General features: G+C 43.5%; 1 protein-coding gene across 1 annotated transcript; it reads left to right on the forward strand.

Annotated features, from left to right (window-relative positions):
* The first annotated feature begins 7,798 nt into the window (after positions 1-7,798).
* SPERT (spermatid associated) lies at positions 7,799-19,210 on the forward strand. The gene is given in 5 exon segments (XM_006083530.2): positions 7,799-7,873; positions 8,177-8,257; positions 18,000-18,415; positions 18,417-18,515; positions 18,517-19,210. Coding segments are annotated over 5 exon segments (1,365 nt in total).
* Positions 19,211-57,892: the final 38,682 nt, after the last annotated feature.

Below are 57,892 nucleotides of genomic sequence, written 5' to 3' on the forward strand. Positions count from 1 at the left end.
ACCTCTTGGGAAACATATTTGCCAACGTCATATCTGATAAGGGCTTAATCTCCAAAATTTATAGGGAACTCATACAACTTAACAAAAAGAAGATAAACAATCCAATCAAAAAATGGGCAAAGGATCTAAATAGACACCTTTCAAAAGAGGACATTCAGAAAGCCAAGAGACATATGAAAACATGCTCAAAGTCACTAATCATCCGAGAGATGCAAATCAAAACAACAATGAGGTACCATCTCACACCTGTCAGAATGGCCATCATCAACAAATCAACAAACGACAAGTGCTGGAGAGGATGTGGAGAAAAAGGAACACTTGTGCACTGCTGGTGGGAATGCAGACTGGTGCAGCCACTATGGAAGGCAGTATGGAGGTTCCTCAAAAAATTGGAAATGGAACTCCCATTTGACCCTGTGATCCCACTACTAGGAATATATCCCAAGAAACCAGAAACACCTATCAGAAAGGATATATATAACCAGATGTTCGTAGCAGCACAATTCACCATAGCTAAGATCTGGAAACAGCCTAAGTGCCCATCAGTAGATGAATGGATTAGAAAACTGTGGTACATCTACACGATGGAATACTATGCTGCTGTTAAAAAGAAGGAACTCCTACCATTTGCAACATCATGGATGGAACTGGAGAGCATTATGCTAAGTGAAACAAGCCAGTCAATGAAGGAAAAATACCACATGATCTCACTCATTCATGGATAATAAAGACCATTACAAACTTTTGAACAATAATAGATACAGAGGCAGAGCTGCCTCAAACTGATTGCCAAACTGCAGTGGGAAGGCCAGAGAGAGTTGGGGGGCAGGAGGGAGGGGAGTAAGAGATCAACCGAAGGACTTGTATGCATGCATATAAGCATAACTAATGGACATAAGACACTGGGGGGTAAGGGAGGGTAGGGGTGTGTCAAGGGCGGGGGGGAAAAAAAAGGACACTTATGTAATACCCTTTGTAATACTTTAAGCGAAAAAAAAAAATTTTGCTTAGATTGGAATGTACATAATCACATCAATCACAGTTAAAGTTGTGCTAATAAACAAAGCCTTCAGTTTTGCCCCTGTTGGTCGAGGGTGTTGGGGTGGAGACAGCCTACCTCTTTCTTTGGGCCACTCTTGTGGCTTCTGCCTACCTGAGATGACCTCAGAGTGGAGTCAGAAATCACACAATCACCTCTTTTGACTTTTTCCAAAATAAAAAAGAATTTCTTAGTGACTGAAAGTCTTTTCCATTGGATGTCTTTTTGTTGTTGTTGTTAATCCTCACCCAGTGATATTTTTTCCATTGATTTTTAGAGAGAGTGGAAGGGATGGAGGGATGGAGGGAGGGAGAGAGAGAGAGAGAGAGACAGATAGAAAGACAGAGAGACAGAGAAACATCAATGTGAGAGAGACACATCAATTGGTTGCCTCCCACAAGCACCCCAACCAGGTCTGGGGATCTAACCTGAAAGCCAGGTACATGCCCTTGACCAGGAATCGAACCCACAACCCTTTGGTGCTCAGGTCAATGCTCTAACCACTGAGAAACACTGGCCAAGGCTAGATGCCTTTTTTTAAAAAAGTTATTGAGGTAACATTGGTTAATAACATTATATAAATTTCAGGTTTACAACATTATAATTCAACATCTATGCACTCTATAGTGTGCTCACCACCTGAAGTCTAGTTTCCATGTCACCCATATATTTTATCCCCTTTACCCAATTTGCCATCCCCTACCCTCCTTTCTCTCATCATTCCATTGTCTGTATCTGTGAGTTTATTAATTCCTTTGTTATTTTTTGTTTTACATTACACATATCATAGTCTTTTTTTTTCTTAATTCTCAAGCAAAGATATTTTTTCCATTGATTTCTAGAGAGTGGAAGGGAGGTAGGAGGAGGAGGAGGAGAGAGAGAAACATCGATGTGAGAGACACATCGATTAGTTGCTTTCCCCATGCACTCTGACTGGGACTGGGGAACCTGCAACCCAGGTACATGTCCTTGACTGGGAATCGAACCCATGACCCTTTGGTCCACAGGCTGCCACTCCAACCACTGAGCCAAACTGGACAGGCCTCACTCGTGGATCAAGTAAACAGATGAACTAATATTAAGAAAATGTCAGAACTTTGAGGGGATTTCTAGTGGCTTTTAGATTGAGGAGGGAGATTTGTAAGGATGCCACACAGCTCTAGAGACCCCCAAGTTTCCATGTTGTTTATGGGGACCTGTCCTGCATATGGTCTTCTTTCTTAACTTTACCAAAAAGGATTTACCATGCTGTTTAGCTCTGGAACTTGAAAGTGCCAACTGCCCTACTTTCCAGGATTGCCCACCTTTTTGTTCTTTCAATATTCCCACAAATGTGAGTGATTCTTCTATCAATAGCAACCATTCACTTCAGTAGCTTCCATGCTATATTTTTACTTTCTTCCCACTCAGACTTTTCCAACACTTGATCTTTATTTGTTGCCAGATAGACTCATTGGCAGACTCTTTTGTTCTTCCTAGCTGCTGCCTTCTGCTTCCTCAGAAGGTGAGAGCTCCCAGCCTGTCCCAGGAGCAGCTTGGCCCAAAGCTTTGCTGTGTTTGGGCTGCTCCTCTGGCTCCAGGGTAGAGCTAGCCTCTGCCCTAAGTAGCAAAAGTAACAAATACTCCCAAGCACATCATGCAATTTGGAGATGAAAGGCATCATGATGATTTACTACATTGTGCAACTTCCCATCCCTTTGACAAATGAGAAGGAGAGAAAGGTTAGAACCTACCCCTGATGCCCACCTCTGACTCCTGGTAGGGCAGGAGACCCTGTGCTCTCTCATAGACCATCCCGTTTGTTGAATTCTTCCCTGTGGTTCATCATCAGACAGTTGCAGGCGAGGAAAGCCTAGAGAGTCTCAGCTGCATGCTTGCCCTTTCCTTTGTTTCTGCTCTACCTGTCTGTTTAGATTAGAAACCCATGAGGCATGCCTACCTCTGAGCTCTGGGTAGCGTTCACCGATTGTGGATGCTCACAGAACATAGATGATTGATGATGGTGTTAATCTGAGTAATGACAGGCATTTTGGGTGCAATCTCAAGGAGGCCTCTCAGTACTGAGTCATGGATGCACGCAGCCTGCAGAAGAGGAAGGAACCCAGCTAATGGGCAATGGCAGATGCCAGTACCAGACTGGCCCAGCTCACAATGCCCTTCCCTTAAAGACAAAAAGCAAGTCAATCAGAAAGCATACAAACAAGCCCTCACACAAGTTGCAGTATCAAGTTTTTTAATCGCGGACCAATTGTGAATCAGCTGCTTGAGACAAAGGGAGCAAGGCAATTTTGTACAGGGTGCTAAAACAATGCTTATTTATTGAGAGCTTGCTAAGTGTTGGCTGCTTTGTGTGGGTTATTTAAAATTAGATAGGATTTCCTCATTTTGGGGATGAGGAAACTGAACTTCTGAGAGGTAGGGGGACTTGCCCAAGTCACATAATGTTATGAACTGAATATTTGTGTCCCTTCAAAATTCCTATTTTGGAGCCCTACTCCCCCAATGTGATGGTATTTGGAGGTTTGGCTTTTCATTTAGGTTTAGCTGAAGTCTTATGGATGGGATTAGTGTGTTATAAAAGAGCAAAAGAAATCAGAACTCTCCATCATGTCGGGACACAGCGAGAAGGTGGCCATCTGCAAGCCAGGAAATGGGTCTCAGCAGGAACCAAATCTTCTGGCACTTTGATCTTGGACTCCCAGTCTCCAGAACTATGAGAAATAAATGTTTGTTGTCTAAGCCTTCCAGTCTATGGTATTTTCTTATAGCACACAGAGCTGACTAAGACACATGGTAATTAACTATTTCTTGGCCTTCAGATTTGCACACAGGTCTACTGACTGACGCCAGTGTCCATGACCTTGCTATTTGTATCTCATTCATTCTTGTTAATGCCAGTCCTTTGAATTTAGGAAAAGAAGTTATTTTCATGCTAATGTGGCAGGACTGTCCAGGTGTTCATTGCTTTCTTTCGTTCCCCCAGCACTTTCCCTCACAGGATGGGGTAGGTAGGGTCTTTGATCAGATAATGGTGGGTGATGAGTTACTATTATGCTCTGAGAGCCATCACCATCAGCCAGATATGGTGGCTGCCCCTTCACCTGGGGGCCAGGCCTCTGAAGAGAGAGGCAAAAGACTATGGCGGAGGTGAGGAAGGAGAGAGCCTACAAAGAGACAGACCCCGGACATCCATCAGAGGAGATCTCTGGTTGACCAGTTGGTGGTGCAGTGGGGAAGGAAATGATTTGCACCATTGCCTGGACGCTGGGAGTTTTGTGATCATCCAATAGTAAGACTCCTTTCTAGGATGAACTGTACCATAAGCTCCCCATGATATCACAGATAAAACTTTAGAAAACCACAAAGGAACTTAAATGGGGTAAGTTCTCTAGATATGGCCTCAGGACAGGCCTGGGGTAAGGATTTTATCACCCTGGAGGGAACTAGGGGCCAAATGGCCAAAAGATCAGGGAAGGCAGTGGGAGTAAGAGTAGGCAAAATAGTATAATGTAAATAACACATATGAATAATATATAATAGTAATAAAATACATCCGGCTTATTGGCAGAGTCTTTTGTCCATGGGGTAGAGCATGTGCTCCTTGGCACTAGAGGTGCCTTCTGTGGGAGGAAGAGGTTCTATCTGCTGGAGATGGGCCACATGATGGGTTTAGGGACCCCCAAGGGTGGACTATATCCCAACGATGGATGGTAGGACCTGCCTACATAGCAGTGACTCTAATGCAGTGAAATAACATATCAAGTGCTGAGCACAGTGCTGATGCTCACTAGGTGTTCAGTTAATATTAGTTTCTGTTATGAATTCAATTTTGTCCTCCCAAAAAGGTATGTTGAAGTCATAACCCCTAATACCTCAGAATTGGATCTGATTTGGAAATAGTGTCATTGCAAATATAATTAGCTAAGATGAGGTTATGCAGGAGTAGGGTGGACCTTAACCCAATATAACTGGTCATATTATAAGAAGAGAACAGATACTGACGCTTGAGGGGAAAACCTATGTGATGACAGAGGCAGAGGCTGAAATGCTACTCTGCGAGTTAAGGAAGACCAAGGGTTTCCAACAACCACAGAAACTAGGAAGAGGTGAGGAAGAATTCTCCGGGTTTCAGAGGGAGCATAGGTCTGCCAATACCTTGATTTTGAACCTCTGGCCCCCAGAACTGTGAGACAACAAATTTCTATTGTTTTAAGCTATTCAGTTCATGGCCCTTTGTTTGGGCTGCCCTAGTAAATGAAAACAGCTACTTCCTTCTCTGTTTTGTCTTCCTAGCTCATCCTCAAAGATAGATGTGAAGGTGGTTTAATGAGATGTGTGTATAAGAGAAAACTGAACTGTGTTTTCTCGGTTTCATGTTCAATTCCCAACCCCAGTCGGGGTGTGTGCAGGAGCAACCAATCAATGTGTCTCTCCCATCTCTCTCTCTCTCTCTCTCTCTCTCTCTCTCTCTCTCTCTCTCTCTCCCTCCTCCCTTCTGTTCTGTCTAAAATCATTGTTAAAAATATACTTGGGTGAGAATTAAAAAAAAGAAAGAAAACCTTGGAGAAACAGAAAACAATGAATATTGACGAGGATGCAGAAAACTTGGAACCCTTATGTGTTGTTGGTGGGAATGTCAAATGATGGTGCAGCTGCTGTGAAAAAAAGTACGGGGATTTCTCAAAAGAGTAAAAATAAAACTGAATATGATTCAGCAATCCCACTTCTGGGTATATATCCAAAAAAATTCCAGCAGGATCTCAAAGAGATATTGCATACTTGTGTTAATTGCAGCATTATTCACAATAGTAACAGTTAAAACAGTACAAATGTTCATCAATGGATAAATAAAATGTGGTATATAAATAAAAAAGAATATTACACAGCTTAAAAAAAGACATCCTGTCACATGCCTGATATGAAGGTATCTTGAAGACATGATGCTAAGCCATTAAGCCAGTCACAAAAGGACAAATACTGTATGATTCTACTTATATGAGGTATCTAAAATAGTCAAAATCATAGAAATAGAATGTAGAAAGATGGTTGCCAGGGCAGGGGAGATGTAGGGGGTGGGGCGGGTGTTGGGTTAGTGTTTAATGGCCATAGAGTTTCAGTTTTGCAAGATGAAAAAGTTCTATTGCACAGCAATGTGAATATACTTAACACTACTGAACTGTATACTTACAAATATTTAAGATAGTAAATTTAATGTTGTGTGTTTATAACTACAATTTAAAAACAAAATTTTAATTTCAATTAAAAAAAACACCCTTGGAGAAATTCCCATTTAAAATGAGGAATTCTTTGATCATGTGATTAATTACCTTCTTGCTTTATATTTGAATTGCTGTATATTAGATTTTCTTAGAGTGATACTTGCTTGTAACTTGGGTGTGGGAGACTCCATTGGGCATTTAGGTGTCCTTGAATCTGCTGACCTCGACTTACCACTCTCTTCCCCTGCATATGGCATCATAATGCGGAATTGGAGCTCTCTGCCTTAGTAGAGGCTCAAGATACACAAGAGGGCTTGCACTAACAGTCACTAGAGGCAAAAGAGTGGACAAACTTGAGGTCATGGGGCAGGGCTGCCCCCTTCACAAAGCCCAGATGTCAGCATTGTGGTCTTGATGCAGTTTATACATATGGCAGAATAAAAATATATATTTGGTCTTTGTTCCTAGTTCCTGGTACAGAGCTCCTAAAACCCTTAAAATATCCTGGGTGATAGATGTGTCTTTTATTATTCATAAGGAGTCCCTTTGGAGCACATAAGTGTATGCTAATGAGGTGACTCCTAGTGAGGCCCCTGGATAGCTTTGGGATTGGAGCTGATTGCCAGGTGAATCAACCATGTGGTTAGAGGGTGGGTACTGTCAGCCCCCTGTGCCCCACCTCTGGAAAAGGGGATGGGCGTGGGCTGGAAATTTTCAATCACCAAAGACCAATGATTTAATCAATCATGACGATGTGGTGGAACCTCCATAAAAACACCTAATCAACAGGGTTTGGAGAGCTTTTAGGTTAGTGAACACATGGAGATGCTGGGAGGCTGACGTGTCAGTGAATAAGGATGGAAGGTTTACATCTCTCTCTGTCTTGCCCTAAGCAATTCTTCCATTTGGCTGTTCCCAAGCTGCATCTTTTATAATAAAACAGTAATTGTAAGTAAAGTGTGGTTGTTATTTTTTTTAGTTCTGTGAGCTATTCTACAGAATCATCAAACCCGAGGAGGGGGTTGTGGGAATCCCTGATGTAGCCAGTTAGTCAGAAATACTGGTGGCCCAGGCATCTGAATTAGGGGCAGTCTTGTGGGAACAAGCCGTTAACTTTGGGATCCGATTCTAACTACAGATAGATTGTGTTAGAATTGAATGGAATTTCAGGATGTCCAGCTGGTGTCAGAGAATTGGAGAACTGGTTGGTGTCAGAAAACATACTGCATTTCATTTTTTCTCAGTCTGGAAAGAATTCAGTTTGGGTTCCTTCCTTGTTGAGTAATCCAACTACAAGTAGACGATGCCACCTCTGAAGAAAAGATAGGGATCTGAGCCTAGCCTAGCAGGAGGGATGCAAATGGCAGCCAGAATGACCAAACAGGGGGTTAGTGTTTGGACTATTATGTGTCACACTGACCCTGACCAGGCAAGTGGACACACCAGGGTGAGCTTTTTCTGACTGCCAGATGCCTCATTCCTGCCTGAGATGCTCAGAGACAGAGACCATGAGCCTTGAAAAGCACTATATTGTTTTGTGATGTCACCTCTGGAATGTTCTGAGTGTTTTGGTGACCAACTTCTGCATAGGACCTATACCTGGCACCTAACATTGGTATGGCTTCTTACTTGAGATAAAAATAATAATCTTAAAAAGATACTAGGTGTAGGTATCTCTGCTCCAAAGGCTTTTGGAAGGCTTTGACACCAACCACAATACCTATCTTAACTTTTGTTCAGATGTTGATAAAGCCCCTTATCAGATATCATCTTCACATTCTTTCAAACTCAGTTTTTCATAATGTACATAATTTACAAGAGGAGGTAAGTGAGTAGAAACTCCTGTGTTTTACAGATGAGAGATTGAGGCCCAGATGATGAGCTGGGAAGCAGACATCTTATTTTCTCTTTTCCACAGCACTCAAGGCCACATTTTACAAGAACAAGAGATACCAGACCTGAAAACCTAGAAATTCCAATCAATGTGGTTCTACCTCAGGTATGGATAATCACAGAAGGATGTAAAGTATCAGTTTTAGCCAGTATATTCCTCCTCTTTCAAAACTCTAGCAAGATGTTATAGAATGACGCCTATAGAGTAGTCAAGACCTTGATTTTAGTTGTGTGTCAGCTGCCAACCAGCTGTGTGTGACTATTTCATCTAGTCATGTGTCAGGGAGTCCACTTAGCCACTGTGGGTCTTGGGTCCCCTCATTCCTCGACTGAAGAGGGTGGGTTAGGTGATCTGGTAAGACCTTCCAGCCCTAACACATGACACTCTGAAATAAGCCAATCTTCTGAAAATTAGGTGTTTTGGTACTCGTGCCACCACTCTGGATTTTTGGAGGAGAATCAGAACTGGGGCTTGCAATCAAATACATATAACTCAATCCATGAGAAGAAAACCTAGTACATACAACGGGATACAAGGTCATTTGGAAATGTCAAGAGAATGAAGGCCTGCTGTTCACCCAAGACAGAGTGTAAGGGGGTGGGCATAAGGGATTCAGAACAGAGACCAATGAAAGGATGAAGTCTTGACAGGCTGGAGATTCTCAGTTCTCCTTCTGCTAAGCAGCCGTTTCCTTGGCGGGGTTCTCCTGATTGGATTGTGTCGACTGCTGCTATGTCACAAAGGGGGCAACCTTACTTCTCCACAGAGTCACCTAAGGCCCTGTTGGAAGACCATGGCAGTGCAACCAAAGGGGCTGAAATGTAGGATGGAGGAGTCCAGTGCAGAGGTAACTATCTGAAACCTCTGTCCAGGGATGTGGAGGGACAGTATTGATTACCAGTGTTACATGTTTTGAAAAGAACAAGATTAGAAAGAAAACCTTCAGCATTCTTTCCACAGGTGGAGGTAACTGTAACATTCTAGGCAAGTATGTTCAGCAGGAGGACACCTACAGGACAAAAAAGCATTCTGGCTATTTGTTTTCACATTATTCTATAACTTTGTAGTGAACAGCTACTTCCCTGTTTCAGCTCATGAAGCTTAGAACATAAGCTCACTTCATCCTGATCATTAGACAGGATGGCTTGCCCACAAGGTTCCTGCAACTGTAGGAACCTTGTTTTAGGTTTGATTCTTTCCACGTAACATACACATGCAGGTCTGTTGGCCACTACTCTCCTGATGATGGGTGTTGCTCCTTTGGTTTGTTCGCAGCTCATATAAATCAATGTTTGTTTTGTTAAGGGACTGGCAGAGGGTACCAACCTGAAGATGAGGTTGGGCATGGGGGTCAGAATAGGGTTTGAAATAGTGATTATGTGATAGAGAGTTATGAAAGTCTTCAACCTAGCATAACTCTCCCTGCCAGCCTCCCAGAAACAACCCAGCATGGCGGAGGAGAGAAAGAGAACAGAACTGGAGAGTGGTTTAAAAAGACTCGAGCTTGTTCTGGGGCCATCCACTTCCTGTGCTGCAGGACCCGATGCCCCTGCTGGGGTCCAGGAGTGCATGGAGGGCATGGGATGGGAGGATACCTGCTGCCCTGGGCACAAGTGCTCCTTATGGGCAGATATGGCATCATGGGTACACCTGCCAGGGGGACATAAGTCATGTACCAGGTTTCACACACCTGCCAGGATGTTCTAGGCTGGTGCACTGGGGGAGGGGTATGGTGATCTATAAGTTTAGATTATCTGAACTGTGCCACCACTAGGGCTGTGGGAGGGACCAATGACTTCGTCGGACCTCCTCCAGGCTTGGGGAAAGGGATTGATGTGGTTAACAAGGGGAAGGAGAACTATCTGACCGAGCACTGATTTGATCATGTGTTGAGCCCTGGGCCATGCAAGTATGAGGCAGCGATTATACAAGTGCAGGAACTGGGAACCCCAGGAACCCTACTAATAACAGCAGAGCTGGAGTTAGGGGCTTAAACCCAGGTTAATGCCCACTCACTCTGCTACACCACAAGTTGGGAATATGCCACCTGGCTGGGCCAGGCCATGCCTTAGCCTTCTGCTTCTTCTCTTGCTTTTATAGATAGTGCTTCCTCTTCCTGCATCTTACCTGTTTGCACCTGACCTTCCTGCATCTATCTGTCACATGCTGTTTTATTCTGGAACTGAGTCCATTTGTTTTAGAAGGGAATTGCATCAGCAGCTCTGTGTCTCCAGAAAGTGCCTTTGGCCTCCCAGCTCCCAATCATGCTGCGCATTGGGGCTCCTCAGTTACATGGCAAATGCCTATGACTCACTAATTGTTATCACCCTTAGGTCTTTCCAGGTCTTATTGATTTCTAGTTTTTCTTCCTCATATTAAATATTTGTGTTTTCTGATCTATTTCCCTTCAGCACATTAAGTTGCAAGCCATCAGTGTTATTTCCTGCCCAAGCTAGCTGACCTCCTGGTTCCTTTGGTACATATGTTTATAATGATTCAGTTCTCACAGGCATTCCTGTTTCCCCAACTGAGCACTATCTGTGAATTTCATGAAGATGTTTACTACTTGATCATTAATGAAGTATCTATACTCTGAAAGCACCCTCCAGGGCCCCCTCATTCCTCCACTTTCCTTTTCTCAATCCCATTTGTTTGGGCTTGTTCTTTGGAAGTTATGGAGTCTGCTGACAATACCAATATCTCTGCCAATTTGATTTCATGAGATTCTTAAGCAATTAGCTGAAACTACCACACATGATGACATATTTATCCTCTTTGCTCTTAATGTTATAATTTATTAAAATCAATTACATTCACCTGTGAATTATCCTCTTACCTATTTGCATTAAAATCAACATTGATTTTAACATGGTATAGGGAGCTGATAATGAGCTTCAGCCTTTGTCACCTCATCTGAAAATTAGTAGTATATCTGGCTCTTCCTTCTAGCATCCTGGGCCTCTCAGCTTCCTATGCCGGTAAGTACCTCAGATGGCTGAATGCTCTTTGATTGTAACCCTCAGTACTGTTGGCAAAGTAGGTGTTTAAAAAACTTTGTTAATAGTCTTGGAATCTACTAGGCTTTGGACATCTCTTCTGGTGTGTGGTAGCCACACTGTTCCAGGAGTGGAGAGAACTTCAGTGTTAGGTAAGCCGGCCAGTCCTGTCCCTAAACCCATTTAGATGGGAAGCCACCAACCCCAGGAACTCCACCCCAAAAGGTCCCACACAGAGAGTCCTGTTCCTTAGAAATGCCGTAGCATCAGTAAGAGACATTGGTCTTATCACCCACCCCTTTACCCTTTGCCTCTTCTCCCCCACCATTGACCACTCTTCCTCTGTTCTCTCCACTTGCCAGGAGGCTGGTGATCTGAAAAAGGCACCCAGTTGTTGGTGATTTCAAACATTTTTCTTCCAGGATCACTTATATTTAAGAAGGAAATGACAGGGAGAAGGCCAGGCCTGATGCTAAGGAACAATTCCCATTCATAGGTGAGATTCAGGCATCTGTGAAGGATTTGTGCCCAGGGCTCTTCCTGAATCCCCAGCATAAACACATTTTAGGTTACAACTATGAGCACATTCTCCTGAGGGCAGAGTCTCTAGTCTCTTGGTCACCTTCCTAATAAGGCCTGAAGGGAAGGTATCGTGAACCTCGTAGCCAATTGTATTTCTCTCCTCCATCCATCCTCATATCCCATTCTCCCAGGAAAAAGCCAACTGTTTCCTCTCCCTCCTACTGGATGTGTCTTATTGTGAAAGCATTTCCCAATGGTCAGGGAGGAGACAATCTTCCTGGGCCAAGCTGCTCTGGGGACTTGGACCTGCTGCCAGAGGCTCGGCCTCCAGGCTTATCAGAACTTTCAGGGATGTTCCAGGGGCTTTTTGTTGGCTCCTATCTTTTGTCAGGGCTCAAGGACATCAAGGACAGAATAATTTAGCTTACAAAACCAACCCAGTGAGACCACTGGTCAAGGTGACCTCCTGAGAAGGAGCTGGCTTCAAACATAGGCTATGGAGGCCTGGGATTTTGTACCTCATGTATTTGCTTAGCACAAATGCTCACATTTTGGAAAGTCCTTTTGTAAAGAAATATATTCAGCATTTGCCATAGGCCAGGAATTTTGTTTTTGCCTTACAAGTAGACCTGGCCATCTGGTCTTTATGACGGCTTGCCTACCACTTTCTTGGCCTCTCAGAACAACTTAAGGAAACAGGTAGACCAGCTACATTTAGGTTCATTTTAGAGGTGACATTCAGAGTAGCTAAGTGACTTGCTGAAGAGCACTCAAAGATATGGGACATTGGAGCCCAAAGTTACTGAGAATTTTCGGCCTCAGCACTCATTATATTATAGGTTTAAGATGGTGATATAGACAACCAGCATGCCCGAGGCATTTGTATGCAGGGGACAGCTGAAGAGCTACATAGATGAACCTACAGTTTTGTGAGATTCACATGAGGAGACTTCCACTGTTATACCACTTATATTATGCAGCAGCAGCTCTGCAGTTTAAATATATGAATTGAAATGAGGACATAGCTTTATCAAATACACTAGTATATTAAGACAAACAAAATCACCTCTTTTGTAAGCCAAAAATGGCACAATGTTAACAGTTTCACATATTTCAACCTAATATCTCCTCCTTAGCTTTCAGTGCATTTTGGTTTGATTAGCAAGGGCTCATTACGCCTCCACTGTATATGAAATGTGCTGTTCTAATTTCCAGGACTAAGGATGTAAAAAAAAAAAAAAGGAACAGGTCACTGTCTTAGAGAGCTGCAATTTATTCACCTAGGGAGAAGACAGGACAGAACATAAGAGAACCACTGCAAAGTAATTATATTGACAGATACAAAATAAAGCATCTGGCCTTTGTGAGGGGCTAGGATGAGCATGTCATTTGAGTCAGCCTGGTTTTAAACCATGGCTTTGCCCCCTTCCTGGCTATGTGATCTGAGGTAGAACCATGGGTGGCTCTTTTTGGTAAGACATTAACTATGAATGTGGAAATCAATTATCATATAGTCATATGATATGACACGCCATGGCAAAGATGGCAGTGCCTACAGCCAATAAGGAGGAAATATGCTAATTGACTGCCCCGCTCTCAAAGATGGTGGCGCCCACAGCCAATAAGGAGGGAATATGCTAATTAGCTGCACGCCCTCAAAGATGGCTGCACCTACAGCCACAAGATGGTGGTGCCCAGTCCCCTCAGCCCAGCCAGGGTGGCAAGCTTATGCCAAGGCTGGGCCCACCCCCAGGCGGGCCTAGCTCCATGCGCCTGCCTCCGGAGTCCCCCAGTCCCCTCAGCCCCCCAGCCACCCAGGGCTGGCCCGAGGCACAGGCAAGCCTCAGATGGTGGCTGCCCAGCTGCCCAGGGCTGCCCAAGGTTCAGGTAACCAGGGCTGGCCGAGGCTTGCACTGCTGGTAGTAGCAGCAGCAGCAGCAGAGGTGTGATAGGGTGTCGCCTTTTCCTGATCATCAGGTTGCCTCCTGCCCCTGAGGGCTCCCGGACTATGAGAGGGGGCAGGCTGGGCTGAGGGAGCCCCCCTCCAGTGCATGAATTTTCATGCACTGAGCCTCTAGTTGTCATATAATAGTCATTTAGTAAGTGTTATTTTCTTTTTCTTATTCTATAAATCTTTCTCTAAGGAAATGCTAAACAACTTATCTTCCTAACTGAAGTACATCCTTGCATTTCTGCAGCTCACTATAAACAAAAAAAATATCACATTTTATTATTTTATTTTGAATTCTACAATAAACTGCGGTGGGACAGCATTTATAGTAAGGTTGTGCACTGCAACAACAGTTGTAAATAGCACCCTCTGGAGTTTGTCATTGTACAACCTGCACAAACACGGGGTGACTCTGAATCATGTTAGTATCCACATATCCTATACATGGAAATATAAGCATGGAAATGAAAATATCTTAAAAGGTCATGCACTCATACAGTGCAAAGCCAGGACTCACCAGGTGTCCAGCCACGGATTCCCATCCTTACTGCCTGCATTAATGCTTGTGGAACTTTGACCTCTCTCATTTGACCTCTCTCTAATAACTGACTTTTTAAATTGACTGGAAGTTCCCTGAGGGTAAGGTCTGAGACTGTATGCTAAAGCAATATTAGTTGATTCATTAACATAAATGTGGAAGAATAATTGGTGCAATAACATTCAGAGTGGGACTAGATTAGGGTGAGGAGTTTTCACAAGGCCAGGAAAGAGCTTTCATTTGAGGACCAAGTTCAGCTGGTCTGATTGCAATCAGGGAAATCAATGGGAAGGAAAGAATTTGTCTTGGCATAATGTTTTCCCAAAGTTCAATCAGGACTCTTGGCATATCTGAAATGCCTGTATATTTAGTATCTTCTCACTTTCAGAAATAGAAAAGGTGCTGCTTTACTTTAGCCTCATCTTGGGTAGATGAGGCTAAAATTCTTGGGTAGATGAGGCTAAAGTGAAGATGTTTTTGTGTTCTAAAAGACTAGGCCATGAGTCAGTAGTGGATTTGATTTCTTTCTTGGTCCTATCTGGAGATAGAAGGAAAGATATTAGGACTCAGTTATAAGGGGAGAATTTGGTCTCCTGGGTAAAGAAGTAAAGGAACCTATTAGTCCATCAACATTTTCTGAATCAGGAGTGGTGGGCATGGAACAGAGAAGGCAACAGGGTCTTGCTAGGAAGTGTTGACCATTTAAGGGAGGGGACAAGATGTCAACTAGGTTAGTAAAAGAATTCTGCTGGGGGCATTGTGGTACCCATTCACAAATGTGGATCTGTGGAACCAGATAAATTTAGACTAAGAGGGTATTTAGAGGTAATGCCACCGATCCTCATTATACAGAAGTGGAAACAAAGGTCAAAAGGTGAGAGGATGTGACTAAGGCCACCTGATGGCATGCATAAAGATAAGGACCCAGATACCAGATTATCCATAGCTAGAGAACCATCACTTTACATTAAGTTTTTATTTAGTGCATTTCTGTTGAGGGGACAGTTGAAAATTCATTGAGTACCCAGTTCAGAAAGTGAATATAGAATAATGGCAGCTGAATAGGATGATTTAAAGGCCATCAGGGATTCTCTGAACAGGTATAAAGCATTATACATTTCTCTTTGGACATATACTTATATCAAGAAGACTATCTCTCTGATTGAAATCAAACAACCCTAAAAAAGAAATAGGACAATTAGGGAAATTTGAACGCTGACTCAGTAATTGCTGATATTAAGAAATTATTGCTAAATTTTAAAAGGATGATAATGGTATTGTGGTTTTGTTTAAAAGATACACATTGATTTATTTATGGATAAAATGAGACAATGTCTACACTTTGCTTTAAAACAACCCAGTGACAAGGGAGTGGTTGTGGAATTGGCTGATGGGATATATGAAATAATTGTGGCCTCAATTTAATAATTACTGAAGCTAGGTGATGGGTACATGAAACAATGTACACATCTAATAATTATTAGATTATTCTCTTTATCTTTTTATATATGTTTGAAATTTTCTATAATGAAAAGGTAAGGAAAAAGTGTCTTGGCCCCCAAAGTACTGCAAATCCTTTGATAAATCCATGGCAATCCCCCATGTGTATTCCTCAGACATATAAGTTCAGGGAACCAGAACTGGGTTTGTGGATTAGCAAGTGCACTGATACGGGTTATTTAACTTATCTGAGTTTGAGTTTCTCCATCTGTAAAATGGGAATAATAATAACACCTTTTAAATTCAGTGTCGTGAGGTAATTCGATAGATAGAATGCTCAGCTCAGGGCCTGGCACAAAATTGAGGCTCAATATTTGTTTCCTTCTTCCCTTTCCTTTTCAGGATTGGGATACACACCATTGACTAAAACTGCATTTTCCATAATAAGATAGTGTAGAGCAGTGGTTCTCAACCTTGGCTGCACATTAGAATCACCTGGGAATCTTTTTTAAATCCTGACTTCTGGGCCTTATCCTCTGGAAATCAGGATTTTATAAAGAATCCCCGGTGATTCTAATGTGCAGCCAAGGTTGAGAACCACTGGTGTAGAGTAAGACGCTGCTGAGATGGAGCCTTGCATTGTTTCTAGTTTGAGGATGGAGAGGACCTCTCCAGTTGTACTCCTTGTTGACCTTGGCTAATCTTCCCAGAAATCTAGATCAAAGGACCTTAAATTTACAAGGACATGGTGTGGACTATCCTCCATAAGGTTCATTCTGATCATAGGTTCAGCCACAAGAGCCAATGTGCTTTTCCAGTTGAGAAATATAAAAACTATGGAGGCTGGATTTATTTAAAGCAAATAAGGATATGATTACAGAATGTCCTCACACCCTCACTATCTGGAAGATTAATCACATCCTTACAAAGTTAATGACATGTGCTTATTGTAAAGTTAATGGCATAGAACTGTGCCATCTATTTGTCTAGCTCGTTGGGTCTTAAGGAATTCTAACCAACCTTATACACTGTGCAAATTATCTCTATGTACACACACACACACACACACACAGTATATGTGTAGAGATATACAAATATACACTATATAAATATAGTATATAACCTGACTTATTTTCTATCTTCTCTATCTGTAAAATAGTGAAAGTAACCTAAGAAATAAGAAATTTGTATTTGGAGAGCATTGCGATGTACTTGGATGAAATGTTTTCAGTGTATTCAGAAGTAAATATCACGATCATATTTTTATTTAAATGTATTGCTGCGGTTGCTGTGTCTTCTCCAGGATGCATTTCACCTGTTCACCACTTTTTGAATGCAACTCAGAATTCTTCCATTAGTGAAGCCTACTTTTCCGGATAACATCCTACATTTCTATGCCACCTGGCAGTTTTAAAATCACTTTTGCATTCCTTCTCTCATTCAGTCCTCACAAAGTGTTGTGAACCAAGCAGGGCACGCGTTATTTCCATTTTGGGGCACATTTCACTGACTTTCAGTGTTGGAAGGTGCCTAATTTGAGATCATGGAGCTTGACAACCCTGCTGTTACTGGTGAAAAATCTGGGTCTCAGGGAGGGCGAGAGCTCTTCATTTCACATGCGAATCAGCAACAGAACCGTCACTCTCATTACTGGTGAATCCATGTTTGTAAATTCGCCTAATTTTTTTCCACTAAATTTATTTTTGGTAACTCCCAAATCAGCACTCCTGGCACTTCCGCGGCCATCCACGGACACGCACAGAGTGAGGGAACACTTGAGGTGCCTGCCGCAAAGGTGCTCAGTGAGGAGCCTTGTTTCAGCTCTTCTACTGTGAAATGGCGTTTATTTCACAGCTTATTTAGTACCAGGATTTTCACATTTCCGTGCTTTTTGTTGGTGATTTCACTGCCGAAAATCACCCTCGAGCATCATGCTGAAGTGCTGTCTCGTCTTCCCAAGCACACGAAGGCAGGGGTGTGCCTTACAGAGAAAACAGGTGTCAGGTGAACTTTGTTCAGGCGTGAGTTACAGTGCTGTCGTCAGAGTTCAATGCTAACGAATCAACAATACGTATTAAATAAGGTGTCTCTCAACAGACACAAATGGGCGATGTGCTGAATGGTGGGTGAAAATGTGACCAGAGGCTCTCAGGAACCTAACCTAGTAGTCATGGTTCAGTATCATAATTCATGGTTCAGTGTCCTCAGAAATTTCATCGAACAGCACTGCGGGGAATAATGAGCGTCAACTGCAGTACCTTGTGAGGACCACAAGAGGCAAAAGTGCCTACTGTGGCCGAGCCAGGCCAGACCATCAGCCGGGGGTTATTGCGGGGTGTCAGCCAGCCTAGGGTGTGTCCGCCCCTTCACTAACTCTGGGCCTCCTGTTCTCTCCCGCAGAGGGGCACGGCCGAGCCCTTCCTGAGGCTCCACAACCTGTACTCCAGCCCGCGCTGCCCCAGGCAGGCCGCCCTGTCCAGGCCCAGCCGCAGGGTGGTCAGCCAGCACTCCTACCCGCTGAATCGCTTCTCCTCTGTGCCCCTGGACCCCATGGAGCGCCCCACCTCCCAGGCCGACCTGGAGCTGGACTACAACCCTCCCCGCGTGCAGCTCAGCGACGAGATGTTCGTGTTTCAGGACGGGCGGTGGGTGAACGAGAACTGCCGCCTGCAGTCGCCCTACTTCTCCCCCTCGTCGTCCTTCCACCACAAGCTGCACCACAAGCGGCTGGCCAAGGAGTACCTGCTGCAGGACGAGAACAAGTGCCTGCGGGAGGAGAACCGCGCCCTGCGCGAGGAGAACAAGACCCTCCGCAAGGAACAAGATCCTGCAGGTCTTCTGGGAGGAGCAGAAGCTGTCGCCCGGCCGCGAGGACAGCCGGGCCTCGTCGCCGCTGCTGCGAAGGAGAGCGCGGCCCCGGAGCGGCGAAGAAGGACCCGGCGCTGCAGGGGCACCGCAGCCAGGAGAACAGCGCCCTGCGGCTCCTGCGCGAGGAGAACCGCGCCCTGCAGCAGCTGCTGGAGCAGAGAAAGGCCTACTGGGTCCCGACGGAGGAGAAGCCCGGCCCCGCGGAGGAGAGCAACCCGGCCCCCTCGCCCCTGGAGGAGCCGCACGGCCCCGGGCTGCTGCCCGACCCGGGCGCGGGCCTCTCCCCCTTCGAGGAGCCCAAGGGGCCCGCCAGCCCGCAGGACGACTCCAAGACGCTGCGCGCCCTGCGCGAGATGGTCAGCAACCTGGCGGGCTCCTCCCGGGAGGAGGAGAGCCAGGCGGCCGCGGGCCTGGCGGACGGCAGCCAGCCCCTGGAGCTGCTGCGGGAGATGAACCAGGCGCTGCAGGCCCTGCGGGTTGAGAACCAGAGCCTGCAGGTCCTGCGCGAGGAGAACCGGCTCCTGCAGGAGGAGAACCGCGCGCTGCACGTGCTGCGCGAGGAGCACCGGCTGTTCCAGGAGGAGAACAAGGCGCTGTGGGAGAACAACAAGCTGAAGCTGCAGCAGAAGCTGGTCATCGACACGGTGACCGAGGTCACCGCCCGCATGGAGATGCTCATCGAGGAGCTGTACGCCTTCATGCCGGGCAAGAACAAGGACCCCAAGAAGCCCCCCAGGGTCTGAGGCCGCCAAGGCGCACAGAGGCACCGAGCTGGGGGCACAGCCTATTGGGCAGAATAAAATCTCCTGCCTTTTGATTTCCTCGCCTGCCTTCACCCACTAGCTCGTGCCTGTTGAGCAGAATGATCGGCCTTCCTAAACTCAGAGCAGTAATAAAGGCGAGAGGAGGCTGGGTCCAGTTAACGCGGTGCTGCGCTGCCTTTTTCTTTCGTGTTTTTTTTTTTTGTTTTTTTTTTTTTTTTAGAGCAGTTTTAGGTTTACTGCAAAATTGAGGGGAAGTTACAAAGATTTCACATAGACTTCCTGCCTCACGCATGCGTACTCTCTCCCATTAACAGCCCTCACCAGAGGGCACACTTGTTAAAATTGCCGAGCTCCCATTGGCACATCATCATCACCCAAAGTCCATAGTTTACATTAGGGTTCACTCCTGGTGCTGTGTATCCTATGGGTTTGGACAAATGTCTGGTGATATGTGTTCACTTATGTATCACACAGAGTATTTTTACTGCTCTAAAATCCTGTGATAAATAAGTGAATACATGTGCTCCCCTGTTCATTCCTCCCCATTAACCTCTGATCTTTTTACTGTCCCCATAGTTGTATCAGAAGGTCATAGAGTGGAATTGTACAGTGTGTATGTAGCCTTTTCAGAACTTGCTTCTTTCACTTAGTGATGTTCCTTTAAGATTCCTCCATGTCTTTTCATGGCTTAATAGCTCATTTCTCTTTAGCCCTGAGTAATATTCCATTGTTTGGATGTACCATAGTTTATTTATCCATTCACCTACTGACATCTAAGTTGCTTCCAAGTTTAGGCAATTATGAATCTGGCTTCTTTTTATTCTCATTATTCCCAGTCTATTCCTTCATTATATTCTGTTTATCTCTTTCATTTCCTACCTTTATTTCCCCTTCCCTTTCCTCCTCATCCTCCCCTCTTTCTCTGTCTTTCTTGCTTTCTAGTCATCTTCAATTTTCAAGGTTATGGTGTGGGAGATGGCCATAACCATAGAAAAGGTCACTCTCCAGGGGTTCTCAACCTTCCTAATGCCGCGACCCTTTAATACAGTTCCTCATGTTGTGGTGACCCCCAACCATAAAATTATTTTCATTGCTACTTCATAACTGTAATTTTGCTACTGTTATGAATTGTAATGTAAATATCTGGTATGCAGGATGTATTTTCAGGGGTCGAGACCCACAGGTTGAGAACCGCTGCTCTAGACAAGGGCTTTGAAGGTGTGTGCTATTGGGGTTGGATAACTCTTTGTTGTGGGGGCTCTCCTGTGCATTGTAGGATGTTTATCAGAATCTTCCTTTTTCACTGGATGCCAGTAACAGCCACCCAACCCCCAGTTGTGACAACCAAATATGTCTCCAGACATCACCAAACGTCCCCTCAGTGGACAAAATCCCGGATCCCGGTCCCCTCTTCCCCACATTGCTTTAGGTTTCTTAAACCACATTTCTTGAAACACGAGTCCCTGAACTGCTCTGAGAAAATGAAGGTTTCAGGGAAATGCTGTTGCAATTCTCTGAGGCAGGTTCATAATCATACTCCCAACTTAAAGGGTCTCAGAAGTCCTACAAAGAAGAAGCCTGCTTAGCTTTGGTGAACCAGAAGAGCCAAATCTCTTTATGTTAGCCTGCTGATCGTCCAGTTTGGGAAGTGTTGCTCTGTGCTCTCCCGACCCTGGGCTCACATCCCTACCCCTGTGTGGCCTCTGCTTACTCATGGTTCACACTTCTCAGTTGGATGTAAAATGTGGGTGGCTGCCAGGTTCACTGGAGGGAAGGTTTAGAGGTTCAATATTTGTTGTTCTGGGCTTCAATTCCCACTTCAAAGTTAAACATATTTCAGAACCAAAAAGTTAAAAAGTACCCTCAGTTTCCTATAAAAGATAGTTGGACAGAGGTTCCTAAACTTTGTTATATGGTAGAGTCACCTCAGGGTCTTGAAAAATACTGATGCCTGGGCTCCATTCCTAGACATTCTGATTTAATTGGTATTGGGTACAACTGGATACTGCGGGGTTAAAAGTTCCCTAGGTGATTGCAACATGCAGCAAGTTGAGGAATCACTGTAGTGGGGTGAGTTAAGCCACCTGATTCTCAATATAATGCTATGTTCACTAGTAATGGGTATAAGTGAGTACACATATGTGAGGGAAAAGAGTACCCATTTTGCTGATAGAAAAACTGATCGTTGTTCACTCCTAATCCATTGTTCATGCTTGCTAGATTTCTGCGTCTTAGACAAGCTCCAGAAGGTGAGCCAAAGGCCCACCTCTGAGGAGCTCTTTGCCCGTTGCTTTTCACTTGATGTGACTCTGTGGTCCTCATCCTTTGAAGTGGGAATTATGATTTATTCTATAGCTATGAAAACTGGAATACCAAGGATTTGCCAGAGGTTAGCCAGCTAATAAGAGCCAAACTGGGACTTCAACGCAAACTTAATGAGGGCAGATTCCAAACTCTTTCTATTAGATCACATTGCCAAGTGAACCTGGTCTCCAAAAATTGAGTTTAGAAATAGTTTTGGTACCTATTTTCCGGATTTATGAAGTTGTTGAGTCTAATCCAAATTAGCCTCAGAAATCCCAAATGAGGGAGAACAATGATAGAAGTATTTGCTCTCTCCAGCTGGTGATTACACATCAAATATGTACCAAAGGACAGAAGGGGACTGATGTGCACGTAGAGGCTGCATGATTTTTTCCCCGGTTGCCACCAGAATCCGATAAATAGGAAATGGTTGCTAATGGATCTCTGGCCCTTCGTATTTTTTTCTCTTCTAAATTTGGTAAATACATCATGCAGGGCATCATGAAAAACATAGTTTAAGTCAACGTAATAACAAATGGTGTAAGGATTTTTTTTTCATTTTTTTGTTGATGAAATCAAATTGATATCTGTGATTCCAGACAACTGGAAGACAAAGGCACACTCCTTTGTCTTATATTGTGTTACAAATATTTAACTTGGATTAATCTACATAATAGCAGCTGGAGGCTTTCTTGCAAGCTGAGGGAACTCAAAAGACTTAATACTATTTAACAATGTCCAATTTCTCTGTCAGGCAGAGTCTAAATGGGTGAAAAATTAGCAAGATGAGCCATAAAATGTCATTTTTATGGAGAAGGGTAGATTTACTTCAAAACAATGTTTCAGTGTATAGTGTAATCTGTCATAGATTAGGTAACGTTCAGTGGGAGCCTGTAAGAGTTGCCTTTAGTGAGCTAAGCATTCTATCTTTCCTAGTTTCTCCCATTTGGCCTTGGCTTGGCTGGCTGGCACTCTTGGTTGCTAGGGTCAACTACAGCACTCCAACTGAGTTGCCTGAATCCTATCTGCAGGCCTATCTAGGGCCCAGAAGTTGAGGGTCAGGTCCAACAAGGACACTCACAACCTGAAACAGCAGGCTAATTATGGAAACCAAATAAGCTAAAGGAAGGGATTCCAATAGGAAATCATCCTGAGTTTTTAGCAGAGTGGCAACAATAGGAACTAGAAACAAAACTTCTGAAGAAAATCTTTTAGGCTTTAGTATACTTTGATTCTATTCTTGAACTTTTCACTTTTCTGAGGACTTTCAGAGGGACCTCCATCTGCACGTAGTGAGTATTTGTTAGAATCCAGTGTTTTGTTGGACAGCAAGGGAAGCAGCAGGGAGCAAGGCTTTGGGACAGGTGTCTGATGGAGGAAGTCAGAGAGACCCCACAGTCCTTAATAACCACCAGTTTATTGTTCTCGGAGTTGAATCTGATTCATTAGATGGGAATGGCTTTTACTGAGAAGCTAGATCATTTTCAGAATATTCTGGCTATATCAAGAGCAGCTGCTGGAAACTGCATTTTTTCCATTGCTAATTTTGAGCCTTTGAATATTTTGCAGCAGACAGAATGTGCTTGACAACTGGAAGACAAAAGGCATGCTCTCCCTGCTCTCCCCGGGTTTGTGCTCCTTTCCTCATTCGCATGCAAGTCTTCTCCAGCCTGAGCTCTTATCAGTTTCTCTGAATAAACCTTTCTTTTCAGATTTCTTACCCTCTTTGTTCACTCAAACAATGGCCTTTGTAACCAAGGACAAAGTTAGGAACTGGTGACAGATTATCTTTAATGTTGTCAATGGCAAGTGACTTTGTGGTTGTTGTTGTTGTTAATCCTCACCCGAGGATATTTTTTTTTACCCATGATATTCAGAGAGAGCAGAAGAGGGGGGGAGAGACAGAGAGAGAAGCATTGACGTGAGAGAGACACATTGATTGGTACCCTCCTGCGTGGGCCCCAACTAGAGCCAGGAGTTGAGCCTGCAACCAAGGTACATGCCCTTGACCAGAATCGAACCTGCGACCCTTCAGTCTGAGGGACAACACTCTAACCACTGCACAAAACTGGCTAGGGCAAGACAAATGACTTTTAAGTTTGTGACATTTTCTCTCTCTAAGCCTGCTTTTACTAGTATTATTTGCAGAGGGTGATTCAGAGATCTCCATCGGAAATCGTTTGTGGGAACACAAAGCCCAAACCTGTTCAGAAACTGGTCAGTTGTTATTCAGAAACACTGTGTAGGATGGAATAGAATTTCTTGGTTATCCGTTTTTGTGGGCCTGTGGTTGGGCTGTCCTCATCTTTTTCCTCTCTTTCACTCATCCAATCCATCACAAGGTCCTGTTGATTCTATCTCCTAAAAGCTCTTGAACCCTTCTCTCTATTCTCATGGGTGTTACCTCAGTCCTGACCACTGCTGTCTAATGGGTGACTGCTCCAACTCCGAATTGACTTCCTTAGCTCCAAGGTTAACTTCCAGCTGATTTTCCATGTTGCCAAACTTATTTTCTTAAATTTGTGAATGTTATCATGCTATTTCCTTATTTAAAGTTTATCACTAGCTTTCCAAGATCTTCAGGATAAAATAAAACTTTATGATAGTCTTCGGCTTAAGTGTGGATGCTACTTTATGTTCTTCTGACCTTCTGAATTTAATTAACACATCACTGCTTCTCAGGGTCTCCACTGGACTCCTTCAGAATTCAACATAATTTAATCAAATGTCCCTCTTGTCTCTAGGAAAGATGGAGTAGAGAGGAAGGATGGGGAAATCTATCTTTCCAGGTGGTTGTAATGAATCTTCCTTGGTCATGATTAGGTTGCTGGATGTCAAAACCCAATAATCTCCCACCTTGCTTTGTCTTTAGTGAAAATAATAGAAATAGCCATGCACTAACAGTGTGGACTTCAGAGTCAGCTTCTGGGTATGTATCTCAGTTTCCCACTTACTGTGTGACTATGGGGAAGGTACTTAAACTTTCTGTGTCTTCTAGAGTAAACAATGGCACCTGCTTATATCAGTTAGCTAATGTTGCATCATAAACTCATTCCAAAACTTACTGGCTCAAATACAACCACCTATTTATTCAGGCTAGGCTTAGCTGAGCAGTCTGGTCTCAGCTCAGGCACCTGTGGTCAGCTGGCAAGTGGCTGCGTGGCTCTGCTTCCAATGGTTGGCTCTTAGTTAGGGCCCTTTGGGTCTTCTTCATGTGGTATCTCATTGTCCAGCCAGTTATCCCAAACTTAGTCTCAGGGCAGAGGCAAGAATTCAAGAGAGAAAGAGCAGCATGCAAGGCCTCTTGAAATCTATGTTTGGAACTGGCCTGTCCTCACCTCTACTGACCACATTCTATAGGCGAAATCAAATCACAATGTCAGCCCAATTTCAAGGATGTGAAGTACGTTCTACCTATTGATGGCAGAGCTGCAAAAGACATGGATACAGGGAAACATTTGATTGGCAACACCAGTGCACTTAATCCACCATACTACTTACAGGCTGTTATAAGAATCTACATGCAAAGTACTTAGAACAGAGATTCTACTACATTAAAACACTCAGTAAATGTTAGCCATCATTATAAAAAATCATTATGTTTTTCTGTGTATCTTTAAGAGTACCGGTAGAAATTAGAGCAATTCATAGAAAACTGCCTCAAAGACTTTTGAGGATTTTTCAATTTATTTAGCTAGAAGACTTTCTTTTGTGGTCTTGGAAGAGTTATCTAAAGTCAGCAACTGAGCTCCTCTGAAACACAGGCTTATTGTGAGGATTGAATAAGTTAATGTATGCAATATGATTAACTCAGCATCTGGAATGTAATAAACACTAAGTAATGGTAGCTATGATTATATTACTGAAATAGGGTCAATCATTTGGAAAAGAATCTACCTTTACATTGCTCCAATTCATTGCTAAAACTAACGTAGATTTGTTTCACATGATGCTGAGAACTCAATCTAATAGGTAAACTCAGTGTCAGAGGTAGAAGTAGAACAAAGCTTTATGATGGAAATTTCCGTACATCCACATAGAGAGAAAAGTATGATAAGCCCCACATACTTTCATTATGCAGCTTCCATAGATCAATGGGCCAGTTTTCATTTATTGCCCCCAACTATTTTTGTTAAATTTTTTAAACCAAACTCCAGATGCCACATCAATACTTCAGGATATGTCACTGATAGGTATTTTGTTTCTTTTATAGATATATAACCACATCATTATCACTCCTCTCCAGATTCTTTATCATTCCTGAATATCATCTAATACCCAGTTCATAATAAAATTTCTCCCATTGTCTGTCTGGTCTGAACAAGATCCATACATCACATTTGTTATGTAAGAAACATGTTTGTTTTACAGAAGGAGAATTTTGTGCATTCCTGGGCTATTAAGAATTGGCTAGTGTTATCCAAGGTCTGGCCTGCCAGGGACATGAAACAGGCCTGATACACTCAGTATGGATATACATACCAATGTGGTTTTCTGAACGTTTTCTGCATCTCCCAGGAAATGTTGATGGTACCATTGGTGTGTTTAAAGATGCACTTGTTTAGAAAGATTCAGAGACACGCACCCTAGAGCTATGATGTGATAAACCAATATGGTCCAAGTGACTAGCTTCATTAACCTCAAGGTCACTTAAAAGAATTGAGACTCAGGCCATTATCTGGAGGCTTGAAGTCACAGAAAAAATAGAAGCAAAGGAGCTGCTTATGCTGAGGAAGGAGCCTTCCAGTGTTCTAGGTCTGACCAATGGCAAGATGGTCCCAGACTAAGGAGAATCTAACACCAGGCTGTCACAGAGAAAATTGGATTAAAACATTTTTTTGTTATATCTCTTTAAGGGTCTTGGCTCTGGTAGTCAGATAGGACTTGAGGAAAGAACAGAGAATGCCAAAAGCTCTCAGTGTTTTCTTTGCTTGTCTGAAGTAGGAAGTATTTTTAAAAATTATTTTAAAATTTATTTTTAACTGTGTTAAAAAAATAACAAAATTTGCCATTGTAACCATTTTTGAGTGTACAGTCAGTAATATTAAGTATAGTCACAGTATTGTGCAACAGATCTCTAAGACTTTTTTGTTTTGCAAAACAGAAACTCTGTATCTATTAAGCAATAACGCCATGTTTCCCCTTCCTCCCAGTCACTGCTAACCATCATTCTACTTTCTGCATTCTATGAATTTGCCTACTTTATTGATTTATTTACTTATTAGCTATTTGTATAACTTACAAAGCAATCACCCCAATAAACACAGTACCCATCTGACACCATACATAGTTATTACAATATTATTGACTATACTAGGGGCCCAGTGCATGAATTCATGCACCTTGAAAGGAACTGTGGGCCACAAGGCTGCAGTAGGCACAGGGGCGGGTCTTGGCCCATCCTCCGTGCCCCCGCCTGGCCCCTCTCACCACGGCCCCCAGTCCCCTGTCTGCCTGCAGCCCCGTTCCCATCGCCACTGCTCCCATTGCCACCGCTCCCACGTGCTGACCATGCCAGCCCTGCTCACACCCACTGATGGTGCAGAGCGATTGGGGCTAGTGCCAGCAGTGGGTGTGAGTGGGGCCATCGCCGGTAGCAGGTGTGAGAGGCAGCTTCCAGTCCCGATTGCCCCTCAGGAGCAGGGGGAGATGGAGAAGCCCTGAGGGGCGATTGGGGCTGGCAGCCGCTGCTTGCACCCACTGATGGTGCTTAGCGATTGGGGCCGGTGCCAGGAGCCAGCAGCGGGTGCAAGTGCTCGGCGGGACTTCGGTGTGCAGGAGCAAAGAATTTTCAGTAACCACCAAAGGCTCGCCCCAATGACAGTGAACGGCACCCCGCCTTGGTCTGGTGCCCCCACTCACCTGCTTCACCAACCTGCTGCAACCGACACCTGCCATGTTTCTTGCTCTGCTGCCTGTTGCTGATGCCTGCCATGTTCTGCACGCACCCCCCTGGTGGTCAGAACATGTCATAGCGACTGGTTGTTCGGTTGTTCCACCATTCGGTCTATTTGGATATTAGCCTTTTATTATATCGGATTCCCTATGCTGAACTTTACATCCTGTGACTGTATTTATAACTGGAAATTTGTACTTCTTAATCCCTTCCCCTTTTTCACTCATATTCCCAACCCCCTTCATATCTGGCAACCATAAAAATGTTCTCTGTACCTATGAGTTTGATTCTGTTTTGTTTGCTCTTTTATTTTGTGTTTTAGATTCCATATATAAGTGAAATCATATGGTATTTCACTTAGAATAATACCATCTAGGTCCATCCAAGTTTTTGCAAATGGTAAGATTTTATTCCTTTTTATGGCTGAGTAATATTCATATATATATATGAATATACTGAATGGCCAGATTATTATAACCACCTGACGTTTGTAGGCAAATAAGCTGTACACTGCATCGTATGGGATATGGAAGCTGTAGGCCTGTTTGAACACATTTGTTGTCTGCAGTTACCAAGATAAAACGTCTCCAATTCGCACAGGAACACAAGGATTGGACAGTCGAGCATTGGAAAAAAGTCATGTGGTCTGATGAATCACATTTCCAGTTGCATCATGCAGATGGCAGAGTGAGAATTTGGTGGAAACAGCATGAAAGCATGCACCCCACATGCATGAGTACAACCCTTCAAGCTGGTGGGGCAGTGTTATGGTTTGGGGCATGTTTTCCTGGCATGATTTGGGCCCTTTAATTCGTGTGGAACAATGTCTGAATAGCACAACATACCTAAGTATTGTTGCTGATCAAGTTCATCCTATCATGTTGATGGCGTATCCCAATGGAGATGGCTTCTTCCAACAAGACAATGCGCCATGCCACAGTGCTTGTATTGTGCAGGAGTGGTTTCAAGAACATGAGGGAGACTTTACCTTGCTTAGGTGGCCCCCAAAATCACCAGATCTCAATCCAATTGAGCATTTGTGAGATGAGGTTAAAAGAGCCATCAGGCAGCTATTTCCACAACCATCAAATCTCACAGAACTGGACAGTGCTATTCATTAGGCATGGTCTCAGATTCCTCGCATCACCTTTCAACATCTCGTGGAGTCAATGCCAAGAAGAATCACCGCAGTATTGAAGGCAAAAGGTGGCCCAACGAAGTACTGATGGGGTGGTCATAATAATCTGGCCACTCAGTGTATATATATACTATATCTTTATTCATCTATTGATGGATACTTAGGTTGCTTCCATATCTTGGCTCTTGTAAATAATACTGCAATGAACATAAGGGTGCACATATCTTTTTGAATTAGTGTTTGTTTGGAAATTACTGGGTCATAAGGTAGTTTTAATTTTTTGAGGAAACTCCATACTGTTTTCCCTAATGACTGCACCAATTTACAACCCCACCAACAATGATTCCCTTTTCTCTTCATCCTCGCCAACACTTGTTGTTCTGGCAAGTGTCATATCTTATTGTGGTTTTAACTTGCATTTCCCTGATAAGTGATGTTCAGCATCTTTTCATATGTCTGTTAGCCATATGAATGTCCTCTTCAGAGGAATGTCTATTCCGGTCCTCTGAACATTTTTAAATCAGATTTTTTGTTGTTGTTGTAAAGTTGTATGAATTCCTTATATATTTTAGATATTAACCCCTATCAGATATATTATCTGGTGAATATCTTCTCCCATTCAACAGGTTGTCATTTTATTTTGCTGATGGTTTCTTTTGCTGTGCAAAACTTTTTAGTCCCATTTGTTTATTTTTTCTTTTGTTTTCCTTTTCTGATAAGATATGCAAAACATTACTAAGACCAATGTCAGAGAGTTTACTACCTATGTTTTCTTCTAGGAGCTTTATGGTTTTGGGTCCTACATTTAAGTCTTAAATCCATTTTCAGTTTCTTCTTGCATATGGTATCAGAAGGTGATTCCATTTTATTCTTTTGCATGTGGCCGTCCAGTTTTTCCATCAATGTATATTGAAGAGACAGTCTTTACCCTATTGTATAGTTTTGCCTCCTTTGTCATAGAATCATTGACAAAGGGGATTATTTCTGGGCTCACTATTCTGTTTCTTTGACCAATGTATCTGTTCTTATGCCAGCATGTTGTTTTGATTACTACCGCCTTGTAGTACAGTTGGAACTTTGTTCTTTCTCAAAATGGCTTTGGTGATTCAGAGTTTTTTGTGGTTCCATATAAAATTTAAAATTATTTCATCTAGTTCTGTGAAAAATGCCATTGGTGTCTTGATAGGAATTGCATTATTTAATATGCATTAAATCTGTAGATTGCTTTGGATATTTTAACCATGTTAATTCTTCCTACCCATGAGCACAGTATATGTTTCCATTTATTTGTATCTTTTACAATTTCTTTCTTTTTTGTCTTAGAGTTTTCTGAGTATATGTCTTCTACAGCCCTAGATATTTTTTAATGCAACCATAAATGGGATTGTTCTCTTAATTTCTCTATCTAATAGTTTGTTTCTGATGTATAAAAATGCAACTGATTTCTGAATAGTAATTTTGTATCCTGCTATTTTATTGAATTTATTTACAGTTCTAATAGTTTTTGCATGGAGTCTTTAAGGTTCTCTCTTTATAGTATATCATCTGCAAATAAGAACAGTTTAATTCTTCTTTTTCAACTTGGATGCCTTTTATTTCTTTTTCTTGTCTGATTGCTATGGCTAGGACTTCCAATACTATGTTGAATAAAAGTGGTGCAACTATACATCCTTGTTTTTTCCCCCTCAATTTTAAGAAAAACACTTTTAGTTTTCACTGTTGAGTATGATGTTAGCGGTGGATTTGTCATATATGGTCTCTATTATGTTGAGATATGTTCCTTCTATTCCCAGTTTACTAGAATTTCATAATAAATGGTGCTGGATTTTGTCAATGCTTTTTTTGCACCTATTAATATAATCATATGATTTTTATCCTACATTTTCTTTATGTGATATGTTATAGGAATTGATTTGAAGATAATGAATCAAACTTGCATCCTAGGGATAAATCCCAGTTGATCATGGCGTATGATCTTTTTAATGTATTAGTGAATTTGGTTTGCTAATAGCTTGTTGAGAATTTTTACATCTGTGTTCATCAGAGACATTGCCTATAATTTTCTTTGTAATGTTTTTGTCTGGTTTTGGGATCAGGATAACGGTGGCCTTGTTAAAATAGCTGAGAAACCTTCCCTCCTCTTTAAATGTAAATGGAATAAATGATTGGACATTTATTCCATTTACATTTAAAATAATTATTGATAGGTATGTAGTTAATGCCATTTTATTATTTATATTTTTAATATTTTTTCTTTTTCTTCTTAAAGAAGCCTCTTTATCATTTCTTCTAATACTGGTTTGATGGTGCTGAACTGTTTCAACTATTTCTTGTCTGAAAACCTCTTTATCTCTTCTTTTATTTTGAACTCGAGGCCCGGTACACGAAATTTGTGCACTTTGGGGGGGTGTCCCTCAGCCCAGCCTGCACCCTCTTGCCGTCTGGGAGTCCTTGGGGGATGTCCAACTGACATTCTTTGTGCTGCTGCAGAGGCGGAGAGGCTCCCGCCACTGCCGCTGTGCCAGGCTCACGGCTTCTGGTTGAGTGGCGTTCCCCCTGTGGGAGCACACTGACCATCAAGGGGCAGCTCCTGTGTTGAGTGTCTGCCCCCTGGTGATCAGTACATGTCATAGTGACTGGTCATTTCACTGTTCAGTTGATTTGCATATTAGCCTTTTATTATATAGGATGATAGACTTGCTAGGTAGAGTAATCTTGGGTATAGATCTTTTCTTTTCATCACTTTAAGTTTGTGTTGGGAAATCAGCTAACAGTCTCATGGGAGCTCCATTGTAGATAATTAACTACTTTTCTCTTGCTGCTTTTACATTTCTCTGTCTTTAACCTTTCACATTTTAATTATAATGTGTCTCAATACGGGCCTCATTAGGTTCATCTGTTTGGGACTCTCTGTGCTTCTTGGACTTGTATGCCTATTTGCTTCCTCAGGGTAGGTAAGTGATCTGTCATTATTTGTTCAAAAGGGATTTTAATCTCTTGCTCTCTCTTTCTTATCCTTCTGGGAGCCCTATGATGTGAAATATGTTATATTTGATGTTGCTCCAGAAATCTCTTAAACATCTTTTTGCTGTTCTGATAGTGTCTTGTCTTCCAAAATGCTGATTTGATCCTCTGCATTATCTAATCTATTCTTGATTCCCCCTAATGTATTCTTCATTTCAGTCACTGGTTCTTTTTCATGTTTTCTATCTTCATTGTTATGTTTTACTAGCTCTATTAAAGTTCTCACTGAGTTTATCTACTCTTTCCCTAAGTTCATTGAATATCGTTATAGCAAGTGTTTTTAAAAATATATGTATTTTTATTTATTTCAGAGAAGAAGAGAGAGGGAGAGAGAATCATGGGTCTTCTGCCTCTTTCATGCTCCACAATGAGGATCAAGCCTGCAACTTGGGCATGTGCCCTGACTGGGAATCGAACTGCGACCTCCCGGTTTACCAGTTGATGCTCAACCACTGAGCCACACTGGCTGGGCATAACCAGTGTTTTGAACTCTGCATCTGGTAGAGTGCTTGTCTCCATTTTGTTCAGTTCTTTTTCTGGAATTTTGTCCTATTTTTTTCACTTGGGACATTTTCCATTGTCTTCTCATTTGGCTGCCTCCCTGTGTTTGTTTCTGTGTATTAGGTAGAAATGCTACATCTTCCAATCTTGGCAGAGTGGCCTTATGTAGTAGGTGTCCTGTGGGCCCAGTGCATAGTTTCCCTTGTTAACTGAGCTGGGTCCTCCAGGCATGTGTCCCTGTTTGAGTTTCATGTGCCTTCCTATTGTAGTTGAGCCTTGATTGCTGTTGTAATATCAGAGGAAGGAATTAACCCTCAGGCTGACTGGCTCTGAGGAACAGTCATGGCTACAGTGGATGAGCTGTTGTGCAGGGCCTGACCCTACTAAGTGGGATTTGCTTTAGTGGGGCTTGGATGCCTGCCATCCACCCTTTTGGGGTGTTGTTTGTGTGATGTTTGTGTGGTCCTCTGGTGTGGTCTGAAGCCAGTGACTGGGTGTGTTTGTTCTGGGGCCCCTTGGGAGGGTCTCCAGGGCAGGCCAAAGTCAGCCACTGCTCATGCCCAGCATGGAGTCATCTAGTAGGTGCTACAACGTGATCTGCAGATGGTTGTCACCTGTGCTGGGGTTGGAGGCACCTGGGAGAGGCTACTCTGCAAACTGAGGCTAGATGTCACTAGAATCAGACTTGGGGACACATAGCAAGAGGTACGAGGCAGGCTGAGACCAGGCACTCCTTTGGGGTTTATGAACCTTAGACAGATTTTAGGAAGGTCTGCAGCGTTACCTGAAACAGTCCATTTGTATGGAAAAGAGGCTTGGGCTGGCCGTGAGTTGGGTGATATAGGTCCTAGGAATCAGCAGGACTGAGCAAACATATTATCCAGATGATGAGGACTCAGGCTTGGTGCCTGCCTGAGCCTGCAGGCTATGTGAGGACATGACTTAGCAAAGAAACAAAGGCATCTGCTAGTACAGATAGTCCTTGGGTTACATCGGACTAGACATACGTCATTTCGTGGTTACGTCGCCATCTCCCATTTATTTATAAAAAAAAAAAGTTCCGTCATTTTGACATATGTACATATGTGCCTTATGTTTTTTTAAAATTTATTTACCACAAGTAAAGGTCAGGAATTGTTATCTTTCTTTTAATTTTTTTTTTACTGTTTCACTTCATTACTGCTGTGTATGTGCTCCATGTGAGTGACATAGGTGTTTACGTAGGTGGGTTCCGACTTACAGCGAAATTGCATTATGTCGCACCGTAGGAACAGATCTCTGACGTAACCCGAGGACCTACTGTACTTCTGTCAGGAGAGAGCTGCTCCTGTAGGCCCTCGCTGAAGCCAGGCAATTCCTTCCTGTATGCCCCTGGTACCTTTCAAGCTGCTGCCCCAGGTCTGAAGCTGAGAGAGTCAGTCTGCCAGCGAGTAAGTTCATGCACAGGCCCTTTAGAGGAATGCTGGGGACTCCAGCAGCCCTCTATCTCACTTAGCTGCAATCCCTGCTGATTTTCATAGCCAGGAATTATGGGGAATTCTCTTTCTGGAATTGGAACCCTGGGCTGGAGAGCCCAGTGTGGGACTTGGACCTCTTGCTTTTTAGAGGGGACCTCCATAGCCAAAGCCAAGATATTTCTTCTTCTTCTTTTTTTATTAATCCTAACTCGAGGATTTTTTCCTTTTTTTGAGAGAGAGAGAGAGAGAGGAAGAGAAAGAGAGAGAAACATTGATGTGAGAGAAACATGTTGATTGGTTGCCTCCCACATGTGCCCCAACCAGAGCGGGGATCAAACCTGCAACCAAGATACATGCCCTTGACCAGGAATCAAATCTGTGATCCTCAGTCTATGAGCCAACACTCTAACCACTGAGCAAACTAGCCAGGGCATCCCTCCCATTTCTTATCAACCACATTGTGTTTGAGAGGCCTGCATGTTGTGTGTCTTTGCCCTTCCTACCAGTCTTGACATGGCTTTTTCTTTATAGTCTTAGTTATGGGACTTCTGTTCATCTAGCCCAGTGGTTGGCAAACCACAGCTCACGAGCCACATGCGGCTCTTTGGCCCCTTGAGTGTGTCTCTTCCACAAAATACCACGTGCGGGCACACGTACAGTGCGATTGAAACTTTATGGCCCATGCGCAGAAGTCGGTTTTCGGCCTGGGTGAGTCTATTTTGAAGAAGTGGTGTTAGAAGAAGTGGGGGTACGTTTGCTGAGGTCGACCCCTCAGATTGAGGACGTTTTTAGCAAAGGCCAGCTTAGGAGTACACTAATTAAGTTAATAACAATGTACCTGCCTATATAGTTTAAGTTTAAAAAATTTAGCTCTCAAAAGAAATTTCAATCGTTGTACTGTTGATATTTGGCTCTGTTGACTAATGAGTTTGCCGACCACTGATCTAGCCTCAATGATGGTTGTTTTGTAATTTAGTTGTAATTTTGATGCAGTTGTTGGTGGGTGCCAGTCCTGCTTTTACTTACTCCACTATCTTGACTGGAAGTTTTTTGAAGTAGCCCATTAGTTCTATATGTGTGTTGTGATTAGTAGGAAAGATCTTAATCTTTTAGACAAAATAGATTTATGTACTCATACATGTATTCAGTACCCAGGATAGAAACCAGAAAGCTGCATAGGACTATTTCTCCCCTCCCCATTTTTTCCCTTGTAATAAATCACTAAATTTGGCCAGTTTTTCCTTCTTAATGTTTCTTGAACTCATCCCTTTCTCTTGATCTGCATGGTCACTCACCACCAGTCTGGGCCCTCATCATCCTTTACCTAATCTATTGTGGCCACATTCTAAGTATATTCATTTTCCACACTACAGCCAGAATAAGCCATTTAAAATACAACTCTGACTATGTCATAACCCTCTTTCAAAGCTTTTAATGGCTTCCTATTCCTTTTTGTGGATCTTCCCTACCAGTATGCTGGGTTGGGTTACAAGTATGAGAAATATTAATCCCGTTAGCTCAAAGGATGGCCCAGTTGTGAGAAGTCTCATTTATTTACCCCCATAATCCATGTAGACATCACTTATGTGTTTCATGATGTGAAAGGCTTATGGAATAAAACCCATGGCTCTCAGACTAGTCCTCTCACTAGCTCTACCTCCTGCCACTCCCTTCTTTGTGCAGTAGCAATATGGAGCTGTCTAGCCCTCCGAGTGTTATTCTTTTCCCATGCAGTTCTTCATGTCTGGAACATTCTCTGACCTCTTTTATATCTTGCAATTCTTAACATCCTCCAAGACTACATTCAAGAATCATCTGCTTTAGGAAGCCTTCCTAACCTTCAAAGTTAGACCAAGAGGCCTCTCTTCCTATCCCTGATCATTAACATTTATTTTTTATTTTTTTACCAGATCACTTCCATATTACCAAGCAGTAGTTTGTTTTTATATCTGTTCCTCCTTCCAGTCTGGGAGTTCCTTTAAGACAAAGTTAATCATCTACAAATTCCTAGCACCTGGCACACAGTAGGTGCTCAGTAAATAAGAATTTCAAGGGGAAACATGTAGGACAGCTCTGGTGTTCACTTATCTGCTGGTATGTTAGCTAAAAACACAATGCTTGAGAGGCGCCGAAGATGGCGGCATAAGTAAACACCGGAGGCTGCCGCCGTGGACAACCACTTCAAAAATACAACTAAAAGTCGGAGTGGACATCAACCAGAACCACGGGAAGGCTGGCTGAGGAGAGTCTCTTCAACTAGAAGCAAAAACAACAGCATTCCGACGCTCAGCGGAGGCGCAGTGTGGAAAATTTAAAGGTACGGCGGTGCGGTGGTGAGGGTGCGCGCGCAAAGCGGGCTGGCGGCTGAGGGTGCGATTGTCGTTTTCAATCAGGAGCGAGTCTCAGACTCTGGGCTACAGATCCGGGCGAGTCTCTAGGGACCCAGACTCAAACGGGAGAAGCGGGACTGTCTGGCTACGGCCCCTCCGAGGTTTGCAGCGATTGCTGGGACAGAGAGGCAGAGCCCCTGGGGACGGACTGAGAGCGGCCATAGCTGCTCCCTCCCCCCGCCCTGTTGAGCACAGCCATTTGCCGATCGCCTCAGGCAAGGGCTGGACTAGCGCCTCCCCAGAGGACTGAAGTTTTCCGCACAGCTGATTCCTACAGCCAGTCGGCCTGGTGGTCAAATCCCTCTAGTATTAACTACAACAATTAAGGCTTGGCTAGAACAAGACTGCGCACAGAGACCACAAGGGGGTGCACCAAGAAAGCATAAAAGATGCGGAGACAAAAAAACATGACAGAAATGGAGGATATGGAGCTAAGAATCGCAATTTTGAGGGCTCGCCATAAATTTGTGCAGAGCCTCATGAAAACTAATGAGACCCTCGATGCTACGATAAAGAAATTAGAAAGTAAGCATACACGGACTGAAATAAAGAATATTATACCCAATAGCAGACCAGAGGAGCACAAGAATCAAACCAAAGATTCGACAAAAAACACCCAATTGGAAAAGCAAAATGAAAAAAGAATCCGAAAGTGTGAAGATAGTGTAAGGAGCCTCTGGGACAGCTTTAAGCGGACTAATATCAGAGTCATTGGAGTGCCAGAAGATGAGAGACAGCAAGATATTGAAAACCTATTTCAAGAAATAATGGCAGAAAACTTCCCCCACCTGGAGAAAGAAATGGACTTACAGGTCCAAGAAGCGCAGAGAACCCCAAACAATAGGAATCCAAAGAGGACCACACCAAGACACATCATCATTAAAATGCCAAGAGCAAAAGACAAAGAGAAAATCTTAAAAGCAGCAAGAGAAAGAGGCTCAATTACCTACAAGGGAATACCCATACGACTGTCAGCTGATTTCTCAACAGAAACTTTGCAGGCCAGAAGGGAATGGCAAGAAATATTCAAAGTGCTGAATACCAAGAACCTACAACCAAGATTACTTTATCCAGCAAAGCTATCATTCAGAATTGAAGGTCAGATAAAGAGCTTCACAGATAAGGAAAAACTAAAGGAGTTCATCACCGCCAAACCAGTATTATATGAAATGCTGAAAGGTATCCTTTAAGAAGAGGAAGAAGAAAAAGGTAAAGATACAAATTATGAACAACAAATATGCATCTATCAACAAATGAATCTAAGAATCAAGTGAATAAATAACCTGATGTACAGAATGAACTGGTGACTATAATGAATCAGGGACATAGAAAGGGAATGGACTGACTATTCTTGGGGGAAAAGGGGTGTGGGAGATGCGGGAAGTGACTGGACAAAAATCATGCACCTATGGATGAACTCAGTGGGTGGGGAGTGAGGGTGGAGGGTGGGGTGGGAGCTGGAAGGAGGGGAGTTATGGGGGGAAAAAAGAGGAACAAATGTAATAATCTGAACAATAAAGATTTAAAAAAAAAAACACAATGCTTTCATGCCCTTTGCTAATGGGGTCTGATTTAAATTGTCCACCAATACTGGATTTTGAGGCAGTCAGTCCAAAATATCAGAATGCTGAAGTCAATATTATAAAAAGCAGATATAGTTGAACACTCTTCTCTAACTCTCAGCAGTGTTCATTGTTTTTAACAACAGAAGATAAGAAACATGTCACCATAAGCACAGAGATGGAGAAGTGAGAACTGATACATTAGAAAGAAAATTGCTTGACACTGAGACTCACTGTGGTTTGTACCACCACCTCTGCAGCCCTGAAGATTTAGTGTTATTTTAGTTGTTAGGGTTTGTAGACTATTGATTGCTGGAAAATAATCATATCTAAGATTATATATGTGTAAAGTGATTGGTACAGGGCCAAGATTAGAGAGTGACACTGCCAGTTTTAAAGGCCAAAAAGATTGTAAAAATCTCACATCTGATCTTGAACACATCCACACACACACCATGAGTTTGGAGGACATTTTCCTTTTAGATATCAGATTTCTTGGAGCCCAATCACTGCAGAAATGTTCACCCAGGCCTCTAAGTTCAGAGGTTTTCAAGATGGAGACGTGCTCTATAGGCATCCTTACTAGACACCATGGTTAGGTCACAATGGTCCCTCTACTTCACTGACCATCCTTGATGGAACAATGGTCAGGGAGGGAGGCAGTGACGCTTCTGGATATTTGAGAAATAAGGACGGAGAAGTTACAGCAGTAATTTTAAAATATATTTTTATTGATTTCAGAGAGGAAGGGAGTGGGAGAGAGAGATAGAAACATCAATGATGAGAGAGAATCATTGATTGACTGCCTCCTGCATGCCCCACACTTAGTGGTTAGGCCGACGCTCTATACACTAAGCCAAACCAGCTAGAGCTACAGCAGTCATTTTTAATAAAGCAGCCTCTTGTTAGGGAGGAGTTGTATTTATATCATATAAAATAAAAGGCTAATATGCAAATAGACAGGACGGTGGAACAACCGGTTGCTATGATGCACACTGACCACCAGGGGGAAGACGCTCAGTGCAGGAGTTGCCCCCAGCCCACAGGCCCGATCGCCCGATTGGGGCATGCTGGCCAACCTCTTGATCCCCTTCCCCTCCAGCTGGCAGGCTCCGATCGCCTGATGGGGAACAGGGAATCAGGGGTGGGTGGCGATAGATGCGGGCGGCGCTAGGCCAAAACGGGTGTGAGTGAGCAGGGCCCCGACCCCACACAGAGGGCGACCCGCGTCGGCTGCAGGGGTGGGGCTGACTCCCGGCAGCTAGAAAAGATCGGCCCTGATCGCAGGCCAGGCCTAGGGAGTCTATTTGTGCACAAATTTCATGTGCCAGGCCTCTATTATTATATATTACTGGGAGGTATAATCTGAGGCATATCTGTACATCATCTGCTAGGGACAACAGATCCCTGCAGTGTTAGCAAGGGAAGATGTGATCATCACAGCCTAACTCATTTGTCTGATTTGGGGGCTCCAGAGGTTTGCTAACATTCAAATTCAAACTAGCTAGGCATTTTCCAACATTAACTAATTTTGGTACCCAAGAACTGATATACTACGATGAAATGAAAAATAATCTGTCTTAAATAGAGAAAATGGAATGTGGCACTGTGACAAAAAGATGTTATGGATGTGGGGAAGAAATGACCTGTGATCTTATTCTAACCCTAAATCTTACCACAAGCTACGAAAGTTCTGCACTGGGGGATCACTGGGGAGGAGGGCAGACATGGAGTTTACATTCTAGGAGGGGATACAAACGATAAACAAGCAATCACTTAAGCAAGACGATCGTAGCTAGTGCTAAGTGCTATGAAGAAAGAAAGTAGGAAAGGAGCTGCTAGACTGGAAGGAGTGGTGGTTTTAGGCAGGGTCGTCAGGAAGGGCCTCTTGGAGACTTCATAAATAAGGTCTGAGACGTGCAGTTCTTTAGTTGTATTCCCCTGTTGGTATACAGAATCTCTACTGATGTGCTGGGAGGTGCGGGTTCTGGAGTCTATAGTGTCAGCCTTCTGGTGCTCCAGGGCTGTGACCTTCATAGTGTTTCTTAGTTTCCCCTCTGTAGGTGGAACAGGATGGCTAGAGAGGGCTGGAGTTGGGTATTTCCCTTCCCCAGGTGGGTTAAGCTCTGATAAAACCCCAGCAGGCTAGGCTCTGGTAAAAGCGTTTCTCTTGAGGGCAAGCCTTGTTAAGAACAGATGCTCTGGAGTCCTTCAATGGGCTACTTTCCTCTCCCCCTGCTGGACGCATGAGGGGATTTTTCTCTGATCTCCATTGTGAGAATCTTGTGGAGCCCCTAGGCAGTGCTTCTCAACCTTCCTTATGCCGAGACCCTTTAATACAGTTCCTCATGTTGTGGTGACCCCCAATTTCATTGTTACAAATTGAACATAATTAAAGCATAGTGGTTAATCACAAAAAAATATGTAATTATATATGTGTTTTCCGATGGTCTTAGGTGACCTCTGTGAAAGGGTCGTTTGATCCCCAAAGGGGTCGCAACCCACAGGTAGAGAACCGCTGCCCTAGAGGGAAAACTCACACAGGTGTGGGGGTCCCCATGCCTGGCTCCCCCTGAGAACTGTCCACACTGAGCCTCCAGCAATCCCACAACTGCAGTTCTGGTTTTCCTGCCCCAGCACGAGTTCTCATGGAAGTTTCTGCTGTAGTAAGTTGTTATTCTCTGTCTCCTCCTTTCTGTTTCTCCAATTTGGGAGGCAGTGGTTTTCCCTTTGACCTAAATTCTCTGATGGATCTAACAAAAGTTGTTGATCTTCAGTTTGTATAGATTTTTTTTTCCTGTGAGAATAGGTGGGAATGGAACTTCTAAGGTCCTTACATCCTGGACTGGGTACCAGAGGTTAGAAAGCCTGATATCTGAGCTGAGACCTAAATAAAGAGAAGGATCTGCCATATGAGGAACCAGGGGGACTTTTCCAGGCAGAGGAATGGCATATTCAGAGGCCCCAAGGCAGGACCAGCCTGGCATGGAGGCCAGTGCGGCTGAGCTGAGTGATGAGACAGAAGGTAAGAGGAGATGGGCTCAAGGTGGAGCCATAAAGTAGGACACGGAGGATCTGCAAGGCCACAGTGGGAAGACTGGGAGGTCTTACATTGTAAGTATAAACATTTATTTTGGAGATATAAACAAAAAAGATTAAATGGCTTACTCCAGATTACTTCTGCACATACTATAGTGATAGAAAATTTGCCGTGGAAATCCCCCAGGTCATTTCTTTTTTGTGTGTATCTCCTAGCACACTAACGTGATGCAAACAAGCAGAATGGAACAGGACACCTCTTCGCTCATGGGGATCCCTCATCTCAGTAAAGGAGCATGTGCAAAGCCTGGGTGCAGTATGATTTACAAGGAAGGCAGGGAGAGTTCCCTGGCTAGGCTTACCTTTGAAGGTGACTAGAACTGAGTGCTGGGATGATGGAGAGCACCTTCTCCTGCCTCCTCCTTCTACAGATGAGTACACTTGGCCTCAGGAAGCTGGTTAGGTGGCTTCATAGGAATGGGCTCATTCAGGCAACTGCATCATGGCCCTCAGATTAGTCTGCCCTGTTGTGCGGGTGAGATGAAGCTCTGGGCTCAAAATGAGGACGCCTAGGAGCCTTGGGTCCTGCCTACAGACTCCACTTGTTCAACCTACTGGAGCACCTAGAAAGAGAGCTTTGTTCTCCAAAAGTCAGCCCTTGAAGTCTGCTGAAGTCATCTTTTTTGGTAATTTGGTTGTCCTGCTGGCAGAGGATGTTTCCTAACCTTGACTAGGCACTCGTAAAAAAACTGAATGCATTTAACAATCTGGGTGTATACAAAGCAGTACACAAGCCACTGCCAGGTAAATTTGATCTACACAAAGACCAAATGCATTTTCAGAGGAGAGAACTGTTTTACTCCAGAAGAGTAGTTTTTGTTTTCTTTCTGAATTATTTGAATAATGGCCCTGGGCAGGGGTGGTGTGGGAGATGTTTTAGCTCTCTTCTATTTGTTTCCTGCGGACTGATTTAGCTTTAAGTGTTCTGAGTGACAAATCTTCCATCACCTACCTAAAGCAATCATTTTGCAGACCAATTTTAATTCTTGCAGTTACATATTTAAGTATTTCTTTTCTCACTTTAATTCCATTATCTCTATTCCATCACTCCCCTTTGTTACATTAAACCTTTCTCCAATATTTTAGGAAATTCTGACATTCTCTCTTAAGCATGTCCTGGCACTATAGATTTTATTCCTTGAGTTTTCCTCATGATCCACGCTCCCAGCTAATGTTGGCATTAGCTTCCTGCCTTCTTCCCAATGTAGGAATGTGGGCCAGGTGGGGGAGTGTGCTGCTGCAACCTGGAGACAGTCAGCTCTCCAAGGGCACAACTGAAGTCTGACAGCTCAAGGGGAGGCTCCTTCCTTGCCTTTTCCAGCTTCTGGTGGCTACAGGCATTTCTTGATTTGTGGCCGCATCACTCCAATCTCCATCTGGAGGAGGAGAAGAAGGAGACTGGTGTTCTCTGTGTCTGAGTCTTCTCTTCTGTTTCTTATAGACGTGTCATTGGATTTAGGGCTCAAGTGAGTAATCCAGGATGATCTCATCCTGAGATTCTATCTTAACTATATTTATAAAGATCCTTTTTCCAAATAAAATCACCTTTACACCTGGGGTTAGAACATGGACATATTTTTGGGGGTACCCCCATTCAACCCACTACAGTGGTCATCTCTCTCAACTTGCTGTCTTGACCTGAAACTGCCACTATTTAGAAATATAACTCAAATGTAAGCACTATACCTCTAGATGGCTTCTATTAATAAGTAAAATATCCTGAGAATGGTCACCTGAAGATTTAGTGCCCATTAGTACAGGGTAGAGAGCAGGATCCTAGGGGAAAGGGACAGATGTGGCCAATTTTAGTAAAGCAGTAAGAGACAGGAATGGTCTGGTACATGGGGACACTGTGGGGTTAAGGACTGGATTATGTTTCGTTGAGTCTCTTGGCCAATAGCAGATCAACCTATGAAAGGGCACTCTGAGAAATTAGGGAGTCAAATATAGGGTTTGACATTTCCACAGGGAAACTGACTTTCTTTCTCTCAATATTTATTCCTGGATCACTCCATAGCAAGTGTGGCAGAATTGAGTTCAACTTTTAAGCATGAACAGGATGTCAGTAGCTATTTAACCAGTCATGAAACAAGTCTATGAGTGAGAGTCACATGCCTAGCAAGTGGAAAAGTCTACAGGTCCTGGCCCCCGGGTGAATGTTTCCCCTACTACATTTGGTTGTTTGTAATGCTTTCAGGAATATGTTTCATGTATACAAACCTTTCTGTTAGAATTGGAGTTTATTTAGACAAATTGACATCACAAATTCTCAAATTTCTAGCGATCCCAATGATGTATATTGCTTGCTCCCCAGGGGTCATGGCTTTGACGTCCCTATTATATCTTAACTATAGCTTATAAGCAATATTGTAACAAATAAATAAGTGAATGGATAAATAAATAATTAGAATAACCTTCTCCTTAAGGGGTTTATTTGTTTGCCCAATGTAAGAACCAAGGGTACCAAATATAGCTCAGAGCAATGGAAGTCTCATTTCAAGCCACTTTTTATTTCTATTGATAAATGGGAACCCCAGGTCTACGAATAGAACTGTCCTTGCAGTTTGCTCTGTGAGACTGTGTAGAGTATTGGGTAATCACTTTGTGTTCTGGAGCCAGACAGAATTCTGGTTATTCCATTTAATTCCCCGGGGGATTTGGGGCTAATTACTTACCTGCTCTAGGACTCAGTTTTCTCATCTGTAAAAGGTGGTAGGGGGCAATAATAGTTGCTATCTTGTAAGGCTGTCAGTGGGATTAAAGGAAACAAACTTAAATGGCTTGAGTTTTCAGGAAGTGTTCATTGTTATGACTGCTCTCAGGAGCAATGTTATTCACCAGGGAGTTGGTCAAGACCAGATGGATCTGAGGACAGGAAGTGTTCAGTCAATATCAGGGTTCTTTGGGGTGGGGTTGGGAGAACAATTCTTTAAGGATCCAGTTTTGCCAACCTGGCTCTCTTGCGCATGTCCTCCCTGTACTCCTCCAACCTCTGAACCTGTCTGTGGTCTGCTCTCCCAGAGGCCAGCTTTACCTACACAGATATTACAATGAAATCTATCATTAGAAAGATTCCCTCCAGGCTCTCCAAGCACATGGTATGGTATGTTGGTAATTATGTGTGTTGCATGGAGTGTGAGGCATTATACAAATAAAAATGCCATAAACTTTATAGAAGTGAGGATGAGTATGGAAATTATCCATGACTATAATGATTTCCAAATGCAAACTGAACAGCTTTTTTTTTTTTTTTTTTAATCCTGAACTATGGCAGCAAGCTAACATGGATCTTTGATCCTTTGTCAGTGTCTAGAGAGACTGTGATGTCTCCAGGATGGGATAATAGAGACTCATCAAGCCTTCTAGCTTTAGAAAATTGTTTAATCTCCATTCTCAGTGGCTGCGGCTTTGAGGCAGCTGTGACTGAAAGGTCCCAAGTGCTATTGAAAACAGCTCATCAGTTCAGAACAAAGCTGATTATGTAAATTGTGCATTAAGATGCAGCTCCAATTTAATTTCACTCTGTAAATAAATATCCCATTAGCATCCATCTGTTGAAAGTCAGGTAAGACATTCTTTAAGACTACATGGCTAGGGCCCCAGTGAATGCTCCGTAAATGCTGACAGGGGAGGGATAAGGACATCCAAACTCACTGTGTAGAACTTTATGTCTTCTTTAAATGATAAGCCAGCTATAAAATCAATTTAGAGCAAGAAGAAGCTCTGATTGGCCAAGGAAGACACTGCATCTATTTCTGGTCCTGCTCTTTTTGAGGGCACGTGAAAGCTTTCTCTGATTGCTGTTGCAGAAATCAATAATAATTATGGCTTGCCAATTCCCTCCAAAAATATAAACATTACAGCTGATGAGAAGTGAGCACTAAATTAGCACCAGCTCTTTCTGCTGCAGGGCTATTTACCCAGCCAGAAATGCTGCTTGTGAGAGTTGTCTGTGTTGCAGGGGCGCAGCCTCCCTCTGACTCTGCAGTCCTGGAAAGTCCCTTCCTGCCTCTGGAAATAGACTGGAGCCAGCAGTGGGGATTGCAGGGAGCTGCCCTCTTCTCTGTTCCAGCCTCATGACTACCCACAGCCCTCAAGCTCTAGGTAAACTTTTGATACTTCCATGGCAGCTTAAGGACATAATGCTTGGTCATTATCTGCTAATATTTTGGTGGGAATGAATTGTCAGTTAGCTACCCTAAGGATAGGTAAAAACCTGTTGTGTTTCTGGATGGCCCTGCTGCTGGTGGGAAAGAGGTGAGGATTGGGATTAGCACGGGCTGGGGAGAGTCCAAGTTAGACCCATGGTGGGCTACACACTCTAACCCCTAAGGTACTGTTTTCCAAACTGTTGGTCACTTTTCCTGTAAAGGTGACTATTACAGCTGGGTAGGGGCATCCCTGGAGGGTGTGAAGCAAAAGCCCTTCAATCAAGACCACTATGTCCAAGGCCACTAATGTAAATAGTGCTTTTGTGCTTATTGCAAAAAGAAAAACCCCCTGAACAAAAAATTTTTTAAAGGTGCTCCTTTTTCCCAGCTGATGAAGCCTTGTGTCAAGGCCATGGATTTAGAAGAAGCAGGTACATCTTCCCCACATCCCTCTCCTTAAACTATGTCCCTTCCCCAAGTGTGGGCCCTGGTCATCTGCCCCACCTTTTGTACCAAAATGATGGAACTGAAGCTACTTCTTCCCTTTTTATATTCCTCCTGTATTTAAAAAAAATGTTTTTATTGCTTTTTAGAGAGAGAGGAAGGGAGAGGGAGAGAGAAATAGAAACACTGATTAGCTGCCTCCTGCACACCCCCTACTGGGGATCAAGCCTGCAACCTGGGCATGTGCCTTGACCAGGAATCCAGCTCTGACCAGGAATTGACTGGTGTATGATTTGACACTCAACCAACTGAGCCACACCAGCCAGGCTCTTCCTGTCATGAAAGTGGTCATGATACTGGAGTGAAAGCAACCATGAGGCAACAGGCCAACTTGCTTAGGGAGGGAGAAAAAGATGGGTGGAGTCTGGGTCTTTAATGATATTGTTGAATTGCTACACTAGCCTTGGACTGACTAACCCTAAACTCATCTATATATATAAAAAGCCAGTGATGAGAACGCCAAAACAATGGGAACAACTGGTTGCTATGACGCCCACAGAGGCCAACGAACCTACCGATCAGGGGGTGGGGCTGGCCAGCCAACGCCCCCCCCCACAGCCCCTCCTCCTGGCCGGCCCCACCCCTGATGTCCCCCCCCTGCCCTAATAGGAGGTGGGGACAGCCGGCCAACCTCCTTCAGCTCCCTCCCACCCAGCCCCACCCCAGATCGGTCCCCTCCACACCAATTGGGGGTGGGGCTGGCCGGCCAACCTTCCACAGTTCCTCCTCTGGTCACTGGCCCCCGATCGGCCCCCCCCCCCATTAGGGGGCGGGGCTGGCCATCCAATCACCCACGGCCCCTCCCCCCAGCCTGCCTGGTCCTGATCAGGCTGGCCAACCTCCCACCATCTCCTCCTCCTGACAAGCCTGGCCCCGATCTGCCCTGGCCGGACCCTACCTGTGCACGAATTCGGGCACTGGGCCTCTAGTTGTTATATGAAAAAGATAAATTCCTATTTTAAACCACTGTTAATTAAATATTCCATTATAGCCAAAACACCCATAATGGAAGCAAAGAATGAGGGAGGTAGCAGATAGGTGAATTTCTGATTCTTGGCCAGTTCATCTTTGGAAACACCACCCATACCTTTTGTACCACAGGATTTTATGATCCTCCTTCCTTAATGTTCACTAAAAAACCAAATGGCTAAATCCATCTTTGAATTGTAACCTTTTACAGAATTCCCTTCAGTTGTTCATCCCAGGATTATTTTTTTCTGCACAATCACCATGAGTCTTGAATGAATCAAGGATGCACGTTGAACAAGGCATCATCGTGATTGTCAGACCTAGAAGTAAAATATCAGAAGTGGCTCCATAGGCACAAATGAGGTAAAAACATGTGCTGTGTAGCCAGACTAAAACTCCAGCATCAACTCTCCCTGCAAGCCAAGTTCTTTATAAGACCTGTTCAACCTCATCTGAACCTGATGGGATGAAGTGTAACTGGGTAAAAAGAGCATTTCGTGTCATGGCTTCTCTTCCATAAGAAATAAACCGGTGTGTGTGTGTGTGTGTGTGTGTGTGTGTGTGTGCGCGCGCGCAGACCAATGATTATGGACAAGGAGCATCTACCCCTCTGTTCCCTTTCCTACTATATATCTTGCCCCACCTCTATCCCAATTGGCTCCTGGTATCTTCATCCTTTTTATATCAGTTAGAACAGGCTGGGTCACACAGTGGTAATAAACAAACCCTATCCCAGTTGCTGAGACAAATAAAAGATTTATTTCTTGCTTATGCTGCAGTCCTTTGAGGATAGCTAAAGGGCACTCTCCACATTATTGTCAGTCCTACTCCAGGACCCTGGCCTTATGTGGCGCATTCCCAATCTCTGTAGCAGAGGGGATAAAAGCTCTAGGGCAGCCATGCCCATAGAATACATTATATGAGCTACATATGTAAGTTCAAATTTTCTAGTAGTGACATTAAAAAGGCAAAATAGCCCTAGCCAATCTGGCTCATTGGATACAGTGTTGGCTTGCAGACTGAAGGGTCCCAGGTTCAGTTCCCGTCAAGGCCACATGCCCAGGTTGCGGGTTTGAGCCCCAGTAGGGGGCATGCAGGAGGCAGTCAATCAATGATTCTCTCTCATCATTGATGCTTCTATCTCCCTCTCCCTTCCTCTCTGAAATCAATAAAAATATATTTAAAAAATAAAAAGGCAAAATAAGGGTACGGTGCAATTAATTTTAATAATGTATTTTACTTAACCCAATATTATAGTTTCCACATATAATCAATATAAAACTAACTGTAATCCAGTATGAGAGTTTTATACTTACAACGCATCTCATTTGGAGTAGCCACATTTTAAGTGCTCAATAATCAAATGTAGCTAGTGGCTGCCAGTCTCCCTTCAACAATTATATGTCACATGGCTCCATCAACCACAGGGAGCCAGCAAGGGCCATCCTTCCTTTTCCTTTAACATGGAGAGGTAGATATTTAATAAACAGCTGTTATAACCAGCTAGCACTCCATGGCCAACACTACCCTTCACTGGGATATGGTACCGGGCAGTACCTCCTCTAGTATAAAAGTCTTCTGGGCTCTTGGAAGTCTGGACCACAACTTATTCTTTCTTGAATCTTTGGTGCTACTTGATATATAAGGATGCTCGATAAGCATCTGAATGAATGAATTTTATGTTAATTTTCACAAAACAATTTCCTAAGCTGTTTATATTTTTTAGTGACACTGTGACTGAGATTCAGAACTGGCCCACGTGTGTCAGTGTGCAGCTGTTATTGAAGAACACTGAGGCAGTCATCACATGCTTCTTGGTGAGAGCTCTTCAAGGAGTCAGTTGGACATGTACTTTGTGATACATGTGGGTATATATTGTTTTAAAAATGTAGATTTTATTGTTATTCAGATTTGGTGAAGCCAATAGATCAGGAGACAATTACCATGGAAAAGGCAGCTTGTTCCTAGTAGTTCCCAAGAGAAGAGGGGCGTGCCACACCATGAAGGGCCACACAGGAAAGCACCAGGGATGATCTGGAGCAAAGGGTGCAAGGGGGAAATGTGAGCAAGAACCTCTATTGTGGTTTCTGCAGGAAATGCAAGACATGGCAGGGTAAGCAGGTTTAGGATTTATAAGACCTGTTGGAATAATTTCAGAAGGTTCAGGGTATAGGTGCTGTCCCCAGTTGTCTGATATATGACCCTGGAGGACTTGGCTCAGTGTGTGAGAACCCGATAGGGAAAGTGGAATGGTGGGGTGTGGTTTTTGGATTGCTTAGTTTTGTAAAAATTAATAAACAGAAACATCACTTAAAATGGAGTTGGGAGGCTAAAAGAGAGAACTCTCATACACGTGTTACTCAATGTACACTACCGACCCCAATAGGAATAAACAGACGTTGGATTTCCGGCAGGAAGTGATACTACATTACTACCTCAGCAAGAGAAAGAAAAGATTGCTCCTTGCCCAGTAACAGCTCAGCCAATGGGAGACTGCCATAACTCAGTCAATGGGAGACTGCCATAACTCAGCTAATGGGAACTGCCATAATTCAGCCAATGGGAGACTGCCATAATTCAGCCAATGGGAGACTGCCATAACAGCCAATGAAGAGTCACTATACTTTCAGTTTTCTCCAGTGGACTTTTCCTTTGCAACCACCTTTTCCAAGCCCATAAAAGGGTGTTTCTCTCCGTTTTTCAGACTTGTGAGTGGTTCACCATTAGACCACATGTCCCAAATTTTAATTCTGTGTGTTCTCTCCAGAGTCAGAGAGGCCCCAGATGTCAAAGTATCAGAAATACAGAAAACAAAAAGGTATTATTAATACATATATAAATGACCCTGTTGAGTTGAAAGGTGCCATTTCAGTCTCTCAGGGCCTAATAGAAAACTGGAGCATATATACCCCTTCTTGTAAGTGTAAAGAAGTGTTTTTTATCCCTTGTCTGGGGGATTGAAGGTGAGAATGCAAGTCCAGAAGTCAGAGACCTGAGCTGTATCTGAGCTATTGAAGTGGCATCCCCAGGAGGAACCTGAAGAAGAGGCTTCTGAATCTTTGGATGAAAAGCAGCAGAGCTGTGTGAACCTGAAAGTGGTAAATGTTACTGAATATAAATTTTGCCTCAATCAATCTGACTTAAAAAACAAGTGAATAAACAGAGCTATCCTAAACTTTTCAAGGATGAAATGAAGGTTAATTAATTTTCTTCCTTTCCCACTGAAACTCATAGAGCAGACTCACATTTAGGGGAGAGACCAAAACTGGAGGAGTTGAGTGGGACTGAGGATGCAGGGACGACTATCTGACAAAACTTCCTGGCATGGATCAGGCTGCCAGCGCTTCCCATCCTGAGTGCCATGTGATGGGTCTCTAGCACCTTGGAGAGCAGCTTAATGTTCTGGAAGCATGTGGTGTTTGTGAGCAAGCTGAGCTTCTGGAGTTCCTCCAAAGTGTATTAGATGTTTTGGTGACAGATACTCAGAAAGTCAAGTGGGACTGAATGTTACCTGAAAAATGTCAGTGTACCATTTGGTCGTTTCGTGAGCTTCCCTACAACTCAAACTCATGGTCATTTAACAAAGTAGAACACTGAGTCCAATCAGAAGTTAAAGATTGGCGTCCATCCCAAAAAGTCTGAATGTTTCAACATATCCTACAGACTTAGGGTTCTGTGAATATTATGCTGCAAGAAGAACTTTAAAAATGATGGAATCTAGAGCCAAGGATAATGGCGACTTATCACCAATAGCCACTAGTGAACACTGGCTTTGTGAACCATGCAGCACCTGGGCTGATGCATGTGTACCATTGGTGGCATCATGGTGCTTTGCAGTGAGGTCTGTTAAGGCGTTGTCATCTGAATGATCACAGCAGAACGGCTAGCAAATTCTTTGAGTCTAAAAATATATATTAAAAATCTGTATTTCCACTTAAAATAATTTTTATAGCTTGAAAAAATCCTTCAGATGTTTATTAAGATTTACCTGTTTAAGTAAAAAAAGACATTTACTACCCTAGCCAGTTTGGCTCAATGGATAGAGTATTGGTCTGTGGACTGAAGGGTCCCAGGTTCAATTCCGGTCAAGGACACATGTCTGGGTTGCGGGCTCGGTCCCCAGTAGGGGGTGTGCAGGAGGCAGCCAATCAATGATTCTCTCTCATCATTTATGTTTCTATCTCTCTCTCCCTTTCCATCTTCTTTACTCTCTAAAATCAATAAAAAATATTTTTTAAAAAAGACATTTACTGATATCAGGAAAAATGAATTAATGATAATGTTAACAATCTAATATAATAATAGAGGAATATGCAAATTAGCTGGGATGCCATAATGTCATGACTGATCTACAAGCAGAGGAGAGCTACAGGAGGGCGGGACAGCGAGCTACGAGTGGGTGGGGTGGCCAGCTGAGGCAAGTGGCAGCGAGCTACTCGTGCATGGATTTATGTGCAGGGCTACTAGTATATTGATAATATCAGTGACTGGTACTTCTATAGTGCTTACTAAGGGCCAGGCATTGTTCCAAGTCCTTTACTTATATGATTTGTTAATTTCTTACAACCTTATGAGTTAGATGGCATTATTTTCTCTTCACAGATGGAAGTGACTGAGATTAGGCAATTTGCCCACTAGTCATGCAGCTAGTAAATAATGGAGTTGGGATTTAAACCCAAGTATGACAGCCTGAGTGCTTGCTTGTAATGCTGACACGATGCTAAGTGGGGAGGACAGGTGGAAAGGCAGCACTTCCTTGCTCCAGCTAGTTACTTCCTTTTCAGTCTGTATTGCTATCTATGGAGTATCCTTTAAGGGTCGTGGCATATATCAAGGACTTAAAGTCATTCCTCTAGAACAGGGGTGGGGAATCTTTTTTCTGACAACTTAAAAATTGTGTTTTATCAACTTAAAAATTAGCCTGCTATATTTGTCAAACATTTAATTAACTCACCCCTAATGCCTTGGCAGGACCAGACCAAATGATTTCACAGGCTTTATATGCCCTAGGGCTGGACATTCCCCACCCTTATTCTGGAATCATGAGAATGTTCATAAATTCAAATAGACTTCAACAGGGCTTTGAGATTTTCATATTACAAGTCTCCAGAAATAGAAGTCCTTTTAGAACACCAAAAAATCGTAAAGATCCATAATTCCTCATAATTCTGGCAAAGGCTTCCTGTGATCTCAAAGCTCACCATTTTCACTTTTCCTGGTTAAAAATCTTGGGTGCTGAATCAATCAAGATAGGCTGGAGTATGTTGCAGTATCCAAAACTTTCAAATCCCAGTGGCTTAAAACAATAAAGGTTTATTTTTCATGCATGATACATGCCCATAGGTCATGGGTGTGTAGACAGAGACTTGCATGTTACATGCCTATCACAGGTTGTCAAGGGGTCTCTGTTCATAGCAATCATTCAAAGATCCAGGAGGCAAAACGATCGCCATCTTGAAGTTGACAGTTGCCGTCTGGAGGAAAAAAATGCCCTGGAAGTTCTTGCACCTACAATTAAAGTTTTCACCTGGAAGTAGCACATGGTACATAGGACAAAACTGGCCCGTGGCCCCACCCAGCCACCGGAAACCAGGAAGTGCAATCCCATGTGTCCAAGGTAGGGGAAATAAATAGTAGTTGTCAAACAGCATTAATGCCCTCCATGGGGGTCAGTGTGAAAAACTATGAGAAAGAGGATTTCAGAAAGTGCTCAGTATACTACTCAGAATCTGCTGAGATCTTGGTAGCACAGAACAGGGATCAGTGCCAAGCTTTACTGAATCTGATTTAAGTGCATTAGATTAGAAATCTTGCAATTTAGCTGGCTGTTTTCCTGATTTCAGTGACTGTGCCACCCATTTTTCTCTGCTTCCCTCCTCCCCTCATCCCCCATTCACCTGCCAGGTCCCAAGATTGTAATAGTGATGCTGTTAAGTTGGCACAAGGCAAGGCTCAGGGCAGCTTTTATTCATAGTGGTTTAAAGGGTGGGATGAAACCATGATTAGAAAGGGTGAAGAATAAGAATATATTTGTAAGCATTTTATGTACCATACATTGATTATGTGTTAACAAGAGGAGTCCGTGGGACTCCTTCCCTACCCCTCATTCAATAGAATCATTTAATTTTGCCTGTACTATTTTGTGTGTATGTGTTAGATGCAACTCTTCACCAACACATTGACCTAGAGCAGAGGAGATAAGAGACCAGTCACTACCAGTCACCAGTGACTGATTGTGGGGAAAAGGCTGAACTGCAAACGTGACTGATTGGGTGTGTTCTCCCTAAGACAAAAGAGGAAAGGGAATTGATTTTGGAGACTTGGATTCAAATTTTAATGGCACCACTTATTTTATTGGTTCGTATCTTAGGCAGATCTGTTTCTTCATCCTCCATAAACTAAAAAACTCAGTGTCAAACATGACTCAAGGAGTTTGTGTTTTTAAGCAGACATAAAATAAGAAAAGCACCAGACTGCCATGACCTTGTCTTTGATTCTGACCTGTTAGGAACTGTAGTAGGGTTATTATGGCAATGAACCCATAAGAGCTCTGCTTAGTTTTAATACACAGAGTCCAAGAGACACATGTATGCATGAACTTGTCACCCCCTCCCCTTCGAAGAGCCATAGTTAAAATATTTCCATGTGTGGTTCACATTTAGGGGCCAATATATACATATAAAGAGGTAATATGCTAATTTGTCCTTTACGGTGTCCAAGTCACTACCAGGCAGGAGCTGGTGGGCGGGGATGGGGGCAGGGACTTCCACCCCCAGAGCAGGTGCACACAGGCCTGCCCAGCACTAACTACACACTGCCTTGGAGACGGAGGTCGCTCCCAACTGGTGGGCCAGGACAGGGGAGCAGGCCTAAGCCATCAGTAGGACATCCTGCGAGGGCTCCAAGACTATGAGGGGGGACAGGCCGGGCTGAGGGACCCCCCTCCCCCGTGCACGAATTTTCATGCACTGGGCCTCTAGTAAATAGAGATCCACTAGTAAAAAGACATTTCAAGGAAAGATATGTCAAAATAGCCCAAGGTTGGGTTGGGGCTGATATTGTCATGTTATTGAGTGTAAACTGCCTGATATTTAAAAAAAATTTTTTATTAATTCTCACCGAGGATATTTTTTCCATTCATTTTTAGAGAGAGTGGAAGGGACGGGGAGAGACAGAGAAAAACATCGATGTGAAAGAGACATTAACTGGTTTCCTCCTTTTCTCACCCGAACAAAACCAGGGATACAGCCTGCAACCAAGATATGTATCCTTGACCGGAATTGAACCCACAACCCTTCAGTCTGCAGGCCAACTCTCTAACCACTGAGCCACCGGCTAGGGCTAAACAGCCTTATTTTTAAGATTAAGACACCCAAATGCATCAAAAGCAGGAAGAGAAGAGAGTCCAACCAAAATGATTCCTTTTATTCCTTTATTATTAAAAAGAAACATGCAGCAGGGCTGGGTGAATACACTCCACTGGATTACCCCCCCCCCAAAAAAAATATTTTATTTAAATAACAGTAAGCCACCCTAACCGGTTTGGCTCAATGGATAGAGCATCGTTCTGCAGACTCAAGGGTCCCAGGTTCCATTCCGGTCAAGGGCATGTACCTTAGTTGCGGGCACATACCCAGTAGGGAGTGTGCAGGAGGCAGCTGATCGATGTTTCTCTCTCATTGATGTTTTGAATTCTCTATCCCTCTCCCTTCCTCTCTGTAAAAAATCAATAAAATATATATTTAAAAAATAAATAAATAAAAGTAAACCATACTTATTATTTTCTGTTTCATTAGAGTAAAAAGTATGACAATGGTATTTGTCAAAACAGAGACTCGTGACTTCTGAATAAATCAGTAAATCAACCAGAATTACCAAGAAAGATTCTTCTGTTTTGCTGGAAATCCTAAATATTAAAACTGAAATTGTTAAGCCAAAATCAAGATAAATCCACACTGAGTGGAGGGAAGAGCACCACATTTTTGAGAGCTAGAAAAGGAGGCATTTCTCACACGCTGACTATTTCTGATTGAACTCTTTGTGCGTGGTCTGCAGTCCCTGCTCATAGTGATTAAATGGCTGCCTGCCTAATCAACTCTCCATCAGTTATTATCTATGCTCTCACTTATCAGCCACATTGAATGGTGATTGGCTTTCTCTGGCTCCTTGTCAGGCCTTCAAAGTTCTGAGGAGGGTGGAAGAAGACTCCAACCTAAACGGAGGTTGAGAAAATATCCTTATTGGTGATGAAGGGTCCCCACTGTGAATGTCCCCTGGAAACCACCCCCTCTGTGGGGGTGCTGGCTTATGTGAGCCCGATGGGAAAGCTTTTATCCCGTCCCACCTGATCCAGGAGCCGCTGTTGCCTGTGCTGAGGAGGCAGATCCGAGAAAGATGTGGGTAGGTTGGAAGCTATTTCTGCTCAACAGCAGTATCCTCTGCATGAGCACTCACAGCAGCTCTGGGTGTCAAAGGGGAAAACCTGGGGTTAGTGCCAGTTCCATGACTCCCTATGAAGACGGTCCTTTGAGTGCTCCCAAAGGGTGGGAGGAGGTGAGCTCACCCTACTGACATCTTCCAGCCACTCAGTGTCTCACCTCTTTGGGGTCCAAGTAGACCCATGCTGCCGTGGTTGAGGTCCTTACCGGTTGAGTTATTAAAGGCTTCTATGTGGTTCCCAAAGGCAAGGACTACATATGAGGGTGGTTTCTCTCAGGGAAAGTGATGGTGGTGGTTTTAAAACATGGTCACTAGTTCTTAGACTCATCCCCTCTTGAGAGGTGGGGTCCATGTGCCCTCTCGGTGCCAGGGCAGGTTCTGTGACCACGGTGTACCAATAGCCAACGGTGAAGTGATGCTATGTAACTTCCAAGGTTACGTCATTAAATGGCATGCAGCTTCCACCTTGTTTGTGAAAACACTTACTCTTGGAGCTCCAAACCACCATGTAAAGAGTCTGACTGTCCTGGGACTGCCATGCTGGAGATGCCACATGGAGGCACCTCAAATGACAGTCCCCGCTGAACAAACTCATCCTTAAGCCTTTCCAGCCCAGGCCCCAGACTTGAGTGAAGAAGCCCCTGGGGAAGTGGGTCCTCAGGCATTGTGGAGCAGCTGCGCCCTCTCCAGATTCTTGACCTACAGAACATAATCAAGTGAGTATTATTTTATGCTACTAGGTTTTGGGGTAGATTGGTAGCAACACATAACCAGAACAATGGCGTATGGTAAATATACCAGCTTTGGAGTCAGTTATAGGTCAGTTCAAATGCAAATGCCCACTTGGCTAACTCTGTGACCTTGGATAGGGTCTGATACAGCTTTAAAGAAGGGAGGTATCACCTGTATTTCAGGTTGAAGTGAGGGTTAAATCGTGTGTTACTTAGTGTATAAACAAGGCCTGTAATGTATTAGGCATTTGCAAGAAAGTCTGAGTTTCCCTTTTCTTTCCTCCCCTCTTCCCTGGAAGGAAGAAAATAATAACCTGGCTCTGTCTGTGTTGTAAATGTGAGTATAGTTGCAAATTGTGATCCCAGGGTGGGTCACTCTGCATCAGGGCTGCCAGGTCACTTGTCCCAGTGCCCTGCCTGCCTCTTCCAGCTCCTTTAGACAGGACCTGCTCTCTATACTAGTAAACTTAGAGCTAGCCCAGGGTCTGGCTCAAAACAGTTGCTCAATAAGTGTTGTCAAAGAAATGTGTTGAAGAAATGTCTACAAGCAGAAACCAGAACCTGTATGTATGGGTTCACAATGGATTATGGGTGTACAAAAATTATTTCTCTAAGAGTTAGGTTTGATTTTTAAATGTCAACTATTAACAAGACCCAGACTTTGGCACTCAACTGCCAGAGGTCAAATCCTGGCTCTATTTATTGACTATGTGACCTTAGGCAAGTTGCATAACCTCTCTGTGCCTACATTTCTCCATCTACCAAAGGGAAGAAGAATAATGTTTGCTGTGATGAGTAAACACTATGCATAAAGCACCTGTAACAGTGCCTGGCTCATGATAACCCTGTGTGATGCTGTATTGTTGTTGCTCAAAGTATGGTCCTTGGGACCAGGAGCATCCACATCACCTATGAACTTATGAGAAATGCAGGGGTCTCAGGCGCAAGCCCAGACTGATCAAATCAGAATCTGCATTTTAACAAGATCCACAGGTGATTCATTTGCTTATTAAAACTTGAAAAATACTGCTCTACTAAGGCTTAGCTAATATAATGGTGTGGTATTGGCCTACCTTTGGAAAAACATCTTCCTAAAATTTTTCTGCAGTTTCAACATGCAGGGTTTTACAAAACGGTATGGCCTTTGGGATTAGCCAAATGAAAGATAATGCACTTGTCTAGCAGCAGCATCTCCTTCTTCCCCTCCCACTATACACCATCCTTCAGTATTTTTTCTCACTTGCAGGCTAATGCACACCTTGCTGGATGGCCCCTGGTTTATTCCTGGGCCTGATCACTCTCTATGGTTCAAGTGTGGTTTATTGTCCAGTGCTCATTCCAGGTAAAGGGGAATCTGCAGCATCCCATTCACAGAAATTTTCTGTACATTTGTCAGAGAAATCTTCCTTTGTTATACCTATAAGTGCACCTATAATTTTATCTCAAGCTACGAATCCATTAAAAATGTATTCCTTTGTATAAAGCTTCAGACAGCTTCACAGTTAACACCTTTGCCACTCTTATGCAAAAATAACCATTGTGGCCTATTTGTGAATTGGTTCTTTCAGTAATATACACCTCTCTAACTACGTGCATATCACTGGGGAGACAGTTATTCAAATTATTTTTGGAATGAATATAATCCTTGTAAAATTACTGCAACCTGACTTCTCATTAAAATTTCATTAATGCTTTTCATGAGTGTGTTAAATCGGATACTTTTAAAAATATATTACTCTAGGAGAGAAACCAAGATGGCAGCATAGGTAAACACCAGAGATTGCTGCCTCACACAACCACTTCAAAAATACAACTAAAAGACAGAACGGACATCATCCAGAACCACAGGAAGGATGGCTGAGTGGAAATTCTACAACTAGAAGGAAAGAGAAAAGCATATTGAGACTCAGAGTAAGTGTGGTACGGAAGTAAAATACTAAGGTACAGAGGCACACATGGAGCGGGCTGGTGTCTGAGGGCGCGGTTGTCTTTTTCATTCGGGAGGGAGTCTCAGGCTCTGAGCTCCAGTTCTGGGCGAGTCTTTGGGGACCCAGACTCATACGGGAGAAGCGGGACTATCTGGCATCGGTCGGAACTTGAGGGCAGCTTTCTCTCGGAGGTGCTTGCAGTGATTACAGGGACACTGAGAAGTGGGGCCTCTGAAGGTAGGACTGAGAGCAGCCAAAACTGCTTGCTCCGCCCTGTGGATCCCGTGGGACCCGCCCCACCCCGCCCAACCCCTGCACTGAGGCATTTGCTGGGTAGCCTCAGGCAAAGGCTAGATTAGCACCTCCCTAGAGATCCAGGAGCGAGTGTCCCCAGTGGTCAGAGTGGGACCATCCAGTTTGCAGCTCCTCGGACCTTTAAAGGACACACTCAGGGTGCAGACCCAGTGAGCACCAAAGCCCCATTGAAGCAAGTCTTGCCCCAGAGGGGTGTCTCCAGCACAGAAGTTCTCCCACTGCAGACACAGCTGATTCTCACAGCCAATTGGCC

This window comes from Myotis lucifugus, unplaced genomic scaffold (genome assembly GCF_000147115.1).
Source record: "Myotis lucifugus unplaced genomic scaffold, Myoluc2.0 scaffold_7, whole genome shotgun sequence".
Taxonomy (NCBI): domain Eukaryota; kingdom Metazoa; phylum Chordata; class Mammalia; order Chiroptera; family Vespertilionidae; genus Myotis; species Myotis lucifugus.